Here is a 72,089-nt window from a genome sequence, read left to right as displayed (position 1 = left end):
GGATGTTAAAATCATTTTTTCAAGCTGGTGTTATAAAGTATTCCAATTTACTGAGATAATTACTTTTGGGTTTTCATTACTGTTAGCCATAATCATCAACATTAACAGAAATAAACACTTGAAATACATCACTCTGTTTGTAATGACTCTAATATATGAGTTTCACTCTTTGGATTGCAGAACTGAAATAAATTAACTTTTTGACAAAATTCTAATTTTGTGAGATGCAGTTGTAGATTTGCAAGAGGAAACAGCTTGGCCTGCCTTGGGCAAAGGTAGGTATTTCCAACAATCTCTTCACCAGCACTATATATGAGTCGCCCGCCTGGGCAGTGGGGTACTCTGTGTCAGGAGTTGAGCTCTCGCCACTGCACAGGGGGAATCTCAAACGATGTCCGCTGTTGTCTCCCATTCCCCTCCAGCCGCAGTGGATCCTGCTCAGTGGAGATGTCGGTCCCAGCATCTGGCTCAACCTGATACTGTGCGCTTGGTTACTGCTGCCTTTCCAGGCTCTGCCTTTGTAGCCAGTACTGATCAGCAATGAGCAAGCATTTCAGGGACTAAGTCCTGCTTTTCCCATACTGAGCATACCCACAGGACAACCTCCCATTCCCATTGGAGGTTGGGGGTCACACACTCAGGTCCTGTAGCAGCTCCTATTGGACCATTAGGAGGGTCCTTGAGAACTACAACTATAAAAGTTTGCATGGTCGCACGGCCATGCGCTAGTATACAGGTCCTTCTCAAAAAATTAGCATATAGTGTTAAATTTCATTATTTACCATAATGTAATGATTACAATTAAACTTTCATATATTATAGATTCATTATCCACCAACTGAAATTTGTCAGGTCTTTTATTGTTTTAATACTGATGATTTTGGCATACAACTCCTGATAACCCAAAACACCTGTCTCAATAAATTAGCATATCTAAACGACCTATTACCCTAATCTTCTGAATCAACTAATTAACTCTAAACACATGCAAAAGATACCTGAGGCTTTTATAAACTCCCTGCCTGGTTCATTACTCAAAACCCCCATCATGGGTAAGACTAGCGACCTGACAGATGTCAAGAAGGCCATCATTGACACCCTCAAGCAAGAGGGTAAGACCCAGAAAGAAATTTCTCAACAAATAGGCTGTTCCCAGAGTGCTGTATCAAGGCACCTCAATGGTAAGTCTGTTGGAAGGAAACAATGTGGCAGAAAACGCTGTACAACGAGAAGAGGAGACCGGACCCTGAGGAAGATTGTGGAGAAGGACCGATTCCAGACCTTGGGGAACCTGAGGAAGCAGTGGACTGAGTCTGGTGTGGAAACATCCAGAGCCACCGTGCACAGGCGTGTGCAGGAAATGGGCTACAGGTGCCGCATTCCCCAGGTAAAGCCACTTTTGAACCATAAACAGCGGCAGAGGCGCCTGACCTGGGCTACAGAGAAGCAGCACTGGACTGTTGCTAAGTGGTCCCAAGTACTTTTTTCTGATGAAAGCAAATTTTGCATGTCATTCGGAAATCAAGGTGCCAGAGTCTGGAGGAAGACTGGGGAGAAGGAAATGCCAAAATGCCTGAAGTCCAGTGTCAAGTACCCACAGTCAGTGATGGTGTGGGGTGCCATGTCAGCTGCTGGTGTTGGTCCACTGTGTTTCATCAAGGGCAGGGTCAATGCAGCTAGCTATCAGGAGATTTTGGCGCACTTCATGCTTCCATCGGCTGAAATGCTTTATGGAGATGAAGATTTCATTTTTCAGCACGACCTGGCACCTGCTCACAGTGCCAAAACCACTGGTAAATGGTTTACTGACCATGGTATTACTGTGCTCAATTGGCCTGCCAACTCTCCTGACCTGAACCCCATAGAGAATCTGTGGGATATTGTGAAGAGAAAGTTGAGAGACGCAAGACCCAACACTCTGGATGAGCTTAAGGCCGCTATTGAAGCATCCTGGGCCTCCATAACATCTCAGCAGTGTCACAGGCTGATTGCCTCCATGCCACGCCGCATTGAAGCAGTCATTTCTGCCAAAGGATTCCCGACCAAGTATTGAGTGCATAACTGAACATTATTATTTGATGGTTTTTTTGTTTGTTATTAAAAAACACTTTTATTTGATTGGATGGGTGAAATATGCTAATTTATTGAGACAGGTTTTTTGGGTTATCAGGAGTTGTATGCCAAAATCATCAGTATTAAAACAATAAAAGACCTGACAAATTTCAGTTGGTGGATAATGAATCTATAATATATGAAAGTTTAATTGTAATCATTACATTATGGTAAATAATGAAATTTAACACTATATGCTAATTTTTTGAGAAGGACCTGTAAAGTTGACAATGTGTGTGTGTAGATGACTGTCTGTCGATGGATGAAAACTCCTTAATCATTCCCATTCCTTGTGTTGATAACTGCTCACGAATGGTGGAAGCTACCTAGCGCCCAACAGTGCTACCTGCACACTTAGCACGTTTCTGCATCTATTCGGAGTGCCTGCCTGTACGGCACCGTGCGCAATCAGTGCGCTTTTCTGACAGCCGGTTAGGGTAGGGTGGGAATTCTCGCTTGGACTCAGCATCTGACTCAGGGCGTCCTCAGGCGCGGGCTCAAAAGCCACCGAGGGTCAGAGCGAGTCCAATCACCAGTTTAGTGGGGGTGATTCATAGGGATCCCACTAGTGTCTTTCAGCTGCACCCTGTGACTGCTTACAGGGCGCAGCGTATTTACGGTGACTCTATGAAGCAACAGAGTTCGCTTATATTCACACTGGGTGACGTCTAACCCACGTGTGAGCAAGCGTCCATCCACCATTACTCAGCAGCAGGTGTCATCTCTGCACGGTGGACCCCGGACTGCGAACGCACCTCATATGCTCTAATATTATTATTTGGTGCGTTCCGCCAGTCCTAACACACTGTACCGGGTCCGGTCGCACTTAAAGGAGACGTCATGATGGCTGCGACCCGGTCCGTAGCCCTGGGCGCTCACTTAAAGGGGAAAGGTCTTCAAAGGGAATTTGGTAATAAAGTCTATTTTTGGCGCCACCTGTGGTTCTTGGTCAGAGAGGACCGACGTTGCTTAAAAGGGTCCTCTGGGGTGATGTTGTTGCAGCAAGATGGTGACGCTTGCCACAGGTGAAGCAGGGTCCCCAGGGCTCCCAAGGTGTATGGCAAGGATGGTGTATGCCAGCAAATAAGTGGAGAACACAAAGTTGTAAAGTCTTTACCTGGTTTACTAGTGGTAGCAGTCCACAGTCCAGGGTACCGGTCACAGGTGGTGATGTGGTCCGGCCGGCCTGGAGTCAATAGTGGATCCCTCTCCCAGGTGAGGTCCATAAGCCTTCCTACTCCCACTAGTATGTGAGGTTCCTGCTGTCTGTAGCTTGCTGGCAAAGTCCTCTCCTGTCCGGAGAGTTACCTGTATGGTGGGAAGCTTGAGCCATTTTATAGGGTCTCTATCACGACCGGGGCTCTTCAGGTGCTACTTTGCGTGGTATGGGAAAAAAAACATACAGTCCTATGCCCTCCGGTTCTGCTATGTGTCCTAGAGTACAACACAGCCTCGGGCTCCCGATGCCCGGTTCCTGCGTTTCAGCTCTGAGGGTGTCCAGTCACCATTCCCCTCTGAGCCCTTTCCTCTTCCACTGTGCTCCTTTCCTCTTTAAGCTCCACTGCAATCCAATCCTTCAGGTTATCTCTTCCTTTTCCAGGGGCTGCAGCTCCCACGTGCCTGCTCGTCCCCACTGTCAGACTTCCTCTCACTTCCACTGTCTCTCCACAACTCGCTAACTCCTCCTCCAGAAAAGAATACTTAAAGCTGGGGAAGCTCCCTTGAATCTGCGTCCTAAGCTCCCCTTTCTGGCCTGGATTTGGAATGTGTTGAATGTGGGTGCGTTACCTGGTAAAGAGAATCCTCCTTGCCTCAAAGCATGATATCGCCCTCCCCGAAAGGAAGGCAACATCACTGTAACAACCGGTTACCTGGGGTGTTACATATACACTAGTGCTTATCTATGGAACTCACTCGGTCACCTCTCTTAGAAGCAATACACTGATGTACCTTGGTTAAGTATCAAACTTCTAGGACAAACTTCTGCAATGATATGACCTATTCTATTTTTTTCTACATATACAGCAGTTCAAGAGCTCTATTTTACTTATTTGATTTCATAGTAACATAGTTATTAAGGTTGAAGGAAGACTTTAAGTCCATCTAGTTCAACCCATAGCCTAACCTAACATGCCCTAACATGTTGATCCAGAGGAAGGCAAAAAAAAAACCCATGTGGTAAAGAGTAAGCACCACATTGGGAAAAAAATTCCTTCCCGACGCCACATACGGCAATCAGACTAGTTCCCTGGATCAACGCCCTATCAAGAAATCTAGTATTTATAACCTGTAACATTATAATTTTCAAGAAAGGCATCCAGTCCCCTCTTAAATTTAAGTAATGAATCACTCATTACAGCATCATACGGCAGAGGGTTCCATGGTCTCACTGCTCTTACAGTAAAGAACCCGCGTCTGCTATTATGCTTAACCCCTTTACCCCCAAGGGTGGTTTGCACGTTAAAGACCAGGCCAATTTTTACAATTCTGACCACTGTCCCTTTATGAGGTTATAACTCTGGAACGCTTCAACGGATCCCAGTGATTCTGACAATGTTTTCTCGTGACATACTGTACTTCATGATAGTGGTAAAATTTCTTTGATATTACCTGCGTTTATTTGTGAAAAAAATGGAAATTTGGTGAAAATTTTGAAAATTTAGCAATTTTCCAACTTTTAATTTTTATGCAATTAAATCACAGAGATATGTCACACAAAATACTTAAGTAACATTTTCCACATGTCTACTTTACATCAGCACAATTTTGGAACCAACATTTTTTTTTGTTAGGGAGTTATAAGTTGACCAGCAATTTCTCATTTTTACAACACCATTATTTTTTAGGGACCACATCTCATTTGAAGTCATTTTTAGGGGTCTATATCAGGGGTCCCCAACTCCAGTCCTCAAGGCCCACCAACATGTCATGTTTTCAGGATTTCCTTAGTCTTGCCCAGGTAATAATTGCATCACCTGTGCAATGCAAAGGAAATCCTGAAAACATGACCTGTTGGTGGGCCTTGAGGACTGGAGTTGGGGACCCCTGGTCTATATGATAGAAAATACCCAAGTGTGACACCATTCTAAAAACTGCACCCCTCAAGGTGCTCAAAACCACATTCAAGAAGTTTATTAACCCTTCAGGTGTTTCACAGGAATTTTTGGAATGTTTAAATAAAAATGAACATTTAACTTTTTTTCACAAAAAAATTACTTCAGCTCCAATTTGTTTTATTTTACCAATGGTAACAGGAGAAAATGGACCCGAAAAGTTGTTGTACAATTTGTCCTGAGTACGCCGATACCCCATATGTGGGGGTAAACCACTGTTTCGGCGCATGACAGAGCTCGGAAGCGAAGGAGCGCCATTTGACTTTCAATGCAAAATTGACTGGAATTGAGGTGGGACGCCATGTTGAGTTTGGAGAGCCACTGATGTGCCTAAACATTGAAACCCCCCACAAGTGACACCATTTTGGAAAGTAGACCCCCTAAGGAACTTACCTAGATTTGTGGTGAGCACTTTAACCCACCAAGTGCTTCACAGAAGTTTATAATGCAGAACCGTAAAAATAAAAAAATCATATTTTTTCACAAAAATTATCTTTTCTCCCCCAATTTTTTATTTTCCCAAGGGTAAGAGAAGAAATTGGACCCCAAAAGTTGTACAATTTGTCCTGAGTACGCTGATACCCCATATGTTGGGGTAAACCACTGTTTGGGCGCATGGGAGAGCTCGGAAGGGAAGGAGCGCCGTTTGACTTTTCAATGCAAAATTGACAGGAATTGAGATGGGACACCATGTTGCATTTGGAGAGCCACTGATGTGCCTAAACATTGAAACCCCCCACAAGTGACACCATTTTGGAAAGTAGACCCCCTAAGGAACTTACCTAGATGTGTGGTGAGCACTTTGACCCACCAAGGGCTTCACAGAAGTTTATAATGCAGAGCCGTAAAAATAAAACAAACATTTTTTCCCACAAAAATTATTTTTTAGCCCGCATCATGTTATAGTGTAGATCGCTGATCTGACACTTTGCTGTGCACTGTGTCAGATCAGCGATCTGACATGCACTTTTCTTATGCTTCCCGGGGCCTGCTCTGAGCAGGCGTAGTGAAGCCACCGCCCTGCAGGACCCGGATGCCACGGCCATCTTGGATCCAGGCCTACAAGGAGGAGGAGGAAGTAAGAGACCCTTGCAGCATTGCTGCGAGGGTCTCAGGGAAGCCCGCAGGGAGCCCCCTCATGTTTGATCACAGTGTGCCGGGGGTTAATGTGCCGGGGGCGGTCCGTGACCGCTCCTGGCACATAGTGCCGGATGTCAGCTGCGATAGGCAGCTGACACCCGGCCGCGCTCCCCCCGTGAGCGCGGCCGATCGCGCTGGACGTACTATTCCGTCCTTGGGAATTAGGGCCCACCCCACATGGACAGAATAGTACGTCCAATGTCAGAAAGGGGTTAAACCTTCTTTCCTCTAGACGTGGAGGATGCCCCCTTGCCCTTGTTTCAGGTCTATGATTAAAAAGATCATCAGAAAGGTCTTTGTACGGTCCCCTCATATATTTATACATTAAAATAAGATCACCCCTTAGTCTTCGTTTTTCCAAACTAAATAGCCCCAAGTGTAATAACCTATCTTGGTATTGCAGACCCCCCAGTCCAGTTCAGCTATGTCTTTCTTATACACCAGAGACCAGAACTGTGCACAATATTCTAAGTGTGGTCGAACTAGTGACTTGTATAGAGGTAAAATTATGTTCTCCTCATGAGCATCTATGCCTCTTTTAATGCATCTCATTATTTTATTTGCCTTTGTAGCAGCTGCCTGACACTGGCCACTAAATGTGAGATTGTCATCCACCCATACATCCCGGTCTTTTTCATTGACGGTTTTGCCCAGAGATTTAGAATTAAGCACATCGTTATACACCTTATTACTTCGACACAAGTGCATGACCTTACATTTATCCCCATTAAAGCTCATTTGCCATTTATCAGCCCAAGCATCTAGTTTACATAAATCATCCTGTAATATAAAATTGTCCTCCTCTGTATTGATTAGGCCGGGATCACACGTGCGAGAAATACATCCGAGTCTCGCATGGTAATACCCGGCATTGCCGCCGTCACTCAGGAGTGGAGCGTGAGGCCGCATGTATTGATATGCGGCCACACTCTCCGCTCCTGAATGACGGCGGCAATGCCGGGTATTATCATACGAGACTCGGACTATTTCTCGCACGTGTGATCCCGGCCTAACCCTGCAGAGTTTAGTGTCATCTGGAAATATTGAAATTCCACTCTGAATGCCCCCTACAAGGTCATTAATAAATATGTTAAAAAGAAGAGGGCCCAATACTGACCCCTGTGGTACCCCACTGCTAACTGCGACCCAGTCCGAGAGTGCTCCATTAATAACCACCCTTTGTTTCCTATCCATGAGCCAGCTCTCAACCCACTTACACATATTTTCCCCTTTCCCCATTATTCTCATTTTATGTATCAACCTTTTGTGTGGCACCGTATCAAAAGCTTTTAAAAAGTCCATATACATTACGTCCATCAGTTTCATCAGTTTGTTTTTATTTTTTTATTGTAAATGTCTAAACCGTTGTAATTCTGCCTTTTGTTTAAAAGCATACCATAATTTCCTTCAAGACATCTGCTTTTCATTGCTCGTGAAATTTCTCTAATAGAACTATTCTATATTTAATGAACTTGCTTTGCTTTTTATAGATTCCCCTACATTATGCCTTGGTTGGTAATATGACAAAAATGTTACAAGACATTAAACCTTTACGTAAACAATGGAGTATAGCGCCACCTTGTGTTTCTTTCATGATCTAATCTCTCCTATCAAAATATTACACTGGTGTATCATCCAAAAAATATATCTCAGAAGAATTACAAGTTTTTAAATTGTCAGCATCTATAACTTTTGTTTTAGTGGTGGACATTGTAAGTTGTGACAACAGTTAGTATTATAAATGATCAGGCTGGGCTTGCAGAAATAAGTGGTTTGTGAATAAAAAATGATATTTGGGTGCTACAATTAGCAGGGTTTTGTTTCTGCCATTTAATCTGGTTTGGTTTTGTGCACTCAACACAATTTTTCCTATATGCAGTGTACTTAATTATGAGGAGTTAATTGTTCTCAGGTGCTTATATTAAACCAGAGGAGTCAATGAGAGCTCGCTTGAACTAAGTGGTTTGTAACCAAAGTGGGAGTTAAAAACCAGGAGCTGTTGTAGTTGCATCTCAATATGTAGACTGGTTCAATGCTACAGGTAACAAGTTTTTATTTTGTTCAATAATTTCTGACACGATTAACCCCTTAATCCCATATGACGTACTATCCCGTCAAGGTGACCTGGGACTTAATTCCCAGTGACGGGACAGTACATCATACGCGATCGGCCGCGCTCACGGGGGTAGCGCGGCCGGGTGTCAGCTGACTATCGCAGCTGACATCTGGCACTATGTGCCAGGAGCGGTCACGGACCGCTCCCGACACATTAACCCCCGGCACACCCCGCGATCAAACATGATCGCAGTGTTCCGGGGCATAGGGAAGCATCGCGCAGGGAGGGGGATATGCTCACCTTGTACCGAGCGTCTCCTCCCTGCAGGCCCCGGATCCAAAATGGCCGCGGGGCTCCTTCCGGGTCCTGCAGGGAGTACTTCCGGGTTCAGAGCAGGCACTGGTAACCAAGGAGCAGGGCACGCCAGATCGCTGATCTGACACAGTGCTCTGCAAAGTGTCAGATCAGTGATCTGTCACTATACAGTGACAAAGTAAAAAAGTTAAAAAAATTTTTAGATGTGTAAAAAAAATAAAAAAAAAATCCTAAATAAAGAAAAAAAAATATTGTTCCCATAAATACATTTCTTTATCTAAATTAAAAAAAACCAATAAAAGTACACATATTTAGTATCGACCCGACCTATAAAACTGTCCCACTAGTTAACCCCTTCAGTGAATACTGTAAAAAAAAATAAAAAAACGAGGCAAAAAACGCTTTATTATCATACCGCCAAACAAAAAGTGGAATAACACACGATCAAAAAGACGGATATAAATAACCATGGTGCCACTGAAAACGTCATCTTGTCCCGCAAAAACGAGCCGCCATACAGCAACATCAGCAAAAAAATAAAATAGTTACAGTCCTCAGAATAAAGCGATGCAAAAATAATTATTTTTTCTATAAGTTTTTATCGTATAAAAAGCGCCAAAATGTAAAAAAAAAATGATGTAAATGTGGTATCACTGTAACCGTACTGACCCGAAGAATAAGACTGCTTTATCCATTTTACCAAACACGGAACGGTATAAACGCCATTTAATGAATTTATGAATAGCTGGTTTTGGTCATTCTGCCTCACAAAAATCGGAATAAAAAGCGATCAAAAAAGTCACGTGCCCTAAAATGTTACCGATAAAAACCATCAACTCGTTCCGCAAAAAAACAAAAAACCACACATGACTCTGTGGACCAAAATATGGAAAAATTATAGGTCTCAAAATGTGGTAATGCAATAAATATTTTTTGCAATAAAAAGCGTCTTTTAGTGTGTGACGGCTGCCAATCATAAAAATCCGCTAGAAAACCCGCTATAAAAGTAAATCAAACCCCCCTTCATCACCCCCTTAGTTAGGGAAACATAAATTTAAAAAAAATGTATTTATTTCCATTTTCCCATTAGGGCTAGGGTTAGGGCTAGGGTTTGGGCTAGGGTTAGGGTTGGGGCTAGGGCTAGGGTTGGGGCTAGGTTTAGGGTTGGGGCTAGGGTTAGGGCTACAGTTAGGGTTGGGGCTACAGTTAGGGTTAGGGCTGGGGCTAAAGTTAAGGTTGGGGCTAAAGTTAGGGTTGGGGCTAAAGTTAGGGTTAAATTTAGGGTTGGGGCTAAAGTTAGAGTTAGGGTTGGGGCTAAAGTTAGGGTTAGGATTACATTTACGGTTGGGATTAGGGTTAGGTGTGTGTCTGGGTTAGGGGTGTGGATAGGGTTATGGTCGGGATTAGGGTTAGGGGTGTGTTTGGGATAGGGTTTCAGTTAGAATTGGGGGTTTCCACTGTTTAGGCACATCAGGGCTCTCCAAACGCGACATGGCGTCCGATCTCAATTCCAGCCAATTCTGCGTTGAAAAAGTAAGGCTATGTTCACACTTTGCAGATTCTACTGCGGATTTTTCCGCAGCAGAATTACAAAATCCGCAGTGAAAACCCGTCGCGGTTTTTACTGCGGATTTATCGCGGTTTTAACTGCGGTTTGTTCTGCGGATTTTCATCTGCAGTTTTCTATTGGAGCAGGTGAAAATCCGCAGAAAAGAAGTGACATGCTGCGGAATGTAATCCGCAGCATTTCCGCGCGTTTTTTTCCGCAGCATGTGCACTGCGTTTTTTGTTTCCCATAGGTTTACATTGTTCTGTAAACTCATGGGAAACTGCTGCGGATTCGCAGCGGTCAAATCCGCTGCGGATCCGCAGCAAAATCCGCAAAGTGTGAATATAGCCTAAAACAGTGCTCCTTCCCTTCCAAGCTCTCCCGTGCGCCCAAACAGGGGTTTACCCTAACATATGGGGTATCAGCATACTCAGGACAAATTGGACAACTATTGGGGTCCAATTTCTCTTGTTATCCTTGGGAAAATACAAATTTGGGGGGCTAAAAAAACATTTTTGTGGGGAAAAAAAATAATTTTTATTTTCACGACTCTGCTTTATAAACTGTAGTGAAATACTTGCACTGCCATGCGCCCAAACGGTGGTTCCCCCCACATATGGTGTATCAGCGTACTCAGGACAAATTGGACAACAACTTTTGGGGTCGAATTTCTCCTGTTACCTTTGGGAAATACAAAACTGGGGGCTAAAAAATAATTTTTGAGAAAAAAAATGTTTTTTTATTTTCACGGCGCTGCAGTATAAACTGTAGTGAAACACTTGGAGGTTCAAAGCTGGCAAAACACAGCTAGATAAGTTCCTTAGGGGGTCTACTTTCCAAAATGGTGTCACTTGTGGGGGGTTTCATTGTTTAGGCACATCAGGGGCTCTCCAAACGCAACATGGCGTCCCATCTCAATTCCAGTCAATTTTGCATTGAAAAGTCAAACGGCGCTCCTTCCCTTCCGAGCTCTGTCATGCGCCCAAACAGTGGTTTACCCCCACATATGGGGTATCGGCGTACCCAGAACAAATGGCACAACAGTGTTTGGGGACCAATTTCTTCTCTTACCCTTGGGAAAATAAAACAAATTGGAGCGGAAGTAAATTTTTTGTGAAAAAAAGTTAAATGTTAATTTTTTTTAAACACTCCAAAAATTCCTGTAAAACATCTGAAGGGTTAATAAACTTCTTGAATGTGGTTTTGAGCACCTTGAGGGGTGCAGTTTTTAGAATGGCGTCACACTTGGTTATTTTCTATCATACAGACCCCTAAAAATGACTTCAAATGTGATGTGGTCCCTAAAAAATATTGGTGTTGTAAAAATGAGAAATTGCTGGTCAACTTTTAACCCTTATAACTCCCTAACAAAAAAATTGTTGGTTCCAAAATTGTGCTGATGTAAAGTAGACATGTGGGAAATGTGGGAAATATTTGCATAGTTTTAGGCGCTCGCTCAAAACACATTTGTTCAGAGCGGCCTATCACGTTCACTAATCAAAGTCATTTTATGTTTGTGTGTGTAGCCCATTCACTATCCCCATCTATTCCCCAACCCCTGAAGATGGCTGGACCATGATTGTAAATACATCATTGTAAATACACACCTGTACTTTGCATCTCCCCCACCTCATTGAAGATTGTAAGCTCTCACGAGCAGGGTCGTCTTATTTTGCTTTAATTATTGTATTGTTAACGTTGTTACTTATGACTTTTGTGTTTGAAACTGTTAAACTGTAAAGCGCTGCGGAATATGTTGGCGCTATATAAAGATTATTATTATTAAATGTTAGTTATTAATTATTTTTCATGACATATCTCTGTGATTTAAGGGCATAAAAATTCAAAGTTGGAAAATTGCAAAATTTTCAAAATTTTGCCAAATTTCCATTTTTTTTTTACAAGTAAACGCAAGTTATATCGAATAAATATTACTACTATAATGAAGTACAATATGTCACGAGAAAACAATGTCAGAATCGCCAAGATCCGTTGAAGCGTTCCAGAGTTATAACCTCATAAAGGGATAGTGGTCAGAATTGTAAAAAATTGGCCCGGTCATTAACGTGCAAACCACCCTTGGGGCTTAAGGGGTTAAATAAAACCTCTTTCCTATGTGCAGTGCGCTTTAAGGGCTTGTTTCCATTTGCGAGAAACACGTCAGTGTCTTGCATGTGAAAACCAAGCTCTGACGCCGGCACTTGGGAGTGGAGCATGCAGCTCCATGTGTTGCTATGCGGCCGCACGCTCCGCTCTGGAGTGCCGGCGCCAGAGCTTGGTTTTCACATGCAAGACTCGGACGTGTTTCTCGCAAATGGAAACAAGCCCTAAGGGAACCCATCATCAGGTTTTATATCCCAAACTAATGCCATTTATACAAAGGCACTATAATGCTTTATTTTAGAAATTTGGGTTTAATTTTCGATTTTGCCATGTGCCCAAATATTAGCTTTTGACCACAAATGGGGTATCACTGTGTCTGTGTTAGGGAAAAACTGCATGACAAATTATAGGCTCCATTTGCTCCCATTACCCGTGAAATTATAAATTTGGCACTAAAGTATTTTAGTGGAAAAAAATGTAATTTTCTGTTTTCATATTGAAATATTATAGTTTTGTGAATCACCTATAGGTTAAAAATGCGTAGTAATCCCCTGGATGAATTCTTTGAGGGGTCTAGTTTAATGCAGTCACTTGTAGGGTGGTTTCTGCAGTTTTCGCATGTCAGGGGCTCGCAAATGTGACATGGCATTCACAATCTATTCCAGACAAATTTATGCGGCAAAAATCAAATTGCGCTCTTTTCTTCCTGGGCCCTACCATGTGCCCAAACAACAAATTTTGACCACATTTGAGGTATAATCGCATTTCAGAAAACTTGCATATTAAATTAGGGGTCCATTTTTTTCCTATTATCCATCTTTCATTTTCATACCCAAATGTCAAAGCTCTGTGAGCCAACCGTGGGTTAAAAATGCTCAATTCATCAAGGGATTTGGTTTCCAAGATGTGGTCACTTGTGAGGGTTTCTGCTGTTTTGGTACCTCTTAGGCTATGTACTGTAAATGAGATATGGTGTCTAATCTATTCCAGCCAAAGTTATGATTCAAATACCAAATAGTGCGTCTTCATTTCCAAGTCAGGTAATGTGCCCATACACCAGTTTTTGACCACATACAAGATATTGCCACGTTCAGGAGAAATGGCGCAATTAATTTTAGGCTTCATTTTCTCCTCTTATCCCTTATAAAAATGAAAAAAATTGCAGCTAAAGAAATTTGTTATTAGAAAACATTTCATTTTTTAAATCCACTTCACCTTAATTCATATGAAGCACCTGAAGGGTTGACAAATTCCTAACAACATTTTAGAATAAACTGAAAAGTGCAGTTTTTAAAATGTTATCACTTCTGGTGTTTTCTGATATATACCTAGGCCCATCAAAGTCCCTTCAAAAATGAATAGGTCTGTAAAAAATTGTATTTGATAAAGTGAAAAAAATGGATTACTCTTTTATAAAGCCCACGACAGCACCCACAGAGAGGGGATCCGCCCCTAGGAACAGGAATCCTACAGAGAGATAAAAGGGGCGGCCCCCCTCGCTCCTCAGTTGTATTACAGAGAATGGGAGGAACCGCCACCAGGTTTTAGTCAATAGGCTCAATTTATATATACATATTTACAATCTTATTATATGCAGTCAACAATTAAGTCCTCACCACCAAGTACCACTTGTCACTATAATAAGGGAGGGATGTGAGTGGGTGCTGTCGTGCGCTCTATAAAAGAGCATTACCGGTAAGTAATCCGTTTTTTTCTCTTCGCCACGACAGCACCCACTGAGAGATTTACAGAGACAATCACCTGGGTGGGACCACCGTGTCAAGAACTGATACTCCAAAGACTAAATTAGATGAAGATGATAGGTCTAGCCTATGGTGCCTATAAAAGGTAGATGGCGAAGACCAGGTTGTGGCCTTACATATAAGATCTATTGGAATGTCCGCCTTTTCCGCCGCTCTCGCAGAATGTGCTCCCACATTGTCTGGTGGATCTCTTCCTTTGGTCTTATATGTCAGCATTATGGCATCTCTAATCCAGTGAGAATGTATTCTTCGTCACCCTGGAACCCTGGAAGGCTCTTCCTTCAGGCCTTAGTTCTATCTAAGTAGGTCAAAACAGTCCTTTTTACATCCAGGGTATGAAGTCTCTCCCCCTCTAGTGTCGAGTGGTTTTCATAAAAAGTTGGAAGGACTTGAGATCTATGAAATTTAGTAGCAACTTTGGGAAGATAGGATGGGTCCATCTTTAACCCCTTTACCCCCAAGGGTGGTTTGCACGTTAATGACCGGGCCAATTTTTACAATTCTGACCACTGTCCCTTTATGAGGTTATAACTCTGGAACGCTTCAACGGATCCCAGTGATTCTGAGATTGTTTTCTTGTAACATATTGTACTTCATGATAGTGGTAAAATTTCTTCGATATAACTTGCGTTTATTTGTGAAAAAAAACGGAAATTTGGCGAAAATTTTGAAAATTTCGCAATTTTCCAACTTTGAATTTTTATTCTGTTAAACCAGAGAGTTAAGTGACACAATATAGTTAATAAATAACATTACCCACATGTCTACTTTACATCAGCACAATTTTGGAAACAAAATTTTTTTTTTCTAGGAAGTTACAAGGGTTAAAATTTGACCAGCAATTTCTCATTTTTACAACAAAATTTATAAAACCATTTTTTGTAGGGACCACCTCACATTTGAAGTCATTTTGAGGGGTCTATATGGCAGAAAATACCCAAAAGTGACACCATTCTAAAAACTGCACCCCTCAAGCTGCTCAAAACCACATTCAAAAAGTTTATTAACCCTTCAGGTGTTTCACAGCAGCAGAAGCAACATGGAAGGAAAAAATTAACATTTTACTTTTTAGTCACAAAAATGTTCTTTCAGCAATAATTTTTTTAATTTCCCAAGGGTAAAAAGAGAAAATGGACCTCAAGAGTTGTTGTCCAATTTGTCCTGAATACGCTGATACCCCACATGTGAGGGGGAACCACTTTTTGGGCGCATGGCAGGGCTTAGAAGGAAAGGAGTGCCGTTTGACATTTTCAAGCTAAAATTGGCTGGAATTGAGATCGGACGCCATGTCGCGTTTGGAGAGCCCCTGATGTGCCTAAACAGTGGAAACCCCCCACAAGTGACCCCATTTTGGAAACTAGACCCCCTAAGGAACTTATCTAGTTGTGTCGTGAGCACTTTCATCCCCCAAGTGCTTCACGAAAGTTTATAACGCCCGGGCGTGAAAATAAAAAATCCTATTTTTTCCACAAACATGATGGTTTAGTCCCCAATTTTTTATTTTCTCAAAGGTAAAAGGAGAAATTGGACCCCAAAAGTTGTTGTCCAATTTGTCCTGAGTACGCTGATACCCCATATGTGGGGGGGAACCACTGTTTGGGCGCATGGCAGGGCTCACAAGGAAAGGAGCGCCGTTTGACATTTTCAAGCTAAAATTGGCTGGAATTGAGATCGGACGCCATGTCGCGTTTGGACAGCCCCTGATGTGCCTAAACAGTGGAAACCCCCCACAAGTGACCCCATTTTGGAAACTAGACCCCCTAAGGAACTTATCTAGTTGTGTCGTGAGCACTTTTATCCCCCAAGTGCTTCACGAAAGTTTATAACGCCCGGGCGTGAAAATAAAAAATCCTATTTTTTCCACAAACATGATGGTTTAGTCCCCAATTTTTTATTTTCTCAAAGGTAAAAGGAGAAATTGGACCCCAAAAGTTGTTGTCCAATTTGTCCTGAGTACGCTGATACCCCATATGTGGGGGGGAACCACTGTTTGGGCGCATGGCAGGGCTCAGAAGGAAAGGAGCGCCGCTTGACATTTTCAAGCTAAAATTGGCTGGAATTGAGATCGGACGCCATGTCGCGTTTGGACAGCCCCTGACGTGCCTAAACAGTGGAAACCCCCCACAAGTGACCCCATTTTGGAAACTAGACCTCCTAAGGAACTTATCTAGTTGTGTCGTGAGCACTTTTATCCCCCAAGTGCTTCACGAAAGTTTATAACGCCTGGGCGTGAAAATAAAAAATCCTATTTTTTCCACAAACATGATGGTTTAGTCCCCAATTTTTTATTTTCTCAAAGGTAAAAGGAGAAATTGGACCCCAAAAGTTGTTGTCCAATTTGTCCTGAGTACGCTGATACCCCATATGTGGGGGGGAACCACTGTTTGGGCGCATGGCAGGGCTCACAAGGAAAGGAGCGCCGTTTGACATTTTCAAGCTAAAATTGGCTGGAATTGAGATCGGACGCCATGTCGCATTTGGACAGCCCCTGATGTGCCTAAACAGTGGAAACCCCCCACAAGTGACCCCATTTTGGAAACTAGACCCCCTAAGGAACTTATCTAGGTGTGTCGTGAGAATTTTGAACCTCCAAGTGCTTCACTAAAGTCTATGATGCTCGGTGTGAAAATAAAAAATTCTATTTTTTCCCCCACAAAAATGATCTTTCAGCCCAATTTTTTATGTTCCCAAGGGTAACAGGAGAAATTGGACCCCAAAAGTTGTTGTTGAATTTGTCCTGAGTACGCTGGTACCCCATATGTGGAAGAAAACTACTGTTTGGGCACACTTCGGGGCTTGGAAGGGAAGTAGTGACGTTTTGGAATGCAGACTTTGATGGAATTGTCTGCAGGCATCATGTGCCATTTGGTGAGCCCCTGATGTGCCTAAACAGTAGAAACTCCCAACAAGTGACCCCATTTTGGAAACTTGACCCCCTAAGGAACTTATCTAGGTGTGTCGTGAGAATTTTGAACCTCCAAGTGCTTCACTAAAGTCTATGATGCCCGGTGTGAAAATAAAAAATTCTATTTTTTCCCCCACAAAAATGATCTTTCAGCCCCCAATTTTTTATTTTCCCAAGGGTAACAGGAGAAATTGGACCCCAAAAGTTGTTGTCCAATTTGTTCTGAGTACGCTAGTACCCCATATGTGGGAAAAAACTGTTTGGGCACTTCGGGACTCAGAAGGGAAGCAGTGACGCTTTGGAATGCAGACTTTGATGGACTAGTTCTGAGGGCGTCATGTTCCGTTTGCAGAGCCCCTGATGTGCCTAAACAGTAAAAAAAAACAAGTGACATCATTTTGGAACCTAGACCCCCAAGGAACTTACTTAGATGTGCCCCCTCTTTGGAACTAATCTACTGGTTCCTGTTAAGTAAATTAGTAGTGCATGGAGGTGTGGTACAATTTGAAGCAGTCCTTCATACACAGGCCAGGTTTGTCGGGGCAGGTGTCGCATTGATAGATGGTGTCCTTGCGTACTCCTCTTTTGTAGCACACTCGGCACCTTTTTTGCGGCTTACTTTTTCTATCAGTTGGCGGGACCACCCCCGGAAAATGCTGACCTGGTATGATACGAGCACCCTCAGTTCCGGAAGTACTGGGGCCCGCTCCTTCCCTCGTGCCAAATATCAGGGCCTTAACCACTACCTCCTGGAACTGAAGGTACGACGTATCAGTGTGTCGTGCACATCGTGACAGCAGGAAAGCGTTGAGCATTGCCATTTGTACGATGTACACGGACAGCTTTTTGTACCACACCTTGGCCTTCCTCAAAGCACTGTACGGTTGGAGGAGTTGATCGGAGAGATCAACGCCCCCCATGTTTTTGTTGTACCCCAGTACACAGTCCGGTTTGCAGACCTGTGTTGAGGTACCCCGTACACTGCTGAGGGCACTGCCATCACCGTGTATGGTGGTCAAGAGAAGGACATCCCTCTTGTCCTTGTACTTGACCACCAGCAGGTGGTCGCTACATTGGGCTTTGCTCTCACCTTTTCTGAGCATCTGCCCAAGTAGCGTCTTCGGGAGGCCTCTCTGAATTTTGCGGACAGTACCGCAGGCTGCGGTACCTCACGCAGAGAGGGATTTATAGAGTGGGATGCTGGAATAAAAGTTATCGGTGTAGAGGTGATAACCTTTATCCAGCAGTGGGTGCACCAAATCCCACACAATTTTCCCACTCACTCCCAGGATGGAAGGACACTCAGGCGGTTCAATCCTGCTGTCCTTCCCTTCGTACACTCTAAAGCTGTAGGTGTACCCTGAGGTACTCTCACACAGCTTGTAGAGTTTGATTCCGTACCTGGCCCTTTTGCTGGGCAGGTATTGACGGAATCTGAGCTGCCCCTTAAAATGAACCAAGGACTCATCCACACAGATGTCCCTTTTGGGCACGTACACTTCAGCAAACTTTTTGCTGAAGTGTTCGATGACCGGCCGAACTTTGTACAGACGGTCAAAATTGGGGTCATCTCGTGCGGGACACCGTGCATTATCGTTGTAATGCAAAAACTTATGGATGGCCTCAAAACGCGTCCGAACAATGACCATTCGGAACACTGGAGTGTTATATAAAATATCTACACTCCAATATTGCCGAATTTCTGGCTTCTTCACGATCCCCATATGGAGGACCAGGCCCCAAAACTGCATCATTTCAACTGCGTCCACAGGAGACCAGTTAGAAAATGATGAACGGGGGTTTTGCTCCAAAAATTGCCGAGCATACAAATTAGTTTGCTCCACCATGAGGTTAACGAAAGCCTCAGAGAAAAAGACTTTGAAAAAGTCTATTTCTGTGAGGCCGGTGGTGTCAAACTTGATTCCTGATTCTGCCACAAAATCAGGAATCAGTGGCTCGTAATTTTCGGGGGGCGAGGTCCATATGGGGTCCGAAGAGGGTCGCGCTGGTTCATTTTCAGGAGTGGGCGCTGCCTGATCTTCTCTCCTGGGGCGTCTGCGTGGCGGTTCCGCAGGACCCAAGGAGGAAGATGAGGAGGAGGAAGAGGATGAAGAATCTGAAGAGTAAAGGAATGTGGGATCCTCTCCCTCGCTATCAGTGTCGGAGGCAAGGAAAGCATATGCCTCCTCCAATGAATAGCGCTGCTGGGACGAACGGGACATGTTTTGTGTGATTATGGTGCTTGGGTGTAATATTTATTGATAACTGTGTACGTGTGGGGGGGGATAGTGTTTGGTGCAAACTATTCTGAAAGGAAAAAGCTAAAGGGAAAAAAATACCTGTAAAAGGAAAAGTCTAAAACAGCAGGCCCTAGCTCTGATAAGTGAACTGCGTCACTTATCAAAGTTCGGCGGCTGCTGTGTGTGTGAATGTGGATGTGTAAAAAAAAAAAAAAGAAATGAAAGGCACGGGTTCAGACGCAGCGGCTGGGTGCGTGGACGGGGATGTGGGAAAAAAAAAAAGAAATGAAAGGCACGGGTTCAGACGCAGCGGCGGAGTGCGTGGACGGGGATGTGGGAAAAAAAAAAAGAAATGAAAGGCACGGGTTCAGACGCAGCGGCTGGGTGCGTGGACGGGGATGTGGGAAAAAAAAAAAGAAATGAAAGGCACGGGTTCAGACGCAGCGGCGGAGTGCGTGGACGGGGATGTGGGAAAAAAAAAAAAATGAAAGGCACGGGTTCAGACGCAGCGGCTGGGTGCGTGGACGGGGATGTGGGAAAAAAAAAAAGAAATGAAAGGCACGGGTTCAGACGCAGTGGCGGGGTGCGTGGACGGGGATGTGGGAAAGAAAAGCGAGCACGAGTGTTGATCGGTGAACTGCGTCACCAATCAACGCTCAGCGGCTGCTAAATTTGGGCACGGACGGACGTGGCGCAAAGTGGGGGTGGAGGGGGAAGGGGAAGGGGGGGAGGGGTAAGGGGGGGGTGAAGTAAGATCGGGCCGGGATCGGGGATGAACACTTACGGTTGTAGTCTCTCTTCTTTCTTCTGTCTTTAGCAAGAATTGTGGTGTCACAGGCTACTGTGGCACCACAAGTCTCAGCACAGGAGGGGATCTGTCAGCGTGACCGCTCTTCAGGAATCCTCACCAAGTGTGAGGATTCCTGAAGAGCAGTCAGACAGGTCAGGGACAGGTGAGACAGGTCACAGAGCGGTCACACCGCTGCTGTGACCTGTCATTGGTGGGATCGAATGATCACATCGATCCCACCAATCAGAGGTGGCCCTGGTGACGCCGGTGTCGCTAGGCACCAGCCTATGATCGGAGCTCACAGCTCCGATCATAGGCAGGTCACCGGCAGGTCACCAGCAAGTGACCGGCAGGTCACCATCAGGGCACAGCGCGGGCACACCGCTGCTGTGCCCTGATTGGCAGAGCTGCAGGAGGTGGTGGGGGAGGTGGCAGGCAGATGAGGCTGGATTTCCAAGCAGGGCACAGCGCGGTAACACCGCCGCTGTGCCCTGCGAGATCGATGTGATCGTCGATCGCGCCGATCCGGCGGGACTGTTCCTGATTGACGCGATCGACGATCACATCGATCGCGCCAATCACAGCTGTAGGATCCGGAGCCTTCCTCAGCTGCCCTGCGGCTCCGGATCAGGCACTTTCAGGCAGGGCACAGCGCGGTAACACCGCCGCTATGCCCTGCGATTGGCGCGATCGATGTGATCGTCGATCGCGCCAATCCGGGGGTTTTGGCCGGTGCCTGGGTTGCCAGGCACCGGCCCCAGGATCGAGTACATCGGTACTCGATCCTAGCCTGGAACCTCACTGTTTCAGCCAAGCTGATTGGCTGAAACAATGAGAAAGGCTGTGATTGGCTGTTCAGAATTGAACAGCCAATCACAGCGATCGGGAGGCGGGGGAGGGGACGCCATACCCCAGGATGCCGAGGCCATCTTCCCTGAGGTAAGATGGCGTCGGAATTTTAATGTGATCACCGCGACTTAAGTCGCAGTGTCGCATTAAAGGGCATGACGTACTATCCCGTCCCTGGTCATGGGGGCCCACCCCACCTGGACGGGATAGTACGTCTGATGTCAGAAAGGGGTTAAGACTATCCTAAAGGGCACCTAGAGCTGAAATCTGAATTTAAGAGAATTTACTGAGCGGCCTAATTCACGTCCCTTCTGTAGAAACTCTAATATGGGAAATATAGGTACGTCCGTAGTCACATGTGCTGTATGAAATTCAAGAAATTTCCGCCAGACCTTAGTGTAAATTTTAGTAGTGGATGGTTTTCTACTTTTTAAGAGGGTATTCACTAAACCCTCAGAGAATCCTCTAAGTTTTAATAATTGCCTTTCAAATTCCAAACTGTGAAGTTCATGCCCTTGACTTGAGGGTGGAAGAAGGGGCCCTGTGAGAGCAGGTCTCTGGTCTCCGGAAGAATCCAAGGATCGGAAATGGACATTGCTTTTAGCCATGAAAACCATGGCCTTTTGGGCCAAAATGGAGCTATCAACAGTATAAAGTTAAGTATAGCATAATATATTGCCCTCAATTCCTTCACATTAGAAGAGTCACTAGTTTCTGCTCTAGACCAATTAGGTTTTAAGGGACCACCAACCAAGGAACTTTAACCACCATCTAAGGGAGTGAACTACATCTGATGGCAGGAATAATGTGCGTTCTAAATGTCCCTGCAGCCTGCTATCTTCCTGTAACACAAATTTTTGTAGTTTCCTAGTATGTAGTTGTGCCCACTGTACTGCGGGAATACACAAGGTTAATGAACCCAGCAAAGACATGGCTTTTCTTAAGGACATACTACGCCTGTCAACGGCTAGGCTTACTTTATTAATTATGGATGTCTTTTTAGCATCAGGAAGCAAACATTTCTGGCTTACCGAGTCTAGAAGAAGCCCAAGGAACCTTTGACAGGTCACCGGTTGAAGTCTGGATTTTTCCCAGTTGATAATCCAGCCAAGTGATTGCAAAGAAGAAACTACTTCCGCTAGCCTCTGCTCACATTGAAGGGGGATTTACCTACTATCTAGGTATGGAATAATTAGGGTGTCTTTAACCCGTAAATATGACATTATCTCTAATAATAACTTGGTAAAGACCTGGGGAGCCATAGCCATCCCGAAGGGCATTGCTCTAAATTATAGATGACAAACTCGACCTCCTATTATAATGGCTACTCGAAGAAACTGTTGATGTCAGTGATGTATAGGCAGATGGTAATATGCATCTTTAAGATCCAAAACCGCCATATAACAGCCGGGAAACAAAATCTTAATAGCCGAACGTATAGACTCCATTTTAAGGGTTTAGATCTTAAAAATGTATTTAATTTCCTTAAATTATGGTCCTAAATAAACCATCAGGCTTGGGAATTCGAAACAAGGGAGAGTAAAAGCCCTTTCCTCTCTCTAATGCTTCCTGCTGTGGCCGAGATTTTAAGGAAGTCAATAGGAAAGAATCCGGAGGTTTCCGAATAAGGTGTAAGGTTAGGCCAGATGTTACAATATCAATGGCCCAGAAATTAGTAGTTATTTTTCTCCATTGGTGACCGAAATGTAGTAATCTACCCCCTACTGGCAGGGAAGAACTAGCGGGATCTATCGGCCGGTTTGAAAGGACGTCTGTGAAATAGGTTCCCCTTGTGTCTGAAATCTTTATTGTTCCAGCGGTCTTTATAGTCCTTTCTCCTGCCAAATGCCGGCTTCCTGAATGCTCTTCTGTAGAAGGGAATGAATGGATTAGGAAACCCTTTTTTCCTCTTACCCGCTTTAGTCAGGATATCGTCTAGCACTGCCCAAAAGAGGTACTCACCCTGACAGGGTATTGCACAAAGCTTAGATCTGGATTGGGCATCACCTTTCCAATTTTTTAACCATAATGCTCTGCGAGTTGTATTAGTCAAGTTAGCTGTTCTGGCTGCCAAACGGAGAGAGTCTATGGAGGTGTCTAACAAAAAAGCCGCAGCACCTTTAATCAAAGGAATAGCAGAACGTAACTTGTCTCCATTGGATCTGACAGGGTTCCAGCATCCTCTACCGGCACGGAGGAGCGACGAGAAGTAGAGGTTACAGCAGCATCCACCTTAGGTACTTTAGCCCAAGTAGCTAGGTCCTCGTCATCAAATGGGTAGCGTCTTTTAGATGCTATGGGCACAAAACCTTTTTGCCCTTGTTTGTTCCACTCTTTTATAACCAAATCTTTAATAGTTTGAATTACCAGAAAAACACGTCTAGATATTCCATTTTTTATTTTCTGGTCCAGCTGATCAAGCCAAACAAGCATGGACCTCCCCATATATGTTCTGAACAGGTAGGCGGCTGCTGCCAGTGATACCGCACACTCTTACCATCTGGTCTCCAAGTTGCGGAACGTGCCTCCTTGCGCTGCAGGTCCAATGTGATAGCATATTTCACAGTGAGGCATCTCCCAAAAAGCAGTGTCCCAGCAGGGAGACTGCTTGGTATTATATGGGCATCATCATCATGTGCCACAGAGGAGGGGGAGCCAGCAGGAACATTCCCCCGACCCTGCCACCCGCACTGGAGCCCCTGCCGCTCTACCACAAACTGCACAGGCGGTAATCCAGGCGGGTATTCCTCTTCTCATATAATCTTCAGAGAATCTTCTCTGTAGGTTCCCTTCTAGGAACAGGAAACCAACTGAGGAGCGAGGGGGGGCCGCCCCTTTTATCTTTCTGTAGGTTTCCTGTTCCTAGGGGCGGATCCCCTCTCTCAGTGGGTGCTGTCGTGGCGAAGAGAAAAAAATGTTGCCAAGTTTCAAATTAAAGGAAATTTCTGGGAATATTTTTTTTTTTTTTTTAAAGTTGTTCAACCTCTAGTTAAATGCAACAGTGTCACATGTAAAATATTATCACCCTCTACTCAACTCTCAGACCATCGTTATTCCAGTAACGTCTGCACTGTTGCAGCACTGAGCCCATTAGAGGCTGCAGATCATAGAATGAAGGGACCTCCTGGGTCATCTTGTCCAACCCCCTGCTCAATGCAGGAGTCACTAAACCATCTCAGACAGATAGATGTCTGTCCAGGGTCTGTTTGAAGACTTCCATTGAAAGAGAACTCACCACCTCTCATGGCAGCCTGTTCCTCATTGAACACCCTCACTGTCAAAAAGTTTTTTCTAATATCGAATCTGTGTCTTTTCTTTCACTTTTATCCCATTGCTTCTCGAGTTTCCAAGTGCAAATGAGAATAATGATGATCCCTCTACACTGTGACATCCCTTCAGATATTTGTAGACTGCTATTAAGTCTCCTCTAAGTCTTTTCTTTTGCAAGCTAAACATTCCCAAATGTAGGAGATGTGGGTGTGCTGCTGTTAAGTAAGAAATAAAAGATATACAGTAGTGTTCAAAATAATAGCAGTCCAATATAACTAACCAGATTGATCACTTTTTTTTGGTATAAATTATATTACCACATGGCAAACAATTTACCAGTTGGTGCAGTAGATTCTAAGAAAACCAACAGGCTCAGTATTCATGATCTGCAGGTTTTTGACTCTGTGTATTAAAACGCAGGTCATTCAGCATGTGTTTATTGAACCGTGTGGAATCACTGCATCCAATACATTGTACGGGTACATTTATCTTGTGGAGACTGAGCGTCCCCGCAAGATAAATTGACATGCTGTGGTCTGGAAAGACGGGCAGCATGTGTGTCTCCACAGGGAAGCCGCAGGTGCCGATGCACGTATAGTGGAGATGGGATTTATTCAAATCCCATTCATTATACTGTAACATCTGGATGCTGTGGATGTACGCAGCGATCAACCCGCAATGTTTACAGACTGTGGGAACATACCCTAATAGCCGACTGGAGTTCAAGTAGTAAGGTCAATCATTCTGTGAAGAAACAGGTGTGAATCAGGTGGCCTTTATTTAAGGGTGAAGGCAGGACATGTTGTACATGAATTTCTCCTTGAAAGTCTGAGACATATGGTTCCTTTGAGACATTTTTCAGAAACAGCGTACTTTGATTAAAAATAGATTGGAGATGGTAAAACTTATGCATCATGATATGAGCATATTTCTCTTACTATGGTGCCGGACCTAGTTACCGCTTACCGGGGATTATGGACCGGTTTGCAGATATTAAAATAATTGAAGAGGTCATGTTGCTTTATGCCAAAGAGGATAAGCCCTTGAAATGGATGTTTCAACAAGACAAGGCCCCTAAACACACCAGTAAACAAGTAAAATCTTGGTTCCAGTCCAACATAACTGAGGTTATGGATTGGCCAGCAAGATTGCCAAACCTTATTCCGATAGAACATTTGTGGGGTGACATCAAAAATGCATTTTCTGAGGCAAAGCCAACAAATGCCAAGAAATTGTGGGCTGTAGTGCAAACATCCTAGGCTGGAATAACAGGTGACAGGAGCCAGAAGTTGGTTGACTCTATACAACATAGATGCATACATAGTTTTTTAGAACTGCTTCACAACTACCGTATTTTCTGACCAGAAGACGCACTTTTTTTTCCTCCAAATTTGGGAGGAAAGTGTGGGTGTGTCTTATGGTAGGGATGTAACATGTGTGGAGGGGGGCCGCGGTGAGTGGGATCGCACTGGGAGCCCACTTGCAGGAGGCAGAAAAATGTCCCAGCTGCCTGCAATCAGCACTGGGGAAACCACATGGTCCCGAGGATTAAGTGCAGTGAATATTCATTAGCTACTTCCCTGCCCACCTGTCAGCTGAGCAGTGAGGGGAGAACAGCCATTGAATAGTCCTTCACTGAAACACACATTGTTTCCCAGCGCCGGATTCCTGCAGCTGCTGGGGAGATCTGTGTCTGCTGATAATAAATCAGAGCAGTGATATATTTTAAAATGACTGTACAAAAGTAAAATAAAAAGCATATAAATTAGTCTGATTAATCTGAATCAACGTCTTTGGTTGTGACAAAAGAATTCCTAATGGAAGACATGAACTGGTCCTGAATTTGTTGGCGTGGGTTCTCCTCGAGATCTGTCTTAATAGCTCCAGATTCAGATAATTTCCATTCTAGTTCTGTAGCAAGAGAAACAACAGTGTCAGAGAAAATAATAAGAGACACAATACTGAACTGGTACATTTGCGTACAGATCATGCAGGCTCTGTTCACACTTTTTCCATACGGACAATACAGTGTGTATTGATGAGAGGGATAAAATACATAGTACATACAAGAAAATCAAGATATGACTGTCGTTCATCATCAACTCTGAAAAAAAGAAACCTAGGCGACATTGTGACATCACCTAAGTGCTTTTCTAGAATATTCAGAGGCCATCTTTTCACTAGCCAAAACAATGGAACAAAACATCCAGAAGAAACAACCTAGATATCTCACTTGGATGTAAATATACATCTTTTTCTATTCAAATATAGTTGCCTGTCATGTAAAAAAAAATGGTATTAACCTGCAATACGGGGGTTAATCTGTAGGTTAAAAGCATTCTGAAGCAGTGTTGTCTCTGCACTGAAAGCCTAGCTGTTGAGAGGAAATGAACTTTATTCCTCCTGGCAGCTTCAGGCTTTCTGTCATAAAGGTGCAACTTCAGGCACAGCTCAGTACATAGAGTGCGGCGGACGCGGCACTGACCCATAGCTGGCTCTGTACTGATGCACTGTAGAGCCAGCTATCAGTCTGTGCTGGGTCATGATTATGTCCGCCATTCACTGTATACTGAGCTGAGACTGAAGCCATGCCCCTACGACTGAAAGCCTGAAGCCGCTGGGAGGAATAAAGTTCCCGATAGTCAGGCTTTCAAAATAGTGGCCACATTGCTTCAGAATGTGATTAACCTGCAGATTAATCCCATATCTACATGTTAATAGCTTTTTTTTTACATGACCGACTCCCTTTGAAGGTGTTCTCCGATAACTTATTTTCAGAACTGTCTTTCCCTTGACTCCCAAGCTTTCCCTTGGGTGTTCTAGTCCTTATGGATTAACAGTTTGGACCAGAAACATGGTTTCGCCACTGATGAGAACTGTGCACTCGCCAATGCAGCAAGAACAGGCTTTAGAGGAGTGCTGTGCTCCTTGCCTAAAAGATAGGCCAACGCTGATACTGCAGAGATTACCAGTAACCCAAGAATCGAGCAGTACACCTCAAATTAAAAATCCTTCCACTCTTCTTGAGAACACATTTAACAAAGTTGCTTATTTTTACAATTTTAAAATAAAATATTAATTGCCTGCCTACTTATTCAATCTCACTTGCATCTGCAATGATGTCACATCCTTCTTTCACATGACCGCTGCAGCCAATCATTCACGTGACCCCTGAATCGAGTCAGTTTCTGCAGTAGTGCAGGGAATGATTGCCATGACTCCATAACTACAGAACCAGTGGGGAATGACTAAGTGATAGTTACTGTATCATTTCTTTGTTTACTTTATTATATTTTAAGACTTTTCCTAAACAACCACTTTAAATGATATCATAAAAAGTAGCCGACATGGTCATTGATACTATACTTACCATCCTGAGTTAGATTAATTCCACCAAACAGCAGTGGTCCTATAAACCGAGCACGGATGTCCCCATCAAGATAAACAAAGATGGTAGGAAGGTTCTTGTCAGGGTAGTTTGGTATACAGGTGGTTGAAATGGATTTCACAAATTTCACATCTTTAAACTTTCTTGCAAGAGCAGCTAAATGTTGGTTTATTAACGTGCAAAGAGGGATTCTAGAAAACAAGTGTGAAGAATGTTCACTATACAACAATGCGAGGACAGAAGGCACATCTACTATATAAAGGTGTGTGTGTGTGTGTGTGTGTGTGTGTGTGTGTGTGTGTGTGTGTGTGTGTGTGTGTGTGTGTGTGTGTGTGTGTGTGTGTGTGTGTGTGTGTGTGTGTGTGTGTGTGTGTGTGTCCGGGATTGGCATCTGCACCGTCGCAGCTACAGCCACAAAATTTTGCACAGTCACACGTCTGGACCCCGAGAGCGTCATAGGCTATGTTGTGATGCGAAATTTTAACCCCGCGCGTTCCAATTCACCAAACAATTTTGCCCCTATCTACATAATGGGGAAAAAAGTGAAAGGAAAAGTGTTGGAGGCGTCGCAGCTACAGAAACTAAATTTTGCACAGTCACACGTCTGGACCCTGAGAGCGTCATAGGCCATGTTGTGAGGTAAAATTTTGACCCAGCGCTTTCCAATTCACCAAACTATTTTTCCCCTATATACATAATGGGGAAAAGTGAAAGGAAAAGTGTTGGAGGCAAATTGACAGCTGCCAGATGTGAACAAGGGGGACTTAAAGAATGAGAGCGATGGCGCAAAAGAGTATATACCGATCAGTTGCTAAGGTGGGGCCCCGACATGGGATACTCACCACACACGGGGATATGAACACACACACAAAATGCGCCACACACTACCACGTGCTTGAACACATAGACCACCCTCAGCACACATTTCACCACACATACACCAACCTCGCCACATAAAAGTCGAAACACAAAAGTCGCCGCTCAAAACTCGCCACGCGCAAAACTCGCCACATGCAAAAACTAGGCTCACGCAAAATTCGCCACAAGTGCAAAACTCACCTCATGGAAAACTCACCACACGCAAAACTTGCACACGCGGAAAAATTGCCACATGCACAAAATTTGCAACACATGCAAAAGTTGCCTCACACAAAACTTGCACATACTCAAAAGGCACCAGATATAAAACTCACCACGCGCAAAACTCGCCATGCGCAAAACTTGCTGCACACAACTTGCTACACTAACCTGTCACATGCAACTCGACACACAAAAAGTTGCTACACGCATGTTGCCACACAAAACTCAGCTCACAAAAGTCGCTACATGCATGTCGCCACACACAACTCAACACACACAACTTGACAAACGAAACTCGCCCTAAAACACACACAAGTCTGGTATTAGCCTTCAAAAATAAAAATCTGATTAATAAGCAGACAAACTACAAGAGCAACAAATGTAACATATAGGAAATACGGCAGCTGTCAGTCACATGACCTGTCTATTATGTGTATGTGTGAGCTAATATATACTGCCAGGGGGAGGGCTTCCTGTTGGCTGGGGATTTATCAGGCTGCCAATTTATCTTACAAATACTGAGGTAAAAATACTGAGCAAATAACGTGTTAACGAGGTCTAATACAGGAGATCACACAGGTATATACTATATACAGGAGAGATGACACAGGTATATACTATATAGAGGAGGAGATGACATACAGGTACATACTATATACAGGAGCAGATTACCTACAGGTATATACTATATACAGGAGGAGATGACATACAGGTATATGCTATATATAGAAGATGACATACAGGTATATACTATATACAGGAGGAGATGACACAGATATATACTATATGCAGGGGAGATGACACACAGGTATATACTATATACAGGAGGAGATGACATACAGGTATATACTATATATAGAAGGAGATGACATACAGGTATATACTATATATAGGAGGAGATGACATACAGGTATATATATATATAGGAGGAGATGACATACAGGTATATACTATATACAGGGGTGATGACATACAGGTATATACTATATACAAGAGAAGACCTACAGGTGTATACTATATATAAGGGAGATGACAAACATGTATATACTGAGGTGAAAATGAGGTGTGAGGTGAAAATGAAAAGGTGTGAGTGCAAAATGAGAGGAGTGAGGGAAAATAGTGTAGTGATCGGAAAATGACAGATGTGAGGTCGAAATGACGTGTTAGGGGGGGAATGAGAGGAGTGAGGGAGAAAATGAGAGGTGTGAGGGAGAAAATGAGAGATGTGAGGGGGAAAATTGAAGATGTGATTGGGAAAATGAGAGGCGTGATGGGAAAATAAGAGACGTGACGTGCTATAACTAACCACAGATATTTACTATGCCCAGGCAACGCCGGGCTCTTCAGCTAGTCTAATATATAAAGCTGTGTGTATGTATGCATGCATGCATGCATGCATGTATGTATGGGATTGGCATCTGCACCGTTGCAGCTACAGCCACACAATTTTGCACACTCACACGTCTGGACCCCGAGAGCGTCATAGGCTATGTTGTGAGGCGAAATTTTAACCCCGCGCGTTTCAATTCACTAAACAATTTTGCCCCTATCTACATAACGGGGAAAAAGTGAAAGGAAAAAAGTGTTGGAGGCGTCACAGCTACAGCAACAAAATTTTGCACAGTCGCACGTCTGGACCCTGAGAGTGTCATAGGCTATGTTGTGAGGTGAAATTTTAACTCCGCGCTTTCCAATTCACTAAACAATTTTGCCCCTATCTACATAATGGGGAAAAAGTGAAAGGAAAAGTGTTGGAGGCAAAATGACTGCTGCCAGATGTGAACAAGGGGGAGTTAAAGAGTGAAAGCGATGGCGCCAAAGAGTATATACCGTACAGTTGCTAAGGTGGGGCCCCGACATGGGATACTCACCACACACGGGGATATGAACACACACACAAAATGCGCCACACACTACCACGTGCTTGAACACATATTACCCTCAGCACACATTTGACCACACATACACCAACCTCGCCACATAAAAGTCGAAACACAAGTCGCCGCTCAAAAAACTCGCCACGCGCAAAACTCACCACATGCAAAACTAGGCTCACGCAAAACTCGCCACACGCAAAACTTGCACACGCGGAAAAATTGACACATGTACAAAAGTTTCAACACATGCAAAAGTTGCCTCACACAAAACTTGCACATACTCAAAACGCACCACACAAAACACGCCACGTGCAAAACTCGCCATGGGCAAAACTTGCTGCACACAACTTGCTACACTAAACTGTCACATGCAACTCGACACACAAAAAGTTGCTACACGAATGTCGCCATACAAAACTCATCTCACAAAAGTCGGTACATGCATGTCGCCACACGCAACTCAACACACAACTTGACACATGAAACTCGCCCTAAAACACACACAAGTCTAGTACTATCCTTCAAAACTAAAAATCTGATTAATTGCAACTACTACAAGACATCTAAGATTGTCACAAAAGCTCCTCCAAATCAGATACAACGGAATAATTTGCTCCTATTTACTATTATTGTAGGTGGCAGCTGGGATTTCACCTGAGACTGAATCACAACACATCTATGGGAGTTTATTATTGGCTGTGCACCAAAATTCTGGCACAAATTTTTAAAGAAGCTCAAAAAGGCTATTACTTTTTGAAATTTTGCAAAGAGTGTGGTTTAGCGAAAGGGGCATGGACCAACTGAAATCTTAGGCCGGGGTCACACTTGCGAGTGCAATGCAAGAATCTCACATCAAGTCCCCTGCACTGCTGCCGACACTCGAGACCGGAGCGTTCAGCTGCACAGAAATACATGCCGCCCCAAATTCTGGTCCCGAGTGCCGGCGGCTGTGCAGGGGACTTGATGCGAGATTCTTGCATTGCACTCGCAAGTGTGACCCCAGCCTTACAACAATGTTATGCCATTAAGGTTTAGTTCAAGGGTAATGTATAAAAAGAGCATTAATAATCTCCGATCGAGTGCAATGTGTAGACTTGGTGCCCTTAGAATTTAGTTTATCCACAGTAAAAGGGCTTTCTAAATTCCCAAGGAGAACAAGGCCCCCCCTTTTGGTTTTAGGAATTTTGTAGACAAGGAAATTATTTTTGTTCCTGGTTATAGTAAGGGTTGGGAAGTGAAAATGGCAACTTCAGCCGCTTGATGGTAATATGCACAGAAGCAAGCAGAGCAATCAAAAAAGCACAAAAAACATATAGGAGATTGTTAGATGAGGAAGGCAGGAGATTAATAACAGCTTTTCAGTTGATTGTCTAATGTCAATGACAGCGGAGATCACATATGTCACAGGCCCAGGAAAAGGGGTTGCTACAACAAATTTTTCCTTTGAGCACCATGATTGGTGATCACATGACTTGGAACTAAAATAAGGTGATATTTACCCTTGTTTGTAAAGGTGCAAAATCACCCAGAGATCCTTACTAGCGTTCGTCACTTCTTGTACGTAGTCCTGTCCAGAGATCTCCAACACCTCCCCAAACTTATTCTTTATTTGCGTTGCTTGCCACTGAGCCAACCTTTGCTGCCTATGACGAAGAGCAAAAATTATTAATATCACTTTCCATACGCAATTATAACTGCAGTTTTCAGACTTGCTAGATATTTCCATGAGTGTGGATTTTTCTGTAAGTTTAACCCTCTACAATGCAAAGAGCAAAGTTTGAACTAAAGCTGCAACACATAGGGCATAAAAGTTTCAGAAAGTCAGCAGCATCATCTTAAATCTGCTCAGACTTCTGCCCTCTCCATAGAGTGAATGGGATTTTATTAATGGTCACTAGCATTATATTGCAAGTTTGTTGCAGATTTTTAATGAATCCAAATTATGATACGAATATACTTACTGAAAAACTCTACAGTCCTCTGCACCCTGTAGAATGGCTGCTACAGAAAACAACATTTCTTACCATTTCTGCATTTCCAATTAAAGGGGGATAAGAACTAACAGGCAAGTTCTTACCAACTACCTTCTTGTTCCGCTCCATTCTGGCTCAAAGCAGTCGCAGACTGCCGACGATTCTGCTGCTTCACATCAACAGAGTAGATCTTCCTATTCTGGGCGGCTCTGTCGACGGTACACGATTGACAACCTCCCCCGCTGCGTTAGGCTGAACCACCTGTCAATCAGCATGACATCGGCAGTCACACCCACCAACAGAGCAGAGCGGAAGAGAAGGGGCTGCTCTGTCAATGTGACGTCACCAGGAAGCAGCAGAATCACTGGCAGGAGCGGTCCGTGACCACTTTGAGGTGGCAGAGCTCAGTGCCAGGCACAACAAGTATGCAGTTAGAAACTATCTGGAAGTTAACCCCTTCCTGACCCATGACGCCACGTAGGCGTCATGAAAGTCGGTGCCAATCCAACCCATGACGCCTATGTGGCGTCATGGAAAGATCACGTCCCTGCAGATCGGGTGAAAGGGTTAACTCCCATTTCACCCGATCTGCAGGGACAGGGGGAGTGGTAGTTTAGCCCAGGAAGGGTGGCTTCACCCCCTCGTGGCTACGATCGCTCTGATTGGCTGTTGAAAGTGAAACTGCCAATCAGAGCGATTTGTAATATTTCACCTATTATAACTGGTGAAATATTACAATCCAGCCATGGCCGATGCTGCAATATCATCGGCCATGGCTGGAAATACTAATGTGCCCCCCCACCCCACCGATCGCCCCCCCCCCCCCAGCCCCCCGATCTGTCCGGTACACTGCTCCGGCTCCCCTCTGTCCTGTGCTCCGCTCCCCCCCGTGCTCTTGGCCGCTCCCCCCGTGCTTCAATCACCCCCCCCCCCCGTGCTCCGTTCCACCCCCCGTGCTCCGTTCCACCCCTCCCGCGCTCCGATTCACCCCCCCATGCTCTTATTCCCCCCCCCGTGCTCCCCCCCCACCCCATCATACTTACCGATCCTGCCGGTGTCCGTCCGTCTTCTCCCCGGGCGCTGCCATCTTCCAAAATGGCGGGCGCATGCGCAGTGCACCCGCCGAATCTGCCGGCCGGCAGATTCGTTCCAAAGTGCATTTTGATCACTGAGATATAATCTATCTCAGTGATCAAAATAAAAAAATAATAAATGACCCCCCCCCCCCTTTGTCACCCCCATAGGTAGGGACAATAAATAAAAATAGTAGGGTTAGGGGTAGGGTTAGGGCTAGGGTTAGGGTTTCGGTATGTGCACACGTATTCTGGTCCTCTGCGGATTTTTCCGCTGCGGATTTGATAAATCCGCAGTGCTAAACCGCTGCGGATTTATGGCGGATTTACCGCGTTTTTTCTGCGCATTTCACTGCGGTTTTACAACTACGATTTTCTATTGGAGCAGTTGTTAAACCGCTGTGGAATCCGCACAAAGAAGTGACATACTGCGGAATGTAAACCGCTGCGTTTCCGTGCAGTTTTTCATGTGTACAGCGATTTTTGTTTCCCATAGGTTTACATTGAACTGTAAACTCATGGGAAACTGCTGCGGATCCGCAGCGGTTTCCGCAGCGTGTGCACATACTTTTAGAATTAGGCTATGTGCACACGGTGCGGATTTGGCTGCAGATCCGCAGTGGATTGGCCGCTGCGGATTCGCAGCAGTGTTCCATCAGGTGTACAGTACCATGTAAACATATGGAAACCAAATCCACTGTGCCCATGGTGCGGAAAATACCGCGCGGAAACGCTGCGTTGTATTTTCCGCAGCATGTCAATTCTTTGTGCGGATTCCGCAGCGTTTTACACCTGTTCCTCAATAGGAATCCGCAGGTGAAATCCGCACAAAAAACACTGGAAATCCGCGGAAAATCCGCAGGTAAAACGCAGTGCCTTTTACCCGCGGATTTTTCAAAAATGATGCTGAAAAATCTCACACGAATCCGCACCGTGGGCACATAGCCTTAGGGTTAGGGTTGGAATTAGGGTTGTGATTAGGGTTATGGCTACAGTTGGTATTAGGGTTAGGGGTGTGGGGGGGTTAGTGTTGGAGGTAGAATTGAGGGGTTTCCACTGTTTAGGCACATCAGGGGTCTCCAAACGCAACATGGCGCCACCATTGATTCCAGCCAATCTCGTATTCAAAAAGTCAAATGGTGCTCCCTCAATTCCGAGCCCTGACGTGTGCCCAAACAGTGGTTTACCCCCACATATGGGGTATCAGTGTACTCAGGACAAACTGCGCAACAATTACTGGGGTCCAATTTCTCCTGTTACCCTTGTGAAAATAAAAAAAATGCTTGATAAAACATCATTTTTGAGGAAAGAAAAATGATTTATTATTTTCACGGCTCTACGTTGTAAACGTCTGTGAAGCACTTGGGGGTTCAAAGTGCTCACCACATATCTAGATAAGTTCCTTGGGGGGTCTAGTTTCTAAAATGAGGTCACTTGTGGGGGGTTTCTACTGTTTAGGCACACCAGGGGCTCTGCAAATGCAACGTGACGCCCGCAGACCATTCCATCAAAGTCTGCATTTCAAAAGTCACTACTTCCCTTCTGAGCCCCGACGTGTGCCCAAACAGTGGTTTACCTCCACACATGGGGTATCAGCGTACTCAGGAGTAACTGAAAAACAACTTTTGGGGTCCAATTTCTCCTGTAACCCTTGGGAAAATAAAAAATTGCAGGCTAAATGATCATTTTTGAGAAAATAATTTTTTATTTTTATTTTCATGGCTCTGCGTTATAAACTTCTGTGAAGCACTTGGGGGTTCAAAGTCCTCACCACACATCTAGATTAGTTCCTTTGGTGGACTAGTTTCCAAAATGGGGTCATTTCTGGGGGATCTCCAATGTTTAGGCACACAGGGGCTCTCCAAACGTGACATGGTGTCCGCTAATGATTGGAGCTAATTTTCCATTTAAAAAGCCAAATGGCGTGCCTTCCCTTCCGAGCCCTGCCGTGCGCCCAAACAGTGGTTTACCCCCAAATATGGGGTATCAGCGTACTCAGGACAAACTGGACAACAACATTTGGGGTCCAATTTCTCCTATTACCCTTGGCAAAATAGGAAATTCCAGGCTAAAAAATCATTTTTGAGGAAAGAAAAATTATTTTTTATTTTCATGGCTCTGCGTTATAAACTTCTGTGAAGCACCTGGGGGTTTAAAGTGCTCAATATGCATCTAGATAAGTTCCTTGGGGGGTCTAGTTTCCAAAATGGGGTCACTTGTGGGGGAGCTCCAATGTTTAGGCACACAGGGGCTCTCCAAACGCGACATGGTGTCCGCTAACAATTGGAGCTAATTTTCCATTCAAAAAGTCAAATGGCGCGCCTTCCCTTCCGAGCCCTGCCGAGTGCCCAAACAGTGGTTTACCCCCACATATGAGGTATCGGCGTACTCGGGAGAAACTGCCCAACAAATTTTATGATCCATTTTATCCTATTGCCCATATGATAATGAAAAGAATTTTTTTGTGAAAAAAAAGTACTTTTTCATTTTTACGGATCAATTTGTTAAGCACCTGGGGGTTCAAAGTGCTCACTATGCATCTAGATAAGTTCCCTGGGGCGTCTAGTTTCCAAAATGGGGTCACTTGTGGGGGAGCTCTAATTTTTAGGCACACGGGGGCTCTCCAAACGTGACATGGTGTCCGCTAAAGAGTGGAGCCAATTTTTGATTCAAAAAGTCAAATGGCGCTCCTTCCCTTACAAGCCCTGCCGTGTGCCCAAACAGTGGTTTACCCCCACATATGAGGTATCAGCGTACTCAGGACAAATTGGACAACAACTTTCGTGGTCCAGTTTCTCCTTTTACCATTGGGAAAATAAAAAAATTGTTGCTAAAATATAATTTTCGTGACTAAAAAGTTAAATGTTAATTTTTTCCTTCCATGTTGCTTCTGCTGCTGTGAAGCTCCTGAAGGGTTAATAAGCTTCTTGAATGTGGTTTTGAGCACCTTGAGGGGTGCAGTTTTTAGAATGATGTCACTTTTGGGTATTTTCAGCCATATAGACTCCTCAAACTGACTTCAAATGTGAGGTGGTCCCTAAAAAAATGGTTTTGTAAATTTCGTTGTAAAAATGAGAAATCGCTGGTCAAATTTTAACCCTTATAACTTCCTAGCAAAAAAAATTTTGTTTCCAAAATTGTGCTGATGTAAAGTAGACGTGTGGGAAATGTTATTTATTAACTATTTTGTGTCACATAACTCTCTGGTTTAACAGAATAAAAATTCAAAATGTGAAAATTGCAAAATTTTCAAAATTTTTGCCAAATTTCCGTTTTTATCACAAATAAACGCATAATTTATTGACCTAAATTTACCACTAACATGAAGCCCAATATGTCACGAAAAAACAATCTCAGAACCGCTAGGATCCGTTGAAGCGTTCCTGAGTTATTACCTCATAAAGGGACACTGGTCAGAATTGCAAAAAACGGCAAGGTCTTTAAGCTCAAAATAGGCTGGGTCATGAAGGGGTTAAAAAAAAAAAAAAAAAGATTAAAATGAACCATTGTGGGAATTTAGATTTACAGTCTAATTTTAGAGATTACTTACAATTAACTGAGTTCAGCTGTTCTATGTCACCTCCATGTTAGTCCAGAAGTCTCCAAGAAAGTGTGCACAGGTCAGAACTGATAAGTGTGTGTAACGTACAGTTGCATGGATTCTCCATTTACCATGTTGGACAAATTCTTCACGATTTAAGAAAACAGATTTGTCCAGTTTGTACAACCCATATGTAGGTGAAATGTCCCCAGATGAGTTGAAAATCAAAGCTTTCAATTGTTGAGACCAGCTGTAATAAGCAGGAAAGTAACCAGCTGGCCTTTTTCCTATTGAAATTAATACTTTATGGATGAGCCAGGCCCTATGGAGGTAAATACGATGGACCTATAGACCAATACTCTGGCTAAAAAGAGGGTCCTGCATGAGGAAATCCTCTCCCACTGGAACCATATTTTCGCAAAACACTTAGGGATAGAAGGCACCATCAACAATAATATTTTATGTGATCAACCCGCAGCATGTCAAGCATAGGCAATACAAGACAAGAGGAAAGAGACATGCACAAACACAGGGATCAACAAAAAAATATAGCAAATTTTATTAATTCAATGTCCTTTGACTAAACAATTTGAATTAAAAACATTTAAAACCACAATTGACAAAAAAAAAAAAAAATATACCCAAGAAGACAAAAGGGAAGACAAGGAATAATACACATGGGGGAACGGTCCCTTATCAAATTTCCTCCTAAATCATATGCTGCCCAGGTAACACAGTAGTTAGCCCTCATTTAGGCCTTGAAAAAGTCCTGCAATTATATATTGGTACCGAATATAGGCAAAAAAAATTGCACACGTGCAATTCCTATAGTAAATAAATGAAAATATATATATATATATATATATATATATATATATATATATATATATATATATATATATAGCCTAAATGCACAGATAATTTAATACCATAACCATATACACATCTTAATAAAGGACCAACATAGTTGAGCAAATAATTTAGACAAATAAAGAAATATACAAGAATACATATAGCCAAAATAAGCTCCTAATGGACATGCTCACACTCTGTATATAGCTGAGGAGGTTAAGATGGAAAAAGAGAGGAACCGGCTCCCATGTGGCCCACCCAACGCGTACCTTCACCTGAGTGACACTATGAGTGGCTATATGTATTCTTGTATATTTCTTTATTTGTCTAAATTATTTGCTCAACTATGTTGGTCCTTTATTAAGATGTGTATATGGTAATGATACTAAATTGTTATCTGTGCATTTAGGCTATATTTATATATACCGTATATACTCGAGTATAAGCCGAGATTTTCAGCCCATTTTTTTGGGCTGAAAGTCCCCCTCTCGGCTTATACTCGAGTCATATACCCGGGTGTCAGCAGGGGAGGGGGAGCGGGGGCTGTGTAGTTATACTTACCTGCTCCCAGCGCGGTCCCTGCAGTCCCTGGCTTCTCCGGCGCTGCAGATTCTTCCTGCACTGAGCGGTCACATGGCACCGCTCATTACAGAAATGAATAGGCAGCTCCACCCCCATAGGGGAGGAGCCGCATATTCATTGCTGTAAATGATCGGTGCCATGTGACCGCTCAATTACAGGAAGAAGCTGCAGCGCCGGAGAAGCCAGGGACTGCAGGGACCGCGCCGCAGCAGGTAAGGGGAGCGCAGCGCTATAATTACCTGCTCCTCGCTCCGGCTCCGTCTGCAGCGTCCTCTAGCAGTGACGCTCAGGTTAGAGGGCGCTGTGACGTAGTCAGTGCGCGCCCTCTGCTGAGCGTCAGTGCTGGAGACGGAGCCGCACGAGGAGCAGGTAATTATTGAAAGCGCCGGCGTCCTGAGAAGAGAGGTGAGTATGTGATTTTTTTTTTTTTTTTACGGCAGCACCAGCAGCATTCTAAGGAGCACCTATGGGGCCATAAAGGTGCAGAGCATATAAGGGGCACAGCATTATAAGGAGCACCTATGGGGCCATAAAGGTGCAGAGCATATAAGGGGCACAGCATTCTAAGGAGCACCTATGGGGCCATAAAGGTGCAGAGCATATAAGGGGCACAGCATTATAAGGAGCACCTATGGGGCCATAAAGGTGCAGAGCATATAAGGGGCACAGCATTCTAAGGAGCACCTATGGGGCCATAAAGGTGCAGAGCATATAAGGGGCACAGCATTATAAGGAGCATCTATGGGGCCATAAAGGTGCAGAGCATATATGGGGCACAGCATTATAAGGAGCATCTATGGGGCCATAAAGGTGCAGAGCATATATGGGGCACAGCATTATAAGGAGCACCTATGGGGCCATAAAGGTGCAGAGCATATATGGGGCACAGCATTATAAGGAGCACCTATGGGGCCATAAAGGTGCAGAGCATATATGGGGCACAGCATTATAAGGAGCACCTATGGGGCCATAAAGGTGCAGAGCATATATGGGGCACAGCATTATAAGGAGCACCTATGGGGCCATAAAGGCGCAGAGCATAAATGGGGCACAGCATTATAAGGAGCATCTATGGGGCCATAAAGGTGCAGAGCATAAATGGGGCACAGCATTATAAGGAGCACCTATGGGGCCATAAAGGTGCAGAGCATATATGGGGCACAGCATTATAAGGAGCACCTATGGGGCCATAAAGGTGCAGAGCATATATGGGGCACAGCATTATAAGGAGCACCTATGGGGCCATAAAGGTGCAGAGCATATATGGGGCACAGCATTATAAGGAGCACCTATGGGGCCATAAAGGTGCAGAGCATATATGGGGCACAGCATTATAAGGAGCACCTATGGGGCCATAAAGGTGCAGAGCATATATGGGGCACAGCATTATAAGGAGCACCTATGGGGCCATAAAGGTGCAGAGCATATATGGGGCACAGCATTATAAGGAGCACCTATAGGGCCATAATCAAAGGTGCAGAGCATATATGGCACAGCATTATAAGGAGCACCTATGGGGCCATAAAGGTGCAGAGCATATATGGGGCACAGCATTATAAGGAGCACCTATGGGGCCATAAAGGTGCAGAGCATATATGGGGCACAGCATTATAAGGAGCACCTATGGGGCCATAAAGGTGCAGAGCATATATGGGGCACAGCATTATAAGGAACACCTATGGGGCCATAATCAAAGGTGCAGAGCATATATGGCACAACATTATAAGGAGCATCTATGGGGCCATAATCAAAGGTGCAGAGCATATATGGCACAGCATTATAAGGAGCATCTATGGGGCCATAATCAAAGGTGCAGAGCATATATGGCAGAGCATTATAAGGGGCATCTATGGGGCCATAATCAAAGGTGCAGAGCATATATGGCACAGCATTATAAGGGGCACCTATGGGGCCATAATCAAAGGTGCAGAGCATATATGGCACAGCATTATAAGGAGCATCTATGGGGCCATAATCAAAGGTGCAGAGCATATATGGCACAGCATTATAAGGGGCACCTATGGGGCCATAATCAAAGGTGCAGAGCATATATGGCAGAGCATTATAAGGGGCACCTATGGGGCCATAATCAAAGGTGCAGAGCATATATGGCACAGCATTATAAGGGGCACCTATGGGGCCATAATCAAAGGTGCAGAGCATTATATATGGCACAGCATTATAAGGAGCATCTATGGGGCCATAATCAACGGTGCAGAGCATTCTATATAGCACAGTTGTATATGGAGCATCTATGGGGCAATAATGAACGGTATGGAGCATCTATTTTTATTTTTGAAATTCACCGGTAAATGCTGCATTTTCTACCCTAGGCTTATACTCGAGTCAATAAGTTTTCCCAGTTTTTTGTGGCAAAATTAGGGGGGTCGGCTTATACTCGGGTCGGCTTATACTCGAGTACATACGGTATTCATTTATTTACTATAGGAATTGCACGTGTGCACTTTTTTTTGCCTAAATTGGGTACCAATCTATAATTGCAGGACTTTTTCAAGGCCTAAATGAAAGCCAACTACTGTGTTACCTGGGCAGCATATGATTTAGGAGGAAATTTGATAAGGGACTGTTCCCCCATGTGTATTATTCCTTGTCTTCTTGGGTAAATTTTTTTGTCAATTGTGGTTTTAAATGTTTTTAATTCAAGTTGTGTGGTCAAAGGACATTGAATTAATAAAATTTGCTATATTTTTTTGTTGATTCCCTGTGTTTGTGCATGTCTCTTTCCTCTTGTCTTGTATTGGAACCATATTTTCATAACAGATTTATTGTTACGGAAGAAATATTCTGAAAACGCTACAGACCGAACTTTGATATGAAATTATATACCGCTTTGAATGTCTTACCATGACTAGGAAATATGTTATATACTCACCGTACATATTATTCTAGTCACCCTGTTTCTACCTATGAGCCCGGGGTAAGGACTATGACTGTGATTTTGTGAAGTGAAGCGGCCCCATCATCCAAACACTGAAGGTGACAATTTCTCATAGGAGCAACTGGATAAAGCCAAGACTTGATTTTATATTACTATAGCGGAAGCGTCACTAACACTTAGTATTTACACAGGTCTTATTATGGGCAGAACATATCTTCTGTGTTTTTTGTAAGAACAGGAACTAAGTGGCTCACCTGTATTGTTCTATTGCTCGCTCATCTTCCTCACTAAATTCGTCCTCATTCTCATCAAGTTCTTCCAGTGTCATGTCCTCATATGTTTTCACTGAAGAAAAAAAAAATACATAAAATTAGAAGTACTTATTACTTAAAGGATTCAAACAATATGAATAAATCAAGTCCTAAATATCACACTTTAGCACAAAAAGTCCTCCAAATTAGAAAGTCTCCTCCAGAAACTTACTCCAGGCAATGACTGGAACGAGATGCACCAGAAGAAAAGCAAAATAAATTATTTTTTTTAAAATCCAACATTTGGTAGAGTCACATTTCATAGGTCTGTCTACAAGAAAAATGAATAAAAAAGTCAATGTGTGTTGTAAAATTAAATATAATAGAGAATTAAGCTTGACCAGTAAAGTTAGCACGATCTGTAAAAATATTGCTAAGAATACGTAGAAATAATTAAAAAAAAAAAAAAAAGGTTAGGTTTCATTAACGCCTACATTGGATGCTCTACTGGAAGCATCGGTCTTAATTTTCACTACACTTACCACTAAGATTGAATTGGAACATGAGGGATACTATAGCAAAAACACAATGGACCCCTGCACAGGAGACGTTGCTATCCATTATGTGACGAATCCAGCTCTGCCATCAGGTTCATTGCTCCCATAACAAAACAAGATAACGGAACTTGACAAACTCAGATGTAAACAAGGCTTTAAAAGTACTCTGGGATTATCACATCCGGTACTCACCAACGGACTGCTGCTTGAGGGTCTCTGCTTCTTCCTCCTCATCCTCCTTTGGTACCTCCTTGGGCGGAAGGATGCCTTTTCTGCGCAAGATATCATTCCACTCTGTATCTTCATTTGGGTCCTGAGATAGATATATTTGAACAAAATCCACATTATCAAATGCACAACACACTGGGATACATATCTAGAGTCATTACATTTCCATATATACAGAATCTGAAAACCAAGGTGGCTGTGCATGTGTGCAGCTCTCCCCAATGAAGTCAATGGGAGCTAGGACTGCCGGGATGAATTGGACATTAATCTTTTCAAAATTCACAAGTTCTAAACTAAGGAAAGTAAATGAATGCATGAAATACTGATATGACTTGGTGATGCATTTACAGCATACATTCAACTGAAGGGGTGACCCTGTGAGACTTGGTCGGCGCCTACTCATATCTTGGCCACACTGTGCCAGGCAGCACTTTAGCCATCATATAGCGCTTAGAACGCATTCACATAGCCTACACGTAAGGCGGAAAAGAGCAGGAACCAACATGTAATCTGCAATGCCTCCGATAATTCATGGGAGATTTTTTTTTTGCTACACATACGTAGGCTATGTTCACACGTTGCGTTTTTGCAGCTTTTATTTATGCAAATTTTCAGCTGCATTTCACAGTTCCAGCAAAGTCAGAAATCTCATGTTTTTTCCCCTGACTGATTTGTCAAAGAACTGCGTTTTTACAAAATGCAGCATGTCACTTCTCTCGGCTCTGAAAACAGTAAGTGGAAAAATACAGCAAAAATGCAGGTATCGGGTTTTTCTGCGTTTTTGGTGCCAAAACTTGATGAAGTTTTATCAGATTATTCTATCATCTGAAGCTGACTGAGCTAGTGGTAGGAGTTGTGCTGCATAGACTCGCACATACAATTGGTGGAGCAGGACGCCGCATCCGGAGCAGCGCAGACCCCCGGGGCGGTAACAAACATTGTAGGAAATCAGACACACTGGATCCTTCTCACCCACATCTGTCAGAGAAGTGTCAAGGGCACCTACAGGCATTGGACACCATCTAATGTGTACGGCGGGGGGACTTAAAGGGATTGTACCGAGTCTGAATGCTATCCCCTAGCCAGAGGATAGGGTATTACCTCCTGATCGCTGGGAGTCTGACTACTTGGACCCCCACTGATTCTAAGAACAGGGCCTCCTATGTTACTAGTTGGTCATGCGCACCTCGGCTCCATTCATTCTCTGTGGGACGGCTCGAGGTAGCTGAGCGCCGTGTTCGGCATTTCCACAAAGCAATAATGGAGCGGAGGGGCTCATGTTCGCCCAACACTCCATTCACACGGAGCTCTTCTCGGGATTGTGGCGGTTCTAGCATTGAGCCCCCTGCCATCGAGAAGTTATCCCCTTTCCATTAGGGGGATAAGATACAAACTTGGTAGAACCCCTTTAAGGCTACTTATACCATTAGTGATCCGTACAAACAGCATTCTAACAGTAAAAGTGGGAATTTCCTATCGGAATCCATTTCCAGGCCCACTATCCCCAGTGTGAGGCACAGCACTGCACGGGGCTCCTAATGTGGGGACAGCCAGGAAATGTCAGCTCCTCTAGGAGACGTACAGGTCACCAGTACATACACTAACCTGCATGGCCGCGACAAATGTGGAGCTGCCGGCAGACACAAGCGAACTGACAGCACAACTCACGTTCAGGCCACGGCCGGGGGAAGCAATTCTGTGTCACGCCGCACACGACTTCCGGTTCCAGCTCGCTCCATATATGGACGTGCTGTGCGGCGTGTGAGGCGGTGTGTGACGGGAGCAGCTGCGCTGTGGCGGGTGTTGCAGGATAATATGTCCCCCGTGCCCCGCACCCTTCTTTACCACTACCCCAGTGCTGGTGTACAATGTGCGCACTGCTAGGGCGGGTGGTGAGAGAATGCCGTCCTGCCCTGACAGGAAACCTTAATGGGGATTTCTACCTTTAACTTTTTTAATGGGTTTTCTCAAGTTCACACGTCAAATTACAAAGTGCTTGTAAAAAAACCAAACAATTTTGCAATTTACAACTTATTAAAAATCCTCTCTGATGTGAAGACTAATGTTAAGTGGGCAGCCGGCCACCTAAGTTATGGCCATGGCGCTGTCCCAGGCGCCATAATTGGGCTCATGCCTTAGAGCCGCCTCGTGCCGCTCCGAAGATGATTGGCGCTGACCAACCTCCGCCCCTGCGCTTCGCCCGTGCTGCAGAGACAAAGCCTCGCGTACTAGCGGGCTGGGAGAGCACAATTCACACGGAAAACTGTTGCATTTGTGGAAACTTCAGCATGTCACTTCTTTTAGCGGTTTTGCAGCGTGTCCTCACTCTGACATGCCAGGCTTCACATGTTCCTCTCCACAAGTAGAAACGTTACCCGTTAGACCCTGGAGAGTAGAGATCAGCGAACCCAAATTGTAAAGGTCATGGTTTGTACAGGACACCTAGAGTCCGAACACGGACCTCTCCCAGAAGTCCATTTTAGCATTCAGAGTTCTGGGAGAACAGAGTGATAGAGACTCCTCTGAAACCCCCTTAACTCTTCCACCATTTTACAGCACCAAAGTTCGGGTCCCCATTGACTTATATGGGGTTCAGGTTCTGATTAAAGTTTGGGCTAGAGTTCTTATACCCGAACCGAACCTTGAACTAAAGTTTGGTTGAACCCAAACATCCACAGGTCCACTCATCCCTACTGGTGAGGAATCTGAAATCCATATTAATTCCACTAAACTCTGAATTTACGCTTACAGGGAGATTCTTATCTTGTGCAATGATGTCGTATCCATGGATATTATATAACGGATGGTACAGTATATGTGGATCTCACAGATGGGACCCACATGTATCCCAAGAATGAGGCGCTACTGATTTTCAGGAATTCAGGCGGAGCCTGTCATGGCCCAGTTAGTGGGATCCACATCTACTATATACATTTCTACTTTTCAAGATGAGAATACCAGACGATGTACGATGGAGCCGGTGCCCTGCTCTGCATGTATTTAGGGCCAAACAGGTCAAAATAGAAATGTTTGAGAGAATTGTACAAAACTAGAAAAAAAATCTCTGCTTTCCTGTATAATGACGTGTCCTTGGGTTATACCTGGTGCTGCCTCTCAGCTCCACTGACCTGAAAAGATTGAGGGGCAGCACACACAAACCATGAAGACAAGGGAGCGCTGTTTATGGCAGAACACCACAATATTTATCCCAAATAACTCCCTTATTAACCATAATTAACTATATATCCCAACCCAAAAAGTCGGAGGGATAAAGAGGCGTAAACATGAACACTTAAAATTTACAATGTTTTATTAATAGAGGTGTTTTTTTAAATAATTCACCAGCATTTAAACAAAAGGGAATTTAATTTAAAAGTAGCAAGAAGTAAGCTATTATCTAGCTGGAGACTAAGCAGCACTTAAATATCTGTAGAAAGTGGTTCCTAAAATGGCATATGGACACAATCACATCAATCACTGTAAACATCAAATATAAAGAAGGTGCAATGTGCTTATGATGATATGTAGGTGAAATTAATGCATTCAAAAACAGGCAGTTTTTTGGATAGAAAATTTGTTTAAAGATGTTAGGACATATTATATTAGGGTCTAGTGACCACGAACCTATGCAAAATTATGGGGAGTTTGTCACGATTCACACCGTGACCGTCACCCCTACGTCACGGATCGGGGTGACTTTAGGCCAACAGACGGCTATCACATGTGCAGGGGGCTCATCTTAGTTATCCCTTCACTGCTACCATGTGAGGAAAAAAACCCACAAGGCTATTGACCTCTTAGTTTACAGCAGGTGCTTATTTTAGGTACCCCACTGCTCTTCAATGTACCACGAACTGCAGGGATTTATGTATATCCCGCTTTACAGTTCCGTTTGAAAACTTGCAGCTCTCTGGCGCCCCCCTCACCCTCAGGTCAGATTAAGTACTGCACCTAGGGTAATTAGTCGCCAGAAAGGCTGCCTGCTATGTACTGGCTATTGCGCACGCTGCTGCGAGGCGATATAACTACTCCCACTCAGGCAGGAACAATAATTATCAATGCTGCCGTTGCTACAACGACTCCCAAATACCCATAACACGGTATGCGGCCACCAGCTTCGTTTAAACGGGTCCGAAGCTAACCCAAAACAGTAGCGTAATTCCCTTCAGAAGACTTAGGGTACGTTTTAGAGCAGGAAGAACGAAAACTAGTAATTTATATATTTTACTCTGAAAGAAGGCAGTGTTTATAAAAAGGCATATAAAGATGTTACAATATGAGACAATTGAAAATATGTACAAAGGTAATTATAAAAATAACAGGGATTAAATAAGAAATCAACACTTACATGTGTTCAGATAATGGCAGGCAGAACCAGGCTAGTGGACGGAGCTCCCAAATGTCCCAATGCATCAGGACTGGCAGTGAGGGCTCCTCTGGTAAGACTCAGACTAAGACTGAAGGCTGGGTTAAGGGTAGAGACTTTTAAACCCCAGCCTCATGACATCACTAAAGGGGTTGGTTTCCTCGGACCCTCCCATCTCTTCAAACATACCAAATTTAACACAAAGTTTTATAATGTTCGTATCTCCGCTCCAGAACATTCCAGAATCCCAGCACACCCCTCATTCAGCTTATTTTAAAATTGGCTTTCTAATTAAACCAAATTTGGGCTTGATGGGATACATAGTTCCATAGAAATCCATACTCTGTCCCTGTTGGAACTAGAAGTCCGCGCTTACCGTGGCTGATAAATCCGTCGATGGAGATTCACAATCTGGACTTATTATTTTCCTAGCCTAAACCGTTGGCCCAACATCTCACTATAATGGAACAAAGGACTTCTTGCCTTTAACGAAGGAGATCAGACCAGTTTCTGCTGGAGGAAGGTTTGAGCCGACACAAGCGATCGTAAAAATTCTTTTGGGAGGGCCATGAGGGGTTTGGGAGCTGCACATACACATCTCAGGACAGGAACACAGAGAAGGGGGGTTTTAGCCCACAGCATGGGCTAGCAAGAGAAACTAAAACTTATATTACATTTCATACAGAGTTCCTAAAGAGGAGATATGCTTGAACCCACTTAAATATGGAAGTGTCAAGTGCCAGTGCATATAATGTTATGGTCAAGTTACTAAAGAAAAATCAGACACAGTAAGGAATCCATAGAAGAATAGATAAGATTAAACCTGCCATATATGAAAGTGCCAAGTGCTTGTGATATATACAGTATCAAATATTCTTGGAACTGCAAAAGTAAATGAGAGTCATGTGGCCATTAAACCAGCAGAGAGCTGTAAAGCAATCATTAAGTAAACAAGTAACTTACATTGATATTAGTCCAACTAGTGGCGTACCCTCGCTACAACCCCGGCAGTGCCGTTTCGCCTACCAGGCTTCTTCCATTGGGGGCCTTAACATAATATGTCCTAACATTGTTAATTATCTATATACTAAATGGTGGCCCGATTCTAATGCATCGGGTATTCTAGAATATGTATAGTAGTATATAGCACAGCCACGTAGTATATAACACAGCCACGTAGTATATAACACAGACAGCCACATAGTATATAGAACAGCCACGTAGTATATAGCAGCCACATAGTATATAGCAGCCACATAGTATATAGCACATCCCACGTAACACAGCCACGTAGTATATAGCACAGCCACGTAGTATATAGCAGCCATGTAGTATATAGCAGAAACGTAGTATATAACAGCCCACGTAATATATAGCACAGCCCATGTAATATATAGCACAGCCCACGCAGTATATAACACAGTCCATGTAGTATATAGCACAGCCCACATAATATATAGCACAGCCCACGCAATATATAATAGGCTGACCTCTCACCTTCCTCATGACCTCATGATCACGGATACCTGTTGTGAATTCTGCTCTTGGGCTTCCTCCGGTGGTTATGAGTGGTAGTGCTGCTGTCTTTGGATCGCAGCATTCATCAGGTGTGTCCACTTATTGCAATTCGGACTGGGCTATTTAGTCTTGCTTGATTCTTTATTCAGTGCCAGTTGTCCATTGTTTCTGGAGGATTCACATCCCTGCCTGGTCTCTCCTGTTTTGCTGTTCATTTCAACAAAGATAAGTTCTGGCTTTGTTTTTGCAGTCCACATGCTGTGGGCCTTATAGTTCAGTGCATTTCCATGTTTTGTCTTGTCCAGCTTTGTCTGTGTAAGGATTTTTTCAGCCAAGCTGGTATCTCTGGAGATGCAGATATACCCTCCATGTCTTTAGTCAGATGTGGAGATTTTGTATTTTCTGTGGTGGATATTTTCTAGTGTTTTAATACTGACCGCATAGTACTCTGTCCTATCCTTTCTTTTTAGCTAGGATGGCCTCCTTTGCTAAATCCTGATTTCAGTCTGCATATGTCATTTCCCTCTCCTCTCACAGTCAATATTTGTGGGGGGCTGTCTATCCTTTGGGGATTTTCTCTGAGGCAAGATAGTTTTCCCGTTTCTATCTCTAGGGGTATTTAGTCCTCCGGCTGTGTCGAGGTGTCTAGAGAGTGTTAGGTACATCCCACGGCTACTTCTAGTTGCGGTGTTAAGTTCAGGGTCTGCGGTGAGTACAGGTACCACCTTCTCCAGAGTACGTCTCATGCTGCTCCTAGGCCACCAGATCATAACAGATACCCCACAAGGTGAGATTTTGCATGGTGCCCCAGATCGATGTTGATTGACAGTCATTTTGTATTTCTTCCATTTTCTTACTATTGCACCAACAGTTGTCTCCTTCTCACCCAGCGTCTTACTTATGGTTTTGTAGCCCATTCCAGCTTTGTTCAGGCCTATGATCTTGTCCCTGACATCCTTAGAAAGCTCTTTGGTCTTGCCCATATTGTAGAGGCTTGAGTCTGACTGATTAACCAGGTCTGTGGACAGGAGTCTTTTATAAAGGTGACTACATAAGACAGCTGTCTTTAATTCAGGTAACAAGTTGATTAGGAGCGTCTAACTGGTCTGTAGGAGCCAGAACTCTTAATGGTTGGTAAGGGATCAAATACTTATTTCTCACTGCAAAAGGCAAATAATTTTATATAATTTATACAAAGTGATTTTCTGGATTTTATTTTTGATATTCCATATCTCAATGTAAAAATTAACCCACCCTTAAAATTATAGACTGTTCATGTCTCTGTCAGTGGCCAAACTTACAAAATCAGCAAAGGAACAAATACTTATTTCCCCCACTGTATCCATCTATCTAGTGGACAGCAGACAGAGCCTGTGATGTGACGCCAGTATTCTCTTCAGTGTCGCTCTGCTTGCTGATTCGTGCAGTCATCACGTGATCGCTAACATCTGATTTGCAGACTTGTGGTGATGTGACGACTCACGTCTCCTCCTGCTTCTTTCATTGTTCTAATTTTCAATTGAGAGAAGCAGGAGGAGACGTCAGTCGGCATATGACCACAAGTCTGCAAATTGCATTTTAGCAATCACATCATGACCACTCGAATCAGCAAGTAGATTAAAATCCTAACAGAGCGCATATTACACACCTTTAGAATTCGTCATGTCAATGTGCAGAATTACAAACATGCAAATTACACATACTCTATATATTACACACATACACATTACACTCTACACATGCCTTAGTCCACAGCTAGGGGCCTATCAGATGCCCGTAGCTGCAGAGAACACTGGTGTCACATCGCAAGCTCCGTCTGATGTTAGATAGATAAAAAGATAGATACAGTAGATGTCACGCCGTTCTGTCTGTATCTGGTTTTTGGCGTGACAATGCATATGTTTGCTTTAACCCTTTGCTCCTTTCCCCCTAATTGAGCTGGGATACTGTTGGCTGTTACCGGTATGGACCCTTCTCAGTTCCCTGCTATGCTGCTTAGCCGTACATGGGTGGTTAGGTCTTTGCTCTGCTGCATGTCCATCCGCATGTGCGGTCCCTGGTTGCCGCTGTGGAAGCTGTCCGCGGGTTGTGAGGTCCTCTGCAGCTGGTGCATGACTGCAGCTGGTGCATGTCAATATTTGTGGGGGACTGTATCCTTTGGGGATTTTCTCTGAGGCAAGATAGTTTTCCCGTTTCTATCTCTAGGGGTATTTAGTCCTCCGGCTGTGTCGAGGTGTCTAGGGAGTGTTAGGTACATCCCACGGCTACTTCTAGTTGCAGTGTTAAGTTCAGGGTCTGCGGTCAGTACAGGTACCACCTTCTCCAGAGTACGTCTCATGCTGCTCCTAGGCCACCAGATCATAACAGTACAACTGGCCAACAATGAGTTAAACGCATCTCAGAAGAAGGGAAGAAAAGTGCTGAGCCACTTTTTTTCTGTAGTCTGTTGTGTCTTTCCTTCACTCTTTTCCTCTGGGTGGCTCAGGAGTTTGGCGCTGGCATGGATGTTCAGGGATTGGCTTCTCGTGTGGACCAACTTGCTGCTAGAGTACAGGGTATTTCCGATTATATCGTTCAGACTCCGGTTTTAGAGCCTAGAATTCCAACTCTTGATATGTTTTTTGGGAACAGGTCCAAATTTTTGAGCTTTAAAAATAACTGTAAACTGTTTTTTTGCTCTGAAACCCTGTTCCTCTGGTGATCCCATTCAGCAGATTAAAATTGTTATTTCCCTGCTGCGTGGTGATCCTCAGGATTGGGCTTTTTCCCTGGAATCTGGGAATCCGGCTTTGCTTAATGTAGACACCTTTTTTCAGGCGCTAGGGTTATTGTATGATGAACCTAATTCAGTGGATCATGCAGAGAAGACCTTGTTGGCCCTGTGTCAGGGTGAAGAAGCGGCAGAATCATATTGCCAGAAATTTAGAAAATGGTTTGTGCTGACTAAATGGAATGAGGATGCCTTGGCGGCAATTTTCAGAAAGGGTCTTTCTGAATCCGTTAAAGATGTTATGGTGGGGTTCCCCACGCCTGCTGGTCTGAGTGATTCTATGTCTCTGGCCATTCAGATTGATCGGCGCTTGCGCGAGCGCAGAGTTGTGCACACTGTGGCGTTGTCCTCTGAGCAGAGTCCTGAGCCTATGCAGTGTGATAGGATTTTGTCTAGAGCAGAACGACAAGGATTCAGGCGTCAGAATAGGTTGTTTTTACTGCGGCGATTCTGCTCATGTTATTTCTGATTGCCCTAAACGTACAAAGAGAATCGCTAGTCCTATTACCATCAGTACTGTACAACCTAAATTTCTGTTATCTGTGACCTTGATCTGCTCATTATCGTCATTTTCTGTCATGGCATTTGTGGATTCAGGCGCCGCTTTGAACTTAATGGACTTAGAATTTGCCAGACGTTGTGGTTTCCCCTTGCAGCCTTTGCAGAACCCTATTCCTTTAAGGGGCATTGATGCTATACCGTTGGCTATAAATAAACCTCAGTTTTGGACACAGCTGACCATGTGCATGGCGCCAGCCCATCAGGAAGATTGTCATTTTCTGGTGTTGCATAATTTGCATGATGCTATTGTGCTGGGTTTTCCATGGTTACAGGTACATAATCCGGTGTTAGATTGGAAATCTATGTCTGTGACTAGTTGGGGTTGTCAGGGGGTTCATGGTCACGTTCCTTTGATGTCAATTTCCTCTTCCCCCTCTTCTGAAATTCCTGAGTTTTTGTCAGATTTCCAGGATGTATTTGATGAGCCCAAATCCAGTTCCCTTCCACCGTATAGGGACTGTGATTGTGCTATTGACTTGATTCCAGGTTGTAAGTTCCCTAAGGGCCGACTTTTCAACCTGTCTGTGCCAGAACATGCCGCCATGCGGCGTTATGTTAAGGCGTCTTTGGAGAAGGGGCATATTCGGCCATCTTCTTCACCATTGGGAGCAGGGTTTTTTTTCGTTGCCAAGAAGGATGGCTCCTTGAGACCCTGTATTGATTATCGCCTCTTGAATAAGATCACGGTCAAATTTCAATACCCTTTGCCTTTGCTTTCTGATTTGTTTGCTAGGATTAAGGGGGCTAGTTGGTTTACTAAGATTCACCTTCGAGGGGCATATAATATTGTTCGTATTAAGCAGGGTGACGAATGGAAAACTGCATTTAATACGCCCGAAGGCCATTTTGAATACCTTGTGATGCCATTCGGGCTCTCTAATGCTCCATCTGTGTTCCAGTCCTTCATGCATGATATCTTTCGGAGTTATCTTGATAAATTCATGATTGTATATTTGGATGATATTTTGATTTTTTCCGATGATTGGGAGTCTCATGTGAAACAGGTCAGGATGGTATTTCAGATCCTTCGTGATAATGCTTTATTTGTGAAGGGGGCTAAGTGCCTCTTTTGGGCTTCATTTTTTCTCCCTCATCTATAGAAATGGATCCGGTTAAGGTTCAGGCCATTCATGATTGGATTTAGCCCACATCCGTGAAGAGCCTTCAGAAATTTTTGGGCTTTGCTAATTTTTATCGCCGTTTCATTGCCAACTTCTCCAGTGTGGTTAAACCCCTGACCGATTTGACGAAGAAAGGCGCTGATGTGACTAATTGGTCCTCCGCGGCTGTTTCTGCCTTTCAGGAGCTTAAACGCCGATTTACTTCTGCCCCTGTGTTGCGTCAGCCGGATGTTTCTCTTCCATTTCAGGTTGAGGTTGACGCGTCTGAGATTGGGGCAGGGGCCGTTTTGTCTCAGAGGAATTCTGATGGTTCCTTGATGAAACCGTGTGCCTTCTTTTCTCGAAAGTTTTCGCCTGCGGAACGCAATTATGATGTCGGCAATCGGGAGTTGTTGGCTATGAAGTGGGCATTTGAGAAGTGGCGACATTGGCTTGAGGGGGCCAAGCACCGTATTGTGGTCTTGACCGATCATAAGAATCTGATTTACCTCGAGTCTGCCAAACAGCTGAATCCTAGACAGGCTCGATGGTCCCTGTTTTTCTCCAGTTTTGATTTTGTGGTCTCATATCTTCCGGGTTCTAAGAATGTTAAGGCTGATGCCCTCTCTAGGAGTTTTTTGCCTGATTCTCCTGGGGTCCTTGAGCCGGTCGGCATTCTGAAGGAAGGGGTGATTCTTTCTGCCATCTCCCCTGATTTATGACGGGTTCTTCAGGAATTTCAGGCTAATAAACCTGACCGCTGTCCAGTGGGGAAACTGTTTGTTCCTGATAGATGGACTAGTAAAGTGATTTCTGAGGTTCATTGTTGTGTGTTGGCTGGCCATCCTGGGATTTTTGGTACCAGAGATTTGGTTGGTAGGTCCTTTTGGTGGCCTTCTTTGTCACGGGATGTGCGTTCTTTTGTGCAGTCCTGTGGGACTTGTGCGCGGGCCAAGCCTTGCTGTTCCCTCACTAGTGGGTTGCTTTTGCCATTGCCGGTCCCTGAGAGGCCTTGGACGCATATTTCTATGGATTTTATTTCAGATCTTCCGGTTTTCCAGAGGATGTCGGTTATCTGGGTGGTTTGTGACCGGTTTTCTAAGATGGTTCATTTGGTACCTTTGCCTAAATTGCCTTCCTCTTCTGATTTGGTTCCATTGTTTTTTCAGCATGTGGTTCGTTTGCATGGCATTCCGGAGAATATTGTGTCCGATAGAGGTTCCCAGTTTGTTTCTAGGTTTTGGCGGGCCTTTTGTGCTAGGCTGGGCATTGATTTTTCTTTTTCTTCCGCATTTCATCCTCAGACAAATGGCCAAACCGAGCGAACTAATCAGACTTTGGAAACTTATTGGAGATGCTTTGTGTCTGATGATCAGGATGATTGGGTGGCTTTCTTGCCATTGGCCAAGTTTGCCCTTAATAATCGGGCTAGTTTTGCTACCTTGGTTTCGCCCTTTTTTTGTAATTTTGGTTTTCATCCTCGTTTTTCTTCAGGGCAGGTTGAGCCTTCTGATTGTCCTGGTGTGGATTCTGTGGTTGACAGGTTGCAGCAAATTTGGGCTCATGTGGTGGACAATTTGGTGTTGTCTCAGGAGGAGGCTCAGCGTTTTGCTAATCGTCATCGGTGTGTTGGTTCCCGGCTTCGGGTTGGGGATTTGGTCTGGTTGTCTTCCCGTCATGTTCCTATGAAGGTTTCTTCCCCTAAGTTCAAGCCTCGGTTTATTGGTCCTTATAGGATTTCTGAGATTATCAATCCAGTGTCTTTTCGTTTGGCCCTTCCAGCCTCTTTTTCCATCCATAATGTTTTCCATAGATCTTTGTTGCGGAAATATGTGGTGCCCGTTGTTCCCTCTGTTGATCCTCCTGCCCCGGTGTTGATTGATGGGGAGTTGGAGTATGTGGTTGAGAAGATTTTGGATTCTCGTTTTTCGAGGCGGAAGCTTCAGTATCTTGTCAAGTGGAAGGGTTATGGGCAGGAGGATAATTCTTGGGTTGTTGCCTCCAATGTTCATGCTGACGATTTGGTTCGTACCTTTCATTTGGCTCGTCCTGATCGGCCTGGGGGCTCTGGTGAGGGTTCGGTGACCCCTCCTCAAGGGGGGGGTACTGTTGTGAATTCTGCTCTTGGGCTCCCTCCGGTGGTTATGAGTGGTAGTGCTGCTGTCTTTGGATCGCAGCATTCATCAGGTGTGTCCACTTATTGCAACTAACTGGACTATTTAGTCTTGCTTGATTCTTTAGTCAGTGCCAGTTGTCCATTGTTTCTGGAGGATTCACATCCCTGCCTGGTCTCTCCTGTTTTGCTGTTCATTTCAACATAAGATAAGTGCTAATCGTCATCGGTGTGTTGGTTCCCGGCTTCGGGTTGGGGATTTGGTCTGGTTGTCTTCCTGTCATGTTCCTATGAAGGTTTCTTCCCCTAAGTTCAAGCCTCGGTTTATTGGTCCTTATAGGATTTCTGAGATTATCAATCCAGTGTCTTTTCGTTTGGCCCTTCCAGCCTCTTTTTCCATCCATAATGTTTTCCATAGATCTTTGTTGCGGAAATATGTGGTGCCCGTTGTTCCCTCTGTTGATCCTCCTGCCCCGGTGTTGATTGATGGGGAGTTGGAGTATGTGGTTGAGAAGATTTTGGATTCTCGTTTTTCGAGGCGGAAGCTTCAGTATCTTGTCAAGTGGAAGGGTTATGGGCAGGAGGATAATTCTTGGGTTGTTGCCTCCGATGTTCATGCTGACGATTTGATTCGTACCTTTCATTTGGCTCGTCCTGATCGGCCTGGGGGCTCTGGTGAGGGTTCGGTGACCCCTCCTCAAGGGGGGGGGGTACTGTTGTGAATTCTGCTCTTGGGCTCCCTCCGGTGGTTATGAGTGGTAGTGCTGCTGTCTTTGGATCGCAGCATTCATCAGGTGTGTCCACTTATTGCAACTAAGTGGGTTATTTAGTCTTGCTCGATTCTTTAGTCAGTGCCAGTTGTCCATTGTTTCTGGAGGATTCACATCCCTGCCTGGTCTCTCCTGTTTTGCTGTTCATTTCAACAAAGATAAGTTCTGGCTTTGTTTTTGCAGTACACATGCTGTGGGCCTTATAGTTCAGTGCATTTCCATGTTTTGTCTTGTCCAGCTTTGTCTGTGTAAGGATTTTTTCAGCCAAGCTGGTATCTCTGGAGATGCAGATATACCCTCCATGTCTTTAGTCAGATGTGGAGATTTTGTATTTTCTGTGGTGGATATTTTCTAGTGTTTTAATACTGACCGCATAGTACTCTGTCCTATCCTTTCTTTTTAGTTAGGATGGCCTCCTTTGCTATATCCTGATTTCAGTCTGCGTATGTCATTTCCCTCTCCTCTCACAGTCAATATTTGAATATTTGTGGGGGGCTGTCTATCCTTTGGGGATTTTCTCTGAGGCAAGATAGTTTTCCCGTTTCTATCTCTAGGGGTATTTAGTCCTCCGGCTGTGTCGAGGTTTCTAGGGAGTGTTAGGTACATCCCACGGCTACTTCTAGTTGCAGTGTTAAGTTCAGGGTCTGCGGTGAGTACAGGTACCACCTTCTCCAGAGTACGTCTCATGCTGCTCCTAGGCCACCAGATCATAACAGATACCCCACAAGGTGAGATTTTGCATGGTGCCCCAGATCGATGTTGATTGACAGTCATTTTGTATTTCTTCCATTTTCTTACTATTGCACCAACAGTTGTCTCCTTCTCACCCAGCGTCTTACTTATGGTTTTGTAGCCCATTCCAGCTTTGTTCAGGCCTATGATCTTGTCCCTGACATCCTTAGAAAGCTCTTTGGTCTTGCCCATATTGTAGAGGCTTGAGTCTGACTGATTAACCAGGTCTGTGGACAGGAGTCTTTTATAAAGGTGACTACATAAGACAGCTGTCTTTAATTCAGGCAACAAGTTGATTAGGAGCGTCTAACTGGTCTGTAGGAGCCAGAACTCTTAATGGTTGGTAAGGGATCAAATACTTATTTCTCACTGCAAAAGGCAAATAATTTTATATAATTTATACAAAGTGATTTTCTGGATTTTTTGATATTCCATATCTCAATGTAAAAATTAACCCACCCTTAAAATTATAGACTGTTCATGTCTCTGTCAGTGGCCAAACTTACAAAATCAGCAAAGGAACAAATACTTATTTCCCCCACTGTATCCATCTATCTAGTGGACAGCAGACAGAGCCTGTGATGTGACGCCAGTATTCTCTTCAGTGTCGCTCTGCTTGCTGATTCGTGCAGTCATCACGTGATCGCTAACATCTGATTTGCAGACTTGGGTTGATGTGACGACTCACATCTCCTCATGCTTCTTTCATAGTTCTAATTTTCAATTGAGAGAAGCAGAAGGAGACGTCAGTCGGCATATGACCACAAGTCTGCAAATCGCATTTTAGCAATCACATCATGACCACTCGAATCAGCAAGTAGATTAAAATCCTAACAGAGCGCATATTACACACCTTTAGAATTCGGCATGTCAATGTGCAGAATTACAAACATGCAAATTACACATACTCTATATATTACACACATACACATTACACTCTACACATGCCTTAGTCCACAGCTAGGGGCCTATCAAATGCCCGTAGCTGCAGAGAACACTAGTGTCACGTCGCAAGCTCCGTCTGATGTTAGATAGATAGATAAAAAGATAGATACAGTAGATGTCACGCCGTTCTGTCTGTATCTGGTTTTTGGCGTGACAATGCATATGTTTGCTTTAACCCTTTGCTCCTTTCCCCCTAATTGAGCTGGGATACTGTTGGCTGTTACCGGTATGGACCCTTCTCAGTTCCCTGCTATGCTGCATAGCCGTACATGGGTGGTTAGGTCTTTGCTCTGCTGCATGTCCATCCGCATGTGCGGTCCCTGCTTGCCGCTGTGGAAGCTGTCCGCGGATTGTGAGGTCCTCTGCAGCTGGTGCATGACTTTCCACGTGTGTTCAGGCTAGCAGACCCTGCCAGGTGCCCTAATCCACAGTTCCTGCACTGATTGTGCTGTAATGGTTTCTGTTTGTGCTAAGGGCGTGCACGGCCACACCTCCCCTGCTTTTATCAGGGTTAGTGTGTGTACTTAAATTGCTGTCCCCAGCCAATTGCTGAGGGGCAGCTCCTATATAAAGTTCCCCTGCCCTATAGGCGAGGCCTGAGCTACTCACAAAGCTCCTGGACTTTGCTATGTGTGTTTGTGTTCCTGCACCTCTCCATGTTTTGGTACTAAAGTCCTTGCTTTGATTCCTGTTTTGTCCTGTTCTGGTGCCTGTCCTGGAGGCGGTATATCCAGGCCCGAATCCTTGATCCTGTTCCTGTCCTGTACTTGGCCCTGTCTGAACTGTGTCTGCTGTGATATGTTCCTGGAATCCCCCTGCGTCTGGAGCCTCGCACCCAGTGACATTAAGTCTCTTGTAGCCAGTGTTTCTGCTGAGCATCTACTACTCTGGCTACCATGCGGTGCTAGATCCTGGCAGGCCCAGCAATCCTGCGGTTCTAGCACCATCCCGCTTGAGTTCCTTCCTATGACCGAGGCCCAGAGCCTGACGACCGCAGTCTGGAACCTGATGACTGCTGTCTGGAGCTTGGAGCCTGATGACTGTGGTGGTGCCTGTAGGTCATGTCGGATGTCCGGAACCGAACGACTCCTATCTGATGTCTGTCGGTGACCCTGGGTCCAGATGTCCTGATATCCTGTCTGTACCCTTATGTCCTGCCTGCATCCTGATGACCTTGTGTACCCTGATGTCCTGCCTGTGTCCTGATGTCCCGCCTATGTGTGCCTCGGTGATCCGTTGGTGCCTTGGGGTCCACTGGGTAGTACCCTTCTGGGAGGTGTGGATTCGGGAGCCTGGCATAGTCTTGTTTGGCTTATGTATTGTGTGACTTTACTTTAGTAAACTTTACTTTCTCTATACCCGAAGTTGTGCGGTGTAATCAAGTCCTACGTGTTGTGAAGGAACAAATTAAGAAAGATTCTCCATTTTGTGCTTTGACTCCATTTCTTGTTGGTTAAAGATAAATTCTGTTATTTAATTAGGTAAAAGGTTACAGCTGCCATGAAGTAATTTTATCTTGTTTTTCATAAGTCTGTTATTCAACTAGGCTATGGTTCATAATTAGTATAAAGACCTTGAGTGTTCTAACTCGAGCCAGGGCGGGGACTCGGGGGTGTATCGCTATACAAGACTGAGGCACCTGTTAGTATGTCTTTTTTATGCCAAGAAGACATGACCATATCTGAAGTTTCCGTTTTTCTGTATCCTCATGAGTTAAGTTTTTCCTGCATTCTTATGGGTTAAGAACTGTGAGCGTGTTCTTATGCTGATTGGTTGAAGTACAATTTCTATGACTATGAAGAGTGATACACAATTCACGGGGGCCCAGAGATCTGCTTGATCCCCCCAAACAGAGACATACGTCTCCGTCTGGTCATTTTCAGTTGCCAGCAACGCCCTGTAGATTAATTTGGAAAACACTCAGTTATCCATGAAGGATCACTTTAGATCCTCCCTCAACAGTTGGCGCCCAAAACGTGGGGCCCCAAACAGGAACGCCTCTGCCCCCCGGAGGACAACAAGACAAAGGACCCTTGGCCCGGACACAGGCACTGGAAAATTGGGACTGATCATCCCCCACAACAACCACGGTAAGTTGGCAGTTATACTGTCCAGACTGACCGTTTGGTGTGGTTTTCCTGTGTATGTGCTGCAAAGAGGATCTGAGGTTTGTCCCTGATGGTGGGGTGATTCTTGGGTGGAATCATATGGAGGTGTAGTTCCATTGGGAGCCCAGTGCTTGAACCGTACCTCATAAGGGACGGACACCCCAGATTGACCAGTGATGTATTCTCTTTATAGTCAAAATATCCTGAATTCCTGATCACTGTTAGAATCAGGCGCGGTGAGGTGATCGAAGATGGGTAGCATGCATAACTCAGGAATTATATATATTTATATATGTCCAAGGGTATCCGGAGGGTTAGTCTAAGATGCCCTCCTCCTTTCACTGAGTACCGCGTTCTTGGGTTGTCCCAGTGGGGGACAGGTAGACCCAGTGGAATAGACTATACAGCCACTCTAGTACTATGCACGACTAAAGAAAGGATATTTAGCTCTAAAGGAGAATCAGTTTCCATGGAAGTAAAAGAAGACTTTGAATTTGTGTGATGAATCTGATATTGTTAGCCCAAAGATGGGGAAAATATTCTCAATCATTGGTTTTTCTAAGGTGTTCTGGCATGTGAATTGTGTGATGAAGGTTTTGTAGAAATTAATTAAGTCTAAGAACTGCTGTATTCTGTTTCTGTGTGAAATTTCTAAGATACCTGATGGGAGGGGTCAAACAGCTGCTCTATTGCTTTCTTCTTTCTGTGCTGAGGAATGCTGTGATTTTCTTATCTCTGCTGTGTCTCTGGTATGGAGGGGGCACGTAGCTGCGTTCTCTCTGTATTTTCTATCCTTGGTGTAGAACGTTAAGGGAGATCTGTGTTTTGTTTAAAGCAACAATATTGTTTTGCAGTAGAAAGAAATATTGTAAGTTGAAGAAGGAAAGTTGTCTATTACTATGACAAAAAATTGGATGTTTTGTGGTGCAAGAAGGAACTGAGAAAGTGACTAATGTGTCGGGAAAGCAAACAAAAAATTTGGGACAGGGGGTCTCCCTGCTAGATAATATGGTCCCTCCCCAGGAAATTAAGCCTCTACTCCCAACTGTAAGCCCTATGATCCTTAACCCCAAGGCACCAATATATCCTGGACTGCCGAGAAGTTCTATGGGCGTCTTATGGTAGCATTTAAAGATCTGGGATTCTCATTGTAAACTAAAGCCCATACACACTTTTTTGTAGTAGCTTTAATGTCCGGCCTTAAATCTGAATTGAAAGAGGCAATAATGTCAGTAAGACCCGACATTGAGACTTCCATTCCGGACGATGCATTGAAAAAAAGTAGTACAAAGTTTTTAGAAGAATTTAACCCGCTCTGCATCAACAGGGAAATTAAAGGTTAAATCAAGGACCACAGCGATTCTTGCTCGCTCTCTAGCCCCCACCCCAACTACAAGGACACAGCTCCGTTCCTTATCAGTGGCCCACGCAACAGACTTTAGCTCCTGCCCTCCCCACCTTACACAAATCCAGTCCCATACTCCAATATCCCTTTTAACCCTATGTCTGGGAATCTCGCTCCCCAGCCCTGCCATGTCAATTCTCAGATCAATAGCTTGTTTTAATTAGAGTAGATGGCAGACCCAATAAATATACTCTTACAAAACCCATCCCTGTCTGAAGTCACGGCCCAGTTCGTAATCTCTCCCACATGTCCAGTAAATTTACTGGGGGCAGATTTATTATCACAGTTCTGCTCCAGAATACAATTCCAAGATGATGGGCAGATGGTCCTTACGTTATATAACCCCTATGCAGATGAACACAATGAGGAGATCTGTATCCTACATGCCCTTCCCACGGTTATGATGGCCCTGATAGGCCTAGATCCACCTGCAATAATGCCTGTAGAACCAGTAAAAGTGTTTCTCAAACCTGGTGCCCCCTTTTCCCAAAGTCCATCAGTACCCTTTGAAACAATGATCAGGAGCGGGGCCTCAAGGGGCAAATACAAACGTTACTCAATAATTGTACCATGTTTCCCCATGTAACATGCCCTTGTTTCCCGTTAAGAAAAAGACCCCACCCGGCCAACCCCCTGTGTACCGACTGGTACAAGATCTGCGGGCAGTTAATGCAGCTACTGTTCTAGAAACTCCGGTGGTTCCTAATCCACATACTCTTTTGTCCCAGACACCTCAGGATGCTGCTTGGTTCAGTCATCGACCTCGCCAATGCCTTCTTCAGCATTCAATTACACCCAAATTGCCAGTTCTGTTTGCATTCACTTATCAGGGATGACAATTGGCATGGACAGTTATGCCACAAGGGGCCCAAAACAGTCCCAATCAGTTTGCAAAAAATATGGGCGAGTGTCTTTTACCCTGGCAGTTAAATCACCCCTATGTCATGCTGCTTCAGTATGTGGCTGATCTTTTGTTGTGTGCACGGATAGAGCAGGAAGCCATTGTTGCCACTGTTAGCCTCCTCAAGTATCTGGCAGATCTGAACTGTCGGGTTTCGGCCTCAAAACTTCAGTTCTGCCTTGGTCAAGTGATATTTTTGAGTCACTGTTTCCTTCAGGGTGCCAGACACCTCACAGAAGAAAGAAAAATAGCCGTCAGCTCCCTTCCTTTCCCAAAAGATGAGATTGAACTCCAGCGTTTTCTTGGACTATGTACTTATTGTTGTCAGTGGATACCGGACGTATCCCACATAATGCAACCTCTCTACAATGCCCTGAAAGACGGTTCAAGATATGGTGATGATTTTGGCAGATTCCACACCGGATACGCTGTTACTACAGAATATACTGTAGTGCACGGAGCTGCACTCCCTCCCTCACTGTCAGCACAAGAAGCAGAACTTCAGGCTCTGTCTACTGCATGTGTTCTGGCCAAAGACAGGCGGGCTAATATATACACAGATTCACAGTATGCATTTGGTACTGCTCATGATTTCGGAGCCCTATGGGCCAATCGAGGGTTTGTTACTACCGCCGGGACTCCAGTGGAGAATGCTGAAGCTGTTAAAACCCTCATGGACTCAATCAAATTACCTACCCAGGTAGCCATTATCAAAATTAAGGCGCACGGTCCTAGGAACAGTCCACAGACTGTTGGTAACGCCTTTACAGATATGCAAGCAAAAGCTGCTGCTCTCCTACCCGTTGAACAGACCATACCAGCTATGGTGACCACACGCTCTCAGCGTAAACAGTTACAAGAAATACTGACTCTACAGGAACCAGATGATCCACGACAGACTGAAGTTTTCTGTCCGACCCCGCGAGACCGCTTAATGACGATGCAGAGAATGTCTCCAAAGGAAGAAGTGAAACAGTGGAAGGCTGATGGAGCATGCATGGACAATGGTCTTTGAAAAAAGGACCAACTTGTGTGTCTCCCTAAGCGGATGTACCCTGCTATTGCCACATGGGCACATGGGCCCACACATCGAGGAAAAAACCAGGGCCTTGACCTGGTACAAAAATTCTACTGGGCTCCAGGTATTTCTACAGTCCTGACAGCACTCAACCATGCATGTAATATCTGTCAGACCTGCAATCCCGGTCAACTTCAAAGTGTACCCCCAAAGCATCTTGCTAAGCCCGACTATCCTTTCCAAAGGCTCCAGGTGGACCACATCACGTTGCCTAAGTCTGGAAGGTATGAATATCGTCTGGTGGTTGTCGACATGTTCTCCAATTGGCTGGAAGCATTCCCCGTTACCAGCATGACTGCAAAGACCACAGCAAAGAAACTGGTGATGGAAGTTATATGCAGATATGGTGTTCCAGAAGTTGTTGAAAGTGACCAAGGTCCGGCCTTTTCTTCTCATGTGTATCAGGAGGTTCTGACAATGCTTGGATCCACTGCAGCCCTCCATACTCTCCACAATCTAGTGGGAAAGTTGAGAGGATGAACAGCACACTGAAGGGACAATTGACCAAAATGATGCAGGAGACTACGGCTCCATGGCCAGAGCTCCTACCCATTGTAATGTACCACATTCGTACTACCCCTATTGCAAAACATGGCCTGTCCCCATATGAGATATTGTTTGGTGCTAGGTTCCCAGTTGCAAATTTCCATCCTCAGTAGTTATCAAAAGAAACTGACCGTGCTGTTCAATATGTTATTCAGCTTAGTAAAAATCTTCCTAACACCCATGCTTTAGTTTTTTTCTTCCCTTCCAGATTAAGCAGAAACCGACACTTGTCACAATTCGAAGTCTGGTGATTTTGTAGTCGTGAAAAAGCTATGTCAGAAAACACGGACTAGAACCCTTGTATGACGGTCCCTACCAAGTCCTCCTCATTACTCCTGTGGAGATCAGACTGAACTAAAGGAATCCATCTTGTCTTCTTCCTGAGAAATCTCGCTTACAACAAGATACATTTCTGCTGACTTGACATTTCCTTTTATGGAAGTAATCATGTGTGCATTCCTTCTTTCAATAGCAGCCTTTCATTCACCTTCCAGATGATGTAACTTTCTACTGATAAAGACTGGTATAGATTGTTTATGTAAGAGATAGTGAAATATGAGCGCTTGTGCGCATGTCTGTAAAAGAATAATTCTTTTCTATATAAAGGAAGGGAAAAGCCCAGAGAGAGAGATGTGCTCCTGGGCTTCCCCTGTATATGATCACACAATACCTTGTTTGCGTGTCATTTACTCAGGATCCCTACCTCTAGTAAGCCAGGGACTGAGAAGGACTTAACATTTCTTTGGCGCACCGAACAGGGACCCGAGATGAGAGTATTTGCTCGAGATTCACCTGCAGATACGGACAATGGAGATCTGGGATAATGGACGGCAAATGAACTGAAAAACCTGGCCAGGTAAGAGACATTATTAGTTCTCTTTTTATCTGCCTTGTATTATCCGAAAGATCTCTATGAGCCGTGTCACGCTGGGTTAGTCTAGTAGTGAGTAGATACCTATAAAACTCGGGTTACTATATTGTATAGATTTATGAGTCCTGTCCCTGACAGTGTGTGAACAGTGTGAAGGTTGTGGTATGTTGTGAAAGAAGAGCAAAAGTGCGTAGAAAAATAAGCCAAAATAGTTGGGGTATAAGCCTTATACACGGAAGTCAGCCTAACTGGGTCATGTGGTTGCGTCCTTTCGGGGAGACCTCCGCCCATGCTTGACTCTCATTTAAGTGCTTAACCTCCTTCATTTCTGGATAAGGTTTGATAGAATGAGCCCAGGACGCGGGTCCATGAGCCTGGGACAAGTATGCTAACTGACACAGAAAGTTTTGTGATCTGTATGGTGTTGCTGGGTCTGTTTGCGTGCATAATAGCACTTAAGTACATTCTGCACATTAGAAAGAATGGAGCAGATCAGCCCTTCAATATTTTAGCTCCCTAGGAGAGAAGGCAACGAGACATCACCTAGGATAAGTGATTGTCCAAACGTCACCTGGGGTAGAAATAGCTAATATTGAAAAAAAATAAAAAATAAAAAAAGAAAAATGGGAAATAAACAGACAAAAACCGTCTTAGGACAAGTGGAAGCAGCAGATATCATACAGGAAAGATGTGGGAAGACAGTCAGAAGTCAGATTAGAAGGGTAAGAGAAAAATTGGGAATTTCAGAAGCACTTATGTTCAGTACAGAATGGGAAAAACTGAGTAAAGAACGAGGTGGAATTATCAAAGACAATGGGTGGGAAGAAATCATACACTGTATGATAGAGGTCTCAAAAACAGCTAAAGAGGAGAATTGGAAGTATGATCCAGACACTTCCAAATGGATTATGGGGAAGGGAAAAAGTTGTGACATAATCCCACCACCTTACCTAGATCCAAAAGCCCAATCATTTGTACCATCTGGAGGAGCAGAAGGAGGAAAACAATTTCCAGCCTTGTATCCCAATCTTGGTGGGGTAGGAGGATGGGTATGTTCACACTGTGGACAACAAAATCCAGATTGGAGAAATGATTGCCTAGTCTGTGGTACACCTAGACATGGCGCTGTACTTGCCCCTGTTAGGGTAGTACCAAGACCCTTTAGGGAACCTGGTGCTGACGGGGTAATGGGAACTAGATATCACCAGACCCGACAGTATTTTCCTTGGTCCCCTGCTGAAGGTATGTCCCTCCTGCATAATGCGCCTGATCCCACTCAATATCCCATCCGATTTGCACAATACATACAACAAATCATGCAGACTCATGCTGGGGTCTGGGCGGACGGGGAAGAATTATGTAGAATGAAAATGTCCGCCGGACTTTTTCAGGAATTATTGACACACCTACAGCCCAATAGACCAGTGGCAGAAGGGGGTGCCTTACAGACAGAAGCATCAGGTACCCAGTTCACAGAGGCATTAATAATTTTCATGAGAGAAAAACAGAGGGAAAGGGGATCTACGGGTGTGATTATGCAGAAATTTGGGCAAAGTATTGAAGAATATAGTCAAGAATTAGAAAATAGCTTTAGGGATGAAGGATTGGATTTGACTGATGCTTCAGTAAGGAGACTTTTTACAAAACAATTAATAGAGGGGCTAGATCCGAAAATCAGAGAAAAATTTAAATCCTCTACTCCAGATTGGAGAACAATTGAACAACCAAATATTGTGAAACAACGATGTTTAGGAATAGTCATGGATATGAGAGAGAATCGTAAGCCTGTTAGAATAGCACAAGCTAATACAGGAGGAAGAGTGAGACACAACTTTCCTTGCCACTACTGTAAAAAGCCAGGTCATTTCCAAAGAGAGTGCAGGAAGAAGTTGGCAGATATAAAGTCAGGCAAATTTGTTCCCAGAAATAACCCTCCCCAAACGGACAACCAGCAGAAATCTACCATCATAGATGGTCCCATACCAGATTCAGATTGACTCGATGTGTTACAAACTTCCCTACCAGCTAGAAGACCTATGATACAGGTGAATGTGGGGGGGAGAGAGATTCCATTTTTGATAGATACAGGTGCAACTTCCTCAATTTTGAATCAAGATTTTCTTCCGAATCCGGAAGATATTTCAGAACAAACAACTTTTGCTGAGGGTTATGATGGGGTAATTCGAACACTGCCATATACTGTGCCCCTAGAGGTCTCATTAGGACCTAAATGTTTTGCATCCAGATTTTTGTATGCCAGAGGTGCCCCAACATGTTTGTTAGGAACTGATGTCCTAAAGAAATTAGAAGCTAACATCAATTTTAGGGAAGATGGCACAGTTATACTGACTATCCCTGATGATGCAGAAACATTAGAACAATATGTCAGAATTCAGGCTTTTGAGGATTATGCTGAAGAAAAAGAGTACACCACAGATCTAGACCTCTCAATGGTCCCAGAAACACTGTGGGCACAGGGTGACACCGATGTGGGACTATTGCATATCTCTCCTGTAAAACTATCTGTGCAACCAGGAACTGTTCTCCCACAGCTCAGACAATACCCTGTGAGTGCCCAGCAGGAACTAGCGATTACAAAACAGATAGAGGGATATAAAGAGAAAGGAGTTTTGGTAGAGATACAATCACCTGCTAACACTCCTCTGTATCCAGTCAAAAAGAGAACTCTTGATAAGGGTTCTATGCCCAAATATCGTATGGTACATGATTTAAGAGAAATAAACAAAGTTCTAGATCCAATCACCCCAGTTGTACCCAATCCTCATACGTTACTATCACAGATACCAGCCAGTTCTCAAGTATTTACTGTAATAGATCTTTCAAATGCATTTTTCTCGGTTCCTTTACACCAAGATAGTTGGCATTTGTTTGCATTTACATTTAAGGGCAAACAGTTGGCGTGGACACGCCTTCCACAGGGAATGATACACTCCCCTACTCTTTATTCAAATGCCCTACAAACAGTCCTTCAGAGGTTTGAACCCGAACCACAGGTAGTAATTTTGCAGTATGTGGATGACCTACTACTTTGCTGCCCAGATCTAGAAACTGCAGAAAGGTCCACTGTGAGTTTACTATGTTTTTTAGAAAAAGAAGGGTGTAAAGTGAATAGACAAAAGCTACAAGTTTGTCAGACCAAAGTGGTCTTTCTAGGTCATTGCATTTCTCAAGGTAAAAAGCATCTTACACCACAAAGAACTGAAGCAATAAGACAGATGAATGAGCCTAGAAATCATAAACAGCTACGAGCATTTTTAGGAATAGTGTCTCATTGTAGACAATGGATTATACATGCCAGTCAACTAATGCAACCACTGTATGACTGTGTAAAAAGTGAACCTTATTTGTTGACAAAAGAAGGTCAGATTTCGTTCCAACAATTAAAAGATGCCCTTGTTTCAGCTCCAGCGTTAGGGCTACCAGACTACACCAAACCGTTTCAGCTTATGGCTGCAGAAGTTGATTCCCATGCTACAGGAGTTCTTACCCAGAAGCATGCAGGGAAACAAAGACCAATTGCATATCTTTCAGCAAGGTTAGATCCCGTAGCTAGAGCAGCGCCAACCTGTGTACGTGTAGTTGTTGCTGTCTCACTATTGTTGGACAAAGCATCAGAAATTGTCCTAGAGTATCCACTCACAGTTCAAACTACACATGATGTTTATGGGATATTAAACCAGGTCCAACCAAAACACATTTCCATGGCCAGACATTTGCGGCTACAGTGTTCTTTGTTGCTCCCCTCTACTATCACATTTGCTAGGCTTCAGACTCTCAATATAGCTACACTGCTACCTCTCGAGTCTGAAGGGGGGAATAAGGACACTGATCCACACGCAAATTTTTTCCCTACAGACACACATGATTGTACAGAGCTCATTTTACAAGAAACGGTAGGCTTACCCAATGTACCCGAAACACCACTTCAAAATCCAGATTTAGAGCTGTTTATAGATGGTAGTAGGTTTGCAGATGACACAGGTAACTTCCATACAGGGTATGCAGTTGTGTCAGAATCTGAAACTCTCAAAGCAGAACCGCTTCCACCGAAACAATCTGCACAAGAAGCAGAACTAACAGCATTGATTGAAGCTCTTAAAATAGCTGAGAACCAGACAGCTAATATATACACTGATTCTAGGTATGCACATGGTATTGTGTTTGATTTTGGAGTAATCTGGAGAGCTAGAGGTTACATGACAGCGTCAGGACAACCTGTAAAACATGCTTCTCTGATCAAACAGATCTTAGAGGCTGCACAAGAAACAAAAGAAGTAGCAGTAATCAAGGTAGCTGCACATGTGAGACTCGACACTAGGGAATCTAGGGGAAATGATAGGGCTGATAAAGCAGCCAAAGCAGCAGCTGTCAAACCCTTACAACAGGTTCATACTGTAAACCCCACAGAAAATACTGAAGATAGACTGAGACAAGCACAGGAAGATGCAGGAGAAGAGGAGAGGGACAGGTGGAAAAAGGAAGGGGCAGAAGAACAAGCGGGAATTTGGAAGAAAGATGGACTAATATGTCTACCTAGAGCCTGGTATCCGATTGTAGTTGGTGGACTGCACCACCCTACTCATGTGTCTGCAAATGCAATGACACTACTGGCAAAGCAAGTCTGGTTGGCTCCAGGTTTTGGCAACTATGCAAGAGACTATTGTGCTGCATGCGCTATATGCCTGGCACATAATCCCGGACAGACAACAAAGACCCCTATGAAGCACCACGTCCGACCTCTCTACTCGTTTCAGCGATTACAAATAGACTTTATCCAGCTGCCAAAAAGTAATGGGTATGAGTATGTGTTGGTATGTGTGGACATGTTCTCGGGGTGGCCAGAGGCCTATCCAGTTCGGAAGGCTTCAGCTAAAAACACTGCTGTAAAGCTAGTTGCCGAACTGATACCCCGTTACGGTCTCCCTGAAGTGATCGAGTCAGATAGGGGTACTCATTTCACTGGAGAAATATTTCAAAATGTACTGAAAATGTTGGGTGTTGAAAGTCAGTTACACACTCCGTACCATCCTCAAAGTTCTGGTAAGGTGGAACGCATGAATGGAACTTTAAAATTAAAAATACAGAAAGCCATGGCTGAAACAGGAAAGCCTTGGACAGAATGCCTTCCACTGGCCCTTTACTCAATACGCAATACCCCAAGGGGTAAGACTAAACTGTCTCCATATGAAATTTTGTTTGGCAGGACTGCCAATTTAGGATGTTATTTTCCACAGCAACTTGTGTTAAATATTGAGTCATTGACTTCTTATGTGCAAAATCTTCAGAAACAATTAACTAAGGTGCATGCACAAGTTTTTGCTTCCCTTCCAGATCCTGACAACACAGAAGGAAGTCACAAGTTGGAACCAGGTGATCAAGTCTATGTAAAAAGACACACCAGAAAGGCTCTAGAACCAAGGTTTGACGGACCCTTCCAAGTCCTGTTGACAACACCTACATCAGTCAAGCTTGAAGGAAAGGCATCATGGATACATGCAAGCCATTGCAAGAAAAGCAGTATAAACTCATGATATTGATGTTAATAATGATAACCTCAACGGAGGCGTGGGATAGACTGAATTCTCTAGCCCCTTTGAACAATAGATTCGTACAACATCATAGAAAATTAGTGCATGACTTGTTAAACAATACACAAACCCTGACAGATTGTTGGATCTGTACCCATTCGCCGGTATCAGCCACAAGTATACCTTTTCTAGCAGTTCCCGTATTAGCAGAAGAAATATTCGCTTGGCCTAATTGTTCAGACAACCTGGCCAACAACCAAATTGGTAATGCTAGGCTGTGGAATACTACAATCGCCATACCAATTGTGGGATGGGTAGAATTTCCTTGGTGGCAGGGTAATCTCTCAGGGAGTAACACACATCTACAATATTTAGCATTTAGGGGAGGAAAATGGGTACCTAGAAATAAGACTGGATTAACTAATTTAGGACAGGTCCCCACAGAAAATCTACAGCTTAGTTTCAGTACAACCGTCCCCCCCTCTGATGCTTTCAAACCTGTAGTATTGGAAAGATACATACATAATAGAAAATGGAAACATTCTAAATTGTTCCCCCAAGGTGATGCAAACAGTTGTACAAGTAAGCTGGGGAACCTGGTTTGTAATAAATCCGATGAGTATATCAAAGGAATGCCTGTATGTGGGAATCCCGCAGCCGGGTACTGTAGCCCCTTGGGACAAAAACCCTCTTGGTGTATGCTTCAGAATGTATCTAGATTTGTGGACTTGGCTCACAGATTGGTATTGCAGCACTCAGCTCTATGGGATCTGCCTGAAGGTACATTTTGGATATGCGGAGAAGGAGCATATAAATGGCTTCCCGTAGGTATAAAGGGTACTTGTACATTAGGACGCCTAACCCCGGCTACATTCATAATTTCAAATAAACAAGTGAATATGCAAGCCGTGCCCAAGCACACACTGTATAAAAGAGCTGCAGATAACTCACCACGTCCCTCGGGGAGGCCACATATAGTACAAATGGGAATTCCTAACAAAATTGCTAGTACCATTTTTATTTATCCTATGTTAACACAGATGTGAGATAAATTAGTTAGAGCCACGGATTATCTAGATGATCAGATCTGGGATATATTGGATATACTAAACACTAGTATAGCTGTACAGAATCAGCTTATAATAGTCACTAACCAACATACCCTGGTATTGGATTACCTAACTGCCTCACAAGGGGGTATGTGTCAAATCATCGGACCCACCTGCTGTCATTATATAGACCCGAATAGTACTATGAGTATGACATTTAAATTAAAGGACGTACAACGACTCAGAGATCAGTATGACAAAGACAATGACCAGAATAAGGATAGCTGGTGGTCAGATACCTTTTCTTTTCTTAACCCAGCCAACTGGTTCAGAGGAATCGGTGGGTGGGTTGCTGGGATTATGCAGAGCATAATACATATAGTTATGATTATTGTAGTCATATACGTACTATTCCAGATTGTGCTCAAGAGTATCTCAGTATGCACAGATAAACTTTGTGCAATAGATGCAAGAGTATAAAGTTTTTTTTCCTTCTTCTCTTATGTTATCCTTTGCTAATACTGATTATTGCGCTTATTTTGCTATCCCTTTGTAATATCTGTACTTATTGCAAAACAAAGAAAAGGTTGCGAGAGTTAAACGGAAGAATTAATACTAGATTTGATTCTCTTATTGAATACAAGCATGTACATGTGTAATACCAAATAAAGGCTTTGTCTTTGGCCCTGTGGTAATAAAATAAATAAAAGAAAATGTCAAAGGGGGGAATTGTGGAGATCAGACTGAACTAAAGGAATCCATCTTGTCTTCTTCCTGAGAAATCTCGCTTACAACAAGATACATTTCTGCTGACTTGACATTTCCTTTTATGGAAGTAATCATGTGTGCATTCCTTCTTTCAATAGCAGCCTTTCATTCACCTTCCAGATGATGTAACTTTCTACTGATAAAGACTGGTATAGATTGTTTATGTAAGAGATAGTGAAATATGAGCGCTTGTGCGCATGTCTGTAAAAGAATAATTCTTTTCTATATAAAGGAAGGGAAAAGCCCAGAGAGAGAGATGTGCTCCTGGGCTTCCCCTGTATATGATCACACAATACCTTGTTTGCGTGTCATTTACTCAGGATCCCTACCTCTAGTAAGCCAGGGACTGAGAAGGACTTAACACTCCTATGTCAGTAAAGCTGGAAGGAAGGCCGACGTGGATCCACATATCGCACTGCAGGCTGGTCAAACA

At 44.0% G+C, this 72,089-nt stretch overlaps 1 protein-coding gene across 1 annotated transcript; it reads right to left on the bottom strand.

Annotated features, from left to right (window-relative positions):
- Positions 1-24,964: 24,964 nt before the first annotated feature.
- Positions 24,965-44,284, bottom strand: PDCL3 (phosducin like 3). The gene is made up of 6 exons (XM_069757585.1): positions 44,112-44,284; positions 42,471-42,591; positions 41,725-41,815; positions 32,050-32,193; positions 27,576-27,784; positions 24,965-26,116 (listed from the first exon to the last, which is right to left on the bottom strand). The coding sequence occupies exons 1-6, from the start codon at positions 44,115-44,117 to the stop codon at positions 25,980-25,982; spliced, it is 708 nt and encodes a 235-aa protein (XP_069613686.1). The 5' UTR covers positions 44,118-44,284; the 3' UTR covers positions 24,965-25,979.
- Positions 44,285-72,089: the final 27,805 nt, after the last annotated feature.

The sequence above is a fragment of the Ranitomeya imitator genome, chromosome 3, assembly GCF_032444005.1.
Source record: "Ranitomeya imitator isolate aRanImi1 chromosome 3, aRanImi1.pri, whole genome shotgun sequence".
Lineage (NCBI taxonomy): Eukaryota > Metazoa > Chordata > Amphibia > Anura > Dendrobatidae > Ranitomeya > Ranitomeya imitator.
Note: the sequence above shows the minus strand (reverse complement) of the source record. Positions and strands in the feature narration are given on the sequence as shown.

What these genes read in the sequence shown, in the direction of transcription:
- PDCL3 (XM_069757585.1), bottom strand. An exon ending in CGAGCAATAGAACAATACAG is followed by an intron (nt 32,194 to 41,724) that starts GTGAGCCACTTA and finishes TCTTCGTCATAG; the next exon opens with GCAGCAAAGGTTGGCTCAGT. An exon ending in AATTAATCTAACTCAGGATG is followed by an intron (nt 26,117 to 27,575) that starts GTAAGTATAGTA and finishes CTCTTGCTACAG; the next exon opens with AACTAGAATGGAAATTATCT.